This window comes from Euleptes europaea, chromosome 12 (genome assembly GCF_029931775.1).
Source record: "Euleptes europaea isolate rEulEur1 chromosome 12, rEulEur1.hap1, whole genome shotgun sequence".
In the NCBI taxonomy this organism is placed as follows: domain Eukaryota; kingdom Metazoa; phylum Chordata; class Lepidosauria; order Squamata; family Sphaerodactylidae; genus Euleptes; species Euleptes europaea.
Genome location: NC_079323.1, coordinates 65,431,220 through 65,488,138, shown reverse-complemented (window position 1 = coordinate 65,488,138; position 56,919 = coordinate 65,431,220). Strand labels below are relative to the sequence as shown.

Genomic DNA, 56,919 nt, shown 5'->3' with positions numbered 1-56,919 from the left:
CGCACGCGTTTATTTCCTGTATGCATTGTCTTAAGTCTTTACCGGTAATTAACTTCTGTATTGTTTCTTTGTTTCTAAAACCTAATCAACCCCATTGTATTTATATATGTACCAATGTTTCCCCATGTCTGTATTCTAGCCTTAAGTTTCTATGACCTGCTTTCTGAAATAAACTTTTAACTCACTGCAACGTCTGGAGTGAAGTTCCTTTGCAAGAAACGCAACGTGTTGCTGAGGCCTGACAGTAGGCTAGAATCCATCTTTTTATTCGTTTGTGCCTGAAGAAGATGTCTACTCGATCTGACAAACCGTGCCGGATGTAAGAGCTGCTCTGCCAGGGAGATCGGCAGGTAACGACCCCTTTCCATGGGGAAAGCCGGGAAGAAGCAGCCCCAAGATGGCTCCCGCTTGTGTCTACCAGAGAGCAGGCATGGACCGCCCTACCAATGCACGCTGAATTAAGGGATATGGAGACCGATGTCACCTTCAGGAGGGTTGTCTGGTGGCCAGCAACGGACCCCGGCCTCGACTGTCTGCATCGGGGACCACTGATTGACCTTTACGAAGAGGGAGAAGAGCCGAGCCAAGGATGGAGGATGGTGGACCAGTGGGATGGCTCCTCGACCATCCATGCTCCAGACACCCCTGCCCCCTACCCCAGAGAGGAGGAAGCCCTGCTGCGCCCTGACCCTTCAAAACCAGGATCTCCAGGCGCAACTGAGAAGTCTGCAGAGGGACATGATGGCCCTGCTGGGGACGGTGAGAGGACTTCAATCGCCCATCGGCACGGAGACACCCCCACCCGTTCCGCCCAAGCGGACTGTGACCCGGGACCTGAAGGTCTCTTTTGACGGGTCCTGCGCCCAACTGCCCCACTTCTTGCTCCAGCTGTTCGGCTTCATGAAAGACCAGGGAGAAACTTTTCCTTCAGAAGAAGCCCGGGTCTAGTACACCATCGGCCTGCTGGAAAAGGAGGCAGTAGAGTGGGCGGTAACAGCGACCGAATCCGAACCCGGGATCCTGCGCTCGCTGAGTGCGTTTTTGGCAGCCTTGCAACACCGTTTTGAAGACCCTCACCGGGGAGAGAGGGCCAAGATCGCCATGCGCAGGTTAAAACAGGGGGCCTGCTCTGTAATGGAGTATGCCCAAGAGTTTCAATCCCTCTCTTGCAAAATACAAGAGTGGAGCGAAGCCACCAAGGTCCAACACTTCCACGAGGGACTGCGTTGGGAAGTGTTGGACGGCTGTTTGACCCTGGGCGACCCAGAGACGATCAAAGAATGGATCCGCCTGGCGGCACAGGTAGAGACCTGAAAAATGACGCTCCAGTTTTCTAAGGATCGTCCAACAAAAGAACCCCCCAAGGTCCTTTTAAGGGGGGCGCCGCAACTGAGTCCCGCTGCAATGAAGGGAACCGGGGTAGGTTCTCGTAAGAAAGAGCACGCCGCTTCAAGGACGGAGCCCGCCTGCGCTGCGGAAAAGTGGGACACTTTGCGGCGAAATGTCCCAATGGATCTACGGAACCAGCTGTTGGCAGAGCGACCCGGATCCCGAACCAGAGGAAATCAGAGGGGCCGACCATCCAGCGTGGGATGACTGCTCTGCGCGCCGACCCGGCACCTGCTCCTTGCAACCATTGCTGCTGTTCCAGGGACTCGTCGCCGGCAGAAAACGAAGAGGGCTTTCTGTGAACAAACCGGCCCGGAAGGCTACCTTAAAAGAGACTAATCTGGTTCTGACCTGGGTGAGTGACCAGGGAAAGACTCTCCTAGTACCCGTTGTGTTACGGAATCCCCGGGGAGGGGATCCCATTGCGGTAGTAGCAATACTGGACTCAGGATGCTCCCGGACTTTGATAGACCAGGAGGTGTTTAACTGCTTGCAGGTGGGGGCTCTAGAGTTAGACCAGCCCCTGCATTTCCATCAAATGGATGGGAGTGATCTGCAAGGGGGTCCCATCCATTTGCATTCCTGCCCGGTGTTGTTGGGGGTGGGAGATCACTGGGAACAGATCAGCCTTACGATAGCCCCTAGGATCGCTTACCCGGTGGTCCTTGGGAGTAACTGGCTGGCGGGACACAATCCGATGCAGTGCCAGGTGGTGTTTGATTTCCCCCAATGCGAATGACACTGTAGGGAAGACATGCCCGAGGGCGGGGAGAGTCCCGCGGTGGCGGAACCCACATCACTGCCCCCGGAGTATAGCGATTTTGCGGATGTTTTTGAGGGGAAGGACTGTGATTTACTACCCCCTCACCGCACTACGGACTGTGCCATCAAGTTGACCAAGGACATTAAACCCTCCAAAGCCCGGGTCTACCCCATGAGCCCCCAAGAAAAGACTGTATTTCGGAAGTTCCTTGATAAGAACTTGGCCCGGGGGTTCATACGATCTTCCAAGGCCGCGTTTTCGTTACCTTGCTTCTTCGTGAAGAAGAAGGGAACTTCAGACCTCAGGTTGTGTGTGGACTATAGAGGGCTTAACGCTGTTACTGAAACAAACGCTTACCCCATTCCCTCATCCCTGACCTTCTCAGTTAACTCCAAGAAGGCAGGGAGTTCTCGAAACTAGACCTGGCCGAAGCCTATTACTGGGTCCGGATAAAGGAGGGGGATGAGGCGAAAACAGCCTTCTCATGTTGTTATGGACTGTTTGAATTTATGGTGATGCCATTCGGGTTGTCTGGAGCTCCGTCATGCTTCATGCAACTGATCAACGAAATATTGCATGATTTATTGTTTAAGGGGGTAATCGTTTATCTCGATGATATCCTAATTTATTCCAGGGACCCGGAAGAACACCGGGAGTTGGAAAGGGAGGTACTGCGCCGATTGCGAGAACACCACTTGTATGCAAAATTGTCCAAGTGTGCGTTCAATGAGGACCAACTGCCCTTCCTCGGGTATGTCGTGTCCCCAACGTGTTGATCATGGACCCCGAGAAGGTTCAGGCGGTCCGGGATTGGGAACCCCCCAGGACTCGCAAGCAAGTCCAACCGTTTCTGGGCTTCGCAAACTTTTACCGTAATTTCGTTCTTGACTTTGCCAAGATAGCCCTTCCCATCACGGACCTCCTTAAAACTAAGGGGAAGGGACAGGCGGCTACTGCTGCAAACTATCAGGTGGCATGGGATGACCTCTGTCAGGCAGTGTTTGATTTACTGAAAAGCCGCTTCACCTCAATACCTGTTCTGGCCCACCCTGACTGTTCTCGCCCGTTCACCCTCCAGGTAGACGCTTCAGATAAGGCCATGGGGGGAGCGCTCCTTCAAAGGGACACTCGGGATGCTCTGGCCCTGCGCTTTTCTAAAAAATTCTCCGGGCCTGAGCTGAACTGGCCGATTGGTGAGAAAGAGGCCATGGCCTTCCGGGTCGGGCGACCCCCCCCCCCGTTACAAGCGCGGAGACGCGCTCCTGCCGTTCGCTGCTGCGGGGCACAAAATCAGCCCCGGGAAGAGCCGGCAAGTGGCACCCCTCGGGGTAAGGGGATGCAGTCTTGGGTGCCGGTGGCGGATCTGCCATGGGAGCGATAACCGCCGAAAAATCGGCGGCGGTTGCTCTGGCGGATACCACCGAAGAACCGGCGCCATCTTAAAGAAGACGGCAGGAGAGAGCGAGGTGGGACCCGATTTTGCTTTCATTTGGATCATAAATAAAGTTTCTTTTTTTGGACTTTAAAGTTACTAACTTGGGGTGTGTGGCAGTTTTTTTTTTTGTTAAGGACAATTCTGAACTATCTATAATTCAGTTACGCTCTGTGTTTGTGATTTTTGGCTTTTTGCCAGTTGAGTGACGCACTCTAAAAAAGTTTTTTTTTTGTAAGCCAAGATCTCTGAAGCAAAAGAAAGGAGTTGGAGGACAATCAAGTGACATGGCATAGAATTTTTTCAGTGGTCATAGTGATTGTTTTCTCCAAACTGATTTGTTTCATCTGAATGAATTTTGCATAATGATTTAAAAGAAACTTTCTGCCCCCCCTACTTTCCCTTGGATTACAATAGCTAATCGCAATTTCAGTCCTTCTGGCTCACCAATGGATGAGAAAGAGAAACACACCAAGGATATTTTAAAGGACACAAAGCTGGTGGTACAGCCTCCTCTTAGACGGTCCTCTGTGACTCAAACAACTCAAATAACTAAACAGACAACTTCTCCAATAGCAACAACATCTATTGCTACCAAGATGCCTTTAAAAACTAAACCTGAAGTTAAACCTGGAGTGACTCTGACCTCTGTGTTTGAACTGCTAACTAAGACTCATCAGGAAGTTACAGAAATGAAACAGGAGCTATCCCAGAACACAGCTACTATAGCTCAGAATTCAGCTGCAATAGCTGCCTTGCAGGACACAATTTCATCCCTGGCTGTCAGACAAGACAAGGTTGAAACCAAGCTCAAAAAAAATACACAGGAAACTAAAGAAATTAAGAAGAAGGTGAACACCTTGGAGATGTCAATAGCATCTGTAGCTGACAGAGAAGAGACCCAAAATGACCAAATGGCGATGATGGAGCTTAAGATAAAGGAATCTTCCCTACGTGTACGTGGATTGAGAGAGAAAATTGAGGATCGGGACTTGCGTGGATATTTGATGGTTCTTTTGGCAGATTTTTTACAAGAATCTGAAGAGGTTATTGCAGGGATGATTGTGACAACTTACAGAATAAATTCAGCATATGCAACCAGGAATAAAGTACCGAGGGACTGCCTGCTTCAATTATTTTCCAGAAGTCATAGAGACTTAATACTTAACACTCACTACAAAACACCATTGAAAGTTGGAGATGAGTCTTTGAGATTGATGAAAGAAATACCTGCAAGATTGCTGAGGAAAAGGAAGGATTTTATGGAGATCGCCCAACGTTTAAGACTCAGTGGAATCCAATATAGATGGGAATATCCACAGGGTGTTTCTTTTATCTTTAAGGCTAAAAGGTTCAAGTTTACGGAAGTGGATAAGGCTGACCAGTTTTTAAGAAGATATGACACTGAACTGGTTAAACCTTTCAAGTCAGCCAAACAAGTTCCAACTAGAGAATCCACAGAAGAAGAAAAGGCATCTGAAGCTTCTGGAGGTGGAGATTTGCCAGTAGCTTCACCAGAGGACTCTCCAACTGATGATACTGAAGACTGAATAGAATAAGGGGGGTAGGGGGGGTAGCAGTAGTAGGAGTTAATGTATGCTAAAACTTATTGTGGAAATATATGGGATCTAACTGAAATTTGATATGTTACAGGTTCTATCTTGGAATGTTAATGGATTGAATTCTCCTAACAAAAGGAGGGAAATATTTCATCATTTACGAAAATCTAATGCTAATATTATTTGTTTACAGGAAACGCATATACTCCCAAAGGATGTTTTTAGGTTGGAACAAGCAAGGTTGGGTACCTTATTTACGGCATGTAATGATAGTAAGAAAACCAATGGAATAGCTATGTATATACCTGTCTTACTGCAACCAAAAGTTATTTACCAAGATATAGAGGGAAGAGTTTTGTTGATGGAAGTAACATGTGGTTTTCAAAAGAAATCGCTTGTGGGAATATATGCACCTAATACAAATCAAAAGGTATTCTATGAGAAATTAGCATTACTATTAGCTGAATATGCTGTTGAAAAAATGATATGGATGGGGGATTTTAATGGTGTTAAGGTACCTAAGGTGGATAGATCTGGGAAAAAGAAAAAAGCAAGTAATGAAGGAAAACTACCAGGGATTTTTGATGCTCTTACAGATCAGTGGGATATGTTTGATGTCTGGACGCTGACACACGGTAACAAGAAGGGATACACTTTTTTTTCACAGAGACATCTTACGTATTCCAGGATAGATATGATATGGATGTCAAAGGGTCTGGTAGAGAATTCAGAAAATTCAGAGATTTTGCCTAGGGTGCTGTCAGACCATAATGCGGTTTCAGTTAAAATTAATATGGGAAAAAGAGGTCACAAACCCTGGAGAATTAATGATTTTCTTTTAAAAAATAATAAAATAGTTGATAAATTGAAGGTTGAAATAAGGAATTATTTCAGAGAAAATATAGATAAAGGTATCAGTGAAGATATAGTTTGGGATGCTGGTAAAGCAGTAATTAGGGGACTTTTAATTCAACAAAATACAAGATACTATAGGGAAAGGGAGAACAAGAAAAAATGTATATTAGATGAAATAAAGCAGGCGGAGCGATACTTATGTAGATTGCAAGATAAAGGGGCTAAACAAGAACAACAGAATAAGATTAGAAATTGGCAACACAAATATGAATTCTTAATTGCCGAAGAGATTGAAAGAAAAGTTATGTATAACAAACAAAGATTTTTTGAACATGCTAATAAACCAGGTAAAATGCTAGATTGGCAACTTAAACAGAAAGATAAAAAAAAACAATAACCAAAATTAGAAGGGAGGGTAAGATAACAAGAGTTAAAGAGGAGATAGTAGATACATTTGTGAAATTTTATACAGATTTATATTAAAAAAATTTAGTTTCAGAGGTAGAAATGGAAGCCTATCTTACCAAATGGGAGTGGGGAAAAATAACACAAGAAAATAAAGAATTTTTAGATTCTCCAATAACTAAGGATGAACTGGAGCAAGCAATAAATAAAAGTAAACTGAATAAATTTCCCGGACCAGATGGTTTTACAGCATATTATTACAAAACATTTAAAGAGCAATTAACCCCTTACCTTTTGGAAGTGATGAATTTAGGGATGACAAAAGGTATTATCCCTCAAACTTGGAAGCAAGCAAATATAGCTTTAATACCAAAGGTAAATTCTGATATATTGGAAGTTAAAAACTATAGACCGATTTCATTATTAAATGTTGACTACAAATTATTTGTAGCAATTTTAGCTACTAGATTAAAAAGAGTACTGAATCAATTAATACACGATGATCAGGCTGGATTTTTATCAGGAAGATTGATCAGTCAGAATGTAAGGGTGGTAATAGATCTTTTAGAATATGCAGAACAAGATACAACACCAATAGCTTTGATATTTTTGGATGCTGAAAAAGCCTTTGATAATGTTAATTGGCAGTTTATGATTAAGGTATTAGATTTTATGGCTTTTGGTGACAGCTTTAAAACTGCCATAAAAAGTATATATACACAACAAACAGCTAATTTGATTGTAAATGGATTATTATCACCAAAGATTGAAATTCAAAGGGGAACAAGACAGGGTTGTCCTCTTTCCCCTTTACTTTTTATTTTAGTATTAGAGGTATTATTGAATAATCTTAGAAAATCTAATGATGTAGTAGGGGTACGAATAGGGAGAAATCACTATAAACTTAAAGCTTATGCGGATGATTTAGTATGTTTTTTGGTTGATCCGATTGAACAGTTTGACAGATGGAATAAAATTTTGGAGGTTTATGGAAAGCTTTCAGGTTTAAAAATTAACAAGGCAAAAACAAATTTTTGGTTAAAATATGACTTTTGTACAACAACAAATATTAATCAAAAAGTCGGGACTCAACATTGAACATAAAGTCAAATATTGTGAGGGTCTGTATGTCTTTGTGTGCTGTTATCCCAATTCCCCCCTCCCACACTGGACTCGTAAAAGCAGTTCAGACCATTTGGCCTTCCCTGGTCTCAGGCACCATATCTGTCAAGCCCTGACTGGTATGTCTCACAAGTGCCTCCCCTGCTGTGTTTCCCCGGCTGCGCTTTGGTTCACTCCCTCTTGCCAATTCCGGCCTTGGGAAGTAGATAACCCTAACTAGCTCTCTGGGGACGATTGATGTCTGTACCGTGCCCATCTATCTTGTAGCTTCCCATAACATAGGTGTGACCTTTTGCTCCCCTGTAGGGGATATAATTCTGTAGTTGAGCAGACTGGCTTACTTGCAACTTTCTATCAGTGTGTGGACTGTATCTTCTGTAGCTTCCAATAAAAGAACCTTGTTTCTATATGCCTGGATGAACAAGTGATTTTTTGGGATTTGCACAGAGAGGTCAGGAACCCTCACATTAGGTTGTAAGTACTTACCACGTTGACCTGCTCCTGTACCGTCTCTGGACAGTTATGGCTGGCAACGGGGATTCCAACGACAAGCCGGACGACGGTGACAAGAAAGACGGCGCTGTTCCCACAGAGCCGACCGTGCCCCCGCCGGATGGGAAGTCGCCGGGGAAGACACCAAGTGGGGCCGACAGCCGATCTGGTTTGGGAACTAAGCCCAAGAAGACCCGCTTGGAAAGCTGGCTGGAAACTCCCAAGCATTGGTCACTACCGAAGAACGACATACAGTCAAGGCGGACTGTGCTACACGGGGTAGGGTTCGAGGACGATCCCGCCCGGAAGGAAGCTGTACTTCTTCATCAAATGGATGAAGAACGGCTGCGCTGGCAGTCTGAGCGCCAGGAATTACTGGAAAGAATGGACCTGATGCAAACAGCGATGCTGGAGATGGCTGGAGCCATGGATGCACTGAAGATTCAGGCTCCACCCGCAGCTCCACCGGACGGGGGACGACAACCGCCACCCAACCCCCCAGTACCCCTCGCTCCACCAGCGCCCAGAGACCTGAAGATCACGTATGACGGGTCGAGTGACCAGTTAACCTTCTTCATGGTACAAGTGGATGTTTTTATGCGTGAACAGGCCCGGACATTTACTTCAGAAGATTCCCGGGTCCAATACATCGCTTCTCTTCTTCAAGGGGAAGCGGCCGCCTGGATGGTACAGCAGTATGAGCTACGCTCCCCGGTTTTGCGAAGCCTCGATGACTTCATGGTTGCCCTTCGACATCGTTTTGAGGACCCGCATTTGGGTGAGCGAGCAAAGGTTGCCTTACAGCAACTACGCCAAGGGACTAAAACCGTTGCACAGTATGCAAGCGAGTTTCAATCGCTGTCGAGTCGAGTTTTAGACTGGAGCGAGAATACCCGAGGGCAGTGTTTCCGCGAAGGCTTGAACCCGGAATTGCAACACTGGGCCTTCATGCAGGGCAACCCTCCCGATGTTGAAGGCTGGATTCGCCACGCCGCCGATATTGAAAACCGTAAGCAACTGCTGCTTCTGTCCCGGCAACGCACCGGACGGGAGATCAAACCCTGTGGAGACAGGCCCGGAGGTCCGAAGGACCCTCGAATCCCCTCCGGGAGCGGACCCTCCATGGCCGAACGCCGCAGGCGTTTTGAGAGCGGGGTCTGTCTCGTTTGCGGGGGGAAAGGACACTTTGCTTCGCAATGCCCTTCTCGAACCGGGCGCCCGGGACCGACTCGTCCGACCACAACCGAACCTGAGAAGCCCTCTCCCGAGGGCCAACCCCGCCGCCGGAGCGGCACGCCGCCTCCGAGCCGACGCAGCGCGCCCTCAGCCCTGCACGCCCGTACCGAGGTCGTTACCTCAGACACCGCCGACCCATCGGGGTCACGGATTACAATGGAGACCTTTGACTCATCGGAGTCATGGATTACCAACCCCACCACCACTTCCTCCAGTGAGGAGGAAGACTGGGACCTGCCGGCAAAAAACGCCGCCGGTCTGCTGTAAAGGGGGCTCCTCAGCAGACCGCACCGAACGTTGTGCAAGGAGCTCCACTAATGGTAAGCGCTCAGGAAGACAATGTATATGTTAAAGTCAAACTCTCACTACCAAAGGGGGGTCCCACCTTAGAATTCACAGCCCTGGTGGACTCGGGTTGTGCCCGTACCATGATGAGTGAAGAGGCAGCCAAGTTGCTGCAAGTCAGGCGGAAGCGACTACCCGAACCCATCCGTTTCTCCCAGATGGATGGCAGTGACTTTAAAAAGGGACCCGTAACCCACCGCACCGCAGCGGTTATCATGTCCATAGGGGAACATTGGGAGCGCCTTTATTTTACCATAGCACCCATAGTCGCACCCGTGGTTTTGGGAATGAACTGGTTGCTGGGGCACAATCCCTCTATAGACTGGGTGAAGTGGACGCTCACCTTCCCGCGCAACCCGTGCGAATTCCATGACAAAAAGAGGGTGCTCAGCGCTCCTGCAGCCGCCCTTCCCGAGACTGCCTTACCCCAGCTTCCCAGCGAGTACTCTCAGTTCGCTGATGTGTTTGATGTGCGGGAATGTGACGAATTGCCCCCCCACCGAGAAACGGACTGTGCTATTGAAATAGTCAGGGATGGCAAACTGTCCAAAGGGAAGGTGTACCCCATGAGTCCAAACGAAAAGGCTGTGTTGCGCGAATATTTGGACACCAATCTGGCGCGGGGCTTCATCCGCCCGTCCAAGGCTCCCTACTCGGCTCCCGCATTTTTTGTCAAGAAAAAGACGGGGGATTTAAGACTTTGTATTGATTTCCGTAGACTGAATGCGGTCACTCAGTCTAACGCCTACCCCCTCCCTCTCATTCCAGACCTTCTCGCACAATTGAAGGAGGGCCGAATCTTCACCAAATTGGATTTGGTGGAGGCTTACCACCGAGTACGCATACGAGAAGGGGACGAACCAAAGACTGCATTTTCTTGTTGTTTTGGAATGTTTGAATATTTAGTAATGCCGTTCGGACTTTCAGGGGCTCCGAGTGTGTTCATGCAATTGATTAATGAAGTCATACATGATTTATTGTTTCGAGGGGTGGTGGTATTTCTAGACGACATCCTCATTTATTCTGAAACCATGGAAGAGCATGTTCAGCTGGTGCGCGAAGTGCTGCAACGGCTGCGCGAACATAAACTGTTTGCTAAAGTTTCCAAATGTGATTTCCACCAACCCTCCATCACCTTCCTGGGCTATGTAATTTCCCATCAGGGCCTGGAAATGGATCCCGAAAAGGTTCGGGCGGTAATGGACTGGGAACCTCCCACCACGCGTAGACACTTGCAACAATTTCTAGGCTTTGCCAACTTTTATCGAAACTTCATTCCTAATTTTGCCCAAGTAGCGCTCCCTCTCACCTCGCTCCTGCGCACTAAGGGGAAGGGAGCGAACGCTGCTCTGCCTTCGGCTAAATTACAATGGACTTCGGACTGCCAACAGGCTTTCGATACGCTCAAGCTGCTTTTCTCGTCCGAGCCCGTTCTTGCCCACCCTGACTGTAATAAACCTTTCGTGGTCCAGGTGGATGCTTCAGATGTTGCCATGGGGGGGGGCTCTCTTACAGCGGGACGAAAACGATCAATTGAAACCATGTGCCTACTTCTCCAAAAAGTTTTCCCAGTCGGAGATTAACTGGGCCATATGGGAGAAGGAGGCAGCTGCAGTCAAACATGCCCTCACTATTTGGAGACACAAGAACCTAGAGGCTCTAAAGGGGGCTAGAAAGCTCAACGCAAAACAGATTCGTTGGGCTCAGTTTTTTGCTAAGTTCCGCTTTGTTCTGAAACATGTTCCAGGGAAGGATAATGCGTTAGCAGATGCTCTCTCTAGACTTCCCCAGTACCGCAACGACTTCGATCGACCTGTAGACTCCTTATTCAGAGGGGGGAAGCCTCAGGACTTGCAGTGACCACCCGCTCCCAATCCCAATACCAGCAGGTCCCTCCCCCCAAAGGGATCCCGGAGGACTTTCTACTGCGGCTCCGAGAGGCTTCTCTAAAGGAAGCGGAGCAGCAAGTTCTCCCCACGCAGCTCACCCAACAGAACTCTTTATGGGTGCAGGGGGGTAAAACCTATGTTCCAGAGGCACTCCGGAAAGAGGTGCTAGGAATGGTTCACGGGGCCAAACTTGCGGGACATTTTGGGTTTGTCAAGACCTTGCATTTGTTGCGGCGGCAGTTTTGGTGGCCCGGCATGAGATCTGATGTGGAGATGTACGTGTGCAGCTGCCCCATCTGCGCCACTGCCAAAAGACGGATGGGGAAAACCCCCGGACTCCTAAAACCGCTTGAGACTCCTACCATGCCTTGGGAAGTGATTGCTATGGACTTTATTACTGACTTGCCCCCCCAGTCGGGGAAAAACCGTGTTGTGGGTAATAACTGACTTATTTTCCAAACAGGTTCACTTCGTTCCTTGTGCAGGACTCCCTTCGGCTCCGAAGCTGGCTAAATTGTTTGTTAATCACGTGGTAAAACACCATTCGATTCCGAGGAAGGTCCTCTCCGACAGGGGGGCTCAGTTTGTAGCCAAATTCTGGAGAGCCTTCCTAAAAATAATGGGGGTGGAGGAACAGGGGCTTTCTTCAGCTTACCACCCCCAGACGGATGGTCAAACCGAGCGTGTCAATGCAGTGGTTGAATGCTATTTGAGGTGCTATGTCAATTACCACCAGGACGATTGGGTAGATCTGTTGCCATTTGCTGAGTATGCGTACAATAATGCCCCCCATTCCTCCACAGGTTTCAGTCCCTTTCGTGTAGTCTATGGGAAGGACTTTGGACCCTTCGGTTCCCCCAACATCACCCCCGAACTCGAGGGGGTGCAGGAGGTTCAAGAATGGGTACAGGTAGTGCAAACCACTTGGCCCTGGTTGCAGAAAAATCTGGAGAGGGCCAAACGCAAATACAAAGATCAAGCCGATAAACATCGGTCTCCGGGGTGGGAACTCAAAGTGGGGGGGCAGGTGTACCTTTCCACCAAGAACCTACGCTCCCTTCGACCTTGTAAAAAGCTGAATGACAAATACGTGGGTCCTTTCCCCATCACCCGGGTGATCAACGATGTTACTGTGGAATTGGAACTTCCTAAGTCTCTTAGAGGCGTGCACCCTGTATTTCACATCAGTTTACTGAAACCGTACGTTTCCGCCCCCCAGTTCCATCCTCTCCCAAAGCCTGAAATTCCTACAGTGCTGGGGGGGGAGACGCACTTGGAAGTCTCTAGGGTGTTGGATTCCAAATTGAAGAAAGGAAAGCTGTTCTATCTGGTTCGTTGGAAACACCTGGGCTCCGCTCAGGATGAGTGGGTGGCAGCTCCTCACGTGGCCGCTCCTTGTTTAGTCCGAGAGTTTCACTCTGCTTACCCTGACCGGCCTCGTCCGCCCGAACTTGGAGGAGGGGGGCCTTAAGGGGGGCAGAATGTGAGGGTCTGTATGTCTTTGTGTGCTGTTATCCCAATTCCCCCCTCCCACACTGGACTCGTAAAAGCAGTTCAGACCATTTGGCCTTCCCTGGTCTCAGGCACCATATCTGTCAAGCCCTGACTGGTATGTCTCACAAGTGCCTCCCCTGCTGTGTTTCCCCGGCTGCGCTTTGGTTCACTCCCTCTTGCCAATTCCGGCCTTGGGAAGTAGATAACCCTAACTAGCTCTCTGGGGACGATTGATGTCTGTACCGTGCCCATCTATCTTGTAGCTTCCCATAACATAGGTGTGACCTTTTGCTCCCCTGTAGGAGATATAATTCTGTAGTTGAGCAGACTGGCTTACTTGCAACTTTCTATCAGTGTGTGGACTGTATCTTCTGTAGCTTCCAATAAAAGAACCTTGTTTCTATATGCCTGGATGAACAAGTGATTTTTTGGGATTTGCACAGAGAGGTCAGGAACCCTCACAAATATTTGGGTAGATGGTTATCGAATAATAATCTTAATTTATTCCAGGACAATTATGTAAATCAATGGCAACAAATAAAAAAAGATTTGATAAGTTGGGGAAAAGTCCCTTTATCACTCTGGGGAAGAATATCAGTAATCAAAATGATGTTATTACCCAAAATGCTTTTTTTGTTTCAAAATTTACCAATAGTGACAGGGGTACAGATATTTGAAGATTGTAAAAAAGATGTTATGAGATTTCTTTGGGGTAAAGAAAGACATAGGATTGCATATAATAATTTAATAGAACTAAAGGAGACGGGAGGATTACCGGATTTAAAAATGTATTATCAAGCGGCATGCTTCACCTGGATTAAGGAAGTTATTAGAATTAGAAGGACATAAGTTGCGATTCGGGTGGCATGCTTATTTATGGTATGAGAAACAGAAAGTGAATAAAGAATTTAATTTTCATATTATCAGGAAAATTTTATTACAAATATGGAATAAATATAAAGATGCTTTAGAAAGTAAAACTCCCGGGTGGATAAATCCTATAGAAGCATTTATGCGAAGAGGTGTACATTTAAACCTGGACTGTGATAATTATAGAGAATTGATAGATTATAGAGATGGGATATGGATACTGAAAACACGTGAAGAACTTCAAATAAAAGATTGGTTTATGTACTATAAATTAAATGATGTTTTTATTAAAGATAATAGGTTGGGATTTAACCATACCAAATCTAATCTTGAGACAATATTACTAAAGGGTAATAAAGGATTGATCGGAAGGATTTATAAAGTACTTATAGAACTGAATTTAGAACAGGAAGGGATCAAACCAGTCATGTTGAGAGATCTAGGTTATAATATTGATTTGGAGATTTGGGAAAAGTTGTGGAAAAATGAATTTAGGTTTACTATTTCGAATGAAATAAGAGAAAAATTATATATAGATGGTACATAACTCCGGTCCTATTAAGTAAAATGAAAAAAGATGATAAAGCGCTTTGCTGGAAATGTGGTACTGATACAGGTACATTTATGCATATTTGGTGGTTTTGTAAAAAAATTAGGAGATTTTGGCAATTAGTTATGAATGAGACTAATAATTTGATTAAAGTAAAAATTAAGAGAGATCCCGCTTTTTGTTTATTGAGTATTCCAAAAAAAGAATTGGATAAAGGTGCCAGAGTCATATGTCAATATAGTTTTGCAGCAGCAAGGATTACAATTGCTAAAAAATGGAAGCAAACAAACCTTCAATTAAAGAGTGGAGAGAAAAATTATGGATGTATATGCGGATGGCCAAAATTACAGTATCTTTACATGGTAAAGATATGGATGAATTTAAAATTATATGGTCAAAGGCCGCTGCATATTGGGATAAATCGGCAAAAACGGATTTTAAAAATATATTAACGAATTATAGTACAATGTGTTTTTAACTAATGTATAATAATGTGATTTTTTCTTTTAGTCACGACACTCCATCGGAAGTCTATGGGTGATGGGCACTGTGGTGGGGGGTGGGATTTAGGACTAGGGCGTAATATATATTCTTATATGAATAATAATCTACTAACAGAAACTTACACTCTATATATGTATGTATTATTTTTTTCTTATGTATATTTCTTTTTTTGGATTCATTATAAAAAAACTAATAAAAAATTTATAAAAAGAAAAAAGAAAGAGGCCATGGCGATTAAACACGCCCTCATGATATGGCACCAGTTCCTGGAGGGGGCCATAGAACCGTTCGAAGTCTGGACGGACCCCCGTAACCTGGAAGCCATCTTGGGGCAGAGGAAACTTTTGGCCAAACAGCTTAGGTGGGTGGACTTCTTCTCAAAGTTCCGCTTCACAATTAAGCATGTCCCCGGGAGGGAAAATAGTCTGGCGGATGGCCTCTCCCGCATGCCGCAATATGACCGTAGAGTCGAGCGGCCGGTAGGGTCCCTTTTTACCCCGGAACACCTTGGCTTGAACCCAGAGGGGGCAAGCGCAGGAGTTCTGACCCGAGCCCAAGCCCGTGCGGTGGCTCCATCCACTGCCCCGGACCTCCCACAAGGGGAGGCGGTCTCTACCTCCCGCTCCCTGGCGATCCCAGGGGATCTTCCCACGGCCATCCACACTAGGTGGGAGGAAGCTCTTCAGGAGCGTGGGGATAAGCCCCTGGGGGAGGGGGAGAACGGTACCCCAGAGGGAAAAAACTATGTCCCCCAGAAACTGCGCCGAGAGGTACTAGAGTGGAGCCACAGCTCCAGGGCGGGGGGGGGGGATTTCGGCTTTGTAAAAACTTTGCATCTAGTAAGACGTCGTTTCTGGTGGCTGGGGATGTGCCAGGACATCTATGGTTTTATAAGGTCCTGCCCAGCATGCGCCACTTATAAACGCCTGATGGGAAAGTCTCCCAGATTGTTAAAACCCCTAGAGATTCCGGAGGCACACTGGTGAGTGATCGGCATGGATTTCGTCACTAGCCTCCCTCCGAGCCAGGGGAAGTCTGTACTGTGGGTGATCACTGATCTGTTCTCTAAACAAGTTCACCTCATTCCATGCGAAGGAATGCCCTCCGCCCACAAATTGGCCCGTTTGTTTGTACAACAGGTCTTCCGCCTACACGGCTTTCCCCGGAAGATTGTGAGTGACAAGGGCTCGGTATTTATTTCCAAATTTTGGAAAGCATTTTTAGGACTGGTGGGAGAAGACCGAGGTTTATCATCTGCTTATCACCCCCAGACGGATGGACAGATGGAAAGGGTCAATGCTGTGATCGAGTGTTATTTGCGTTGTTTTACCAACTACCATCAGGATAATTGGGTCGACCTACTACCATTAGCAGAGTATGCCTATTATAATTCTGTACACTCCGCCACTGGTTTGAGCCCGTTCAAAGCTGTCTATGGGATGGAATTCGACCCTTTGGGGGCGGTCCCTCTCCCGCCGGGAGGGGACCCCCCAGAGGCTTCGGCTTGGTCTAACACTGTGAGAAATACTTGGCCCTGGTTAGTAAAGCAATTGTACCAGGCTAAGGAAAGGTACAAGGTGCAGGCAGACAAGCACAGAGCGCCCCAATGGGAACTTAAGGTCGGGGAGAAGGTCTACCTCTCCACAAAGAATTTGAAGTCGTTGCACCCGTGTAAGAAATTGTGCCAGAAATATGTGGGTTTGTTTTCCATATCCCGGGTCATTAATGAGGTCACCGCTGAACTAGACCTCCCTAGAACTTTGCAGGGGGTACACCTGGTATTCCACATCAGTCTTTTAAAACCGTTTTCCCCCGCCCCCGAGTGGCATCCCGAACTTCTGGCTGCAACCCCTATCATTGTTCAGGGGGAACAGCATTTTGAAATTTCTAAGGTCCTGGATTCCAGACTGCGGAGGGGTCAGCTGGAATACCTTGTACACTGGAAGCACCTGAACTCTAGCCATGATTAATGGGTTTCCGCGGTGCACGTGAATGCCCCCTTCCTGATCGCTGAATTCCACCGGAGTTGTCCCGACAAACCTGGGAACCCGGGGAGTGGGTCTTTGGGGAGGCGAGATATCAGATAGGCTCTCTGCCGGCCCCGGATAAGAAACAAGATGGTTTCCCCCCATGGACAAAATGGAGTTTTTTGTGCACTCCATTCCTCCCTGTTTGCACCCAGTCTCCTGCCCAAGATCTGCACCTCAATGGAGACCCGCCCGAGTAATTGCTGATCTGATACCGGGTCCTGCAAGACAATGCCGGGAGCCCGGGAAGATCAGCCAGTTAACGCACGCATTTATTTCCTGTATGCGTTGTCTTAAGTCTTTACCGGTAGTTAACTTCTGTATTGTTTCTTTGTTTCTAAAACCTAATCAACCCCATTGTATTTACCCAATATATGTACCAATGTTTCCCCATGTCTGTATTCTAGCCTTAAGTTTCTATGACCTGCTGAACTCGCTGTCTTTCTGAAATAAACTTTTAACTCGTTGCAACGTCTGGAGTGAAGTTCCTTTGCAAGAAATGCAACGTGTTGCTGAGGCCTGACAAAGAATTGTATTGGGGGCATTCCAACATCATATGGGATAATGAATCCACTCTCTTCAGATCACATGTACAAAGCCTATGTCAGCCCTTGGCCCACAGAACCAGAAATCACCACAAAGTCATATAGAGTCCAAACAGATGGCTTTTACTGGTCAAATAGGCATACAGTGCAAACGAATAAAATGACAGCTATGAGAGACTCACTAGCTGGGAGATAATATAAGGCAGAAAAGGCGGGAGATTACAAGCATAGGCTGAATACAGTTTCCCAGGAGCTGAGTTCCCAGGCCTAGGTATGCGACCTTGGGGGCCAGACAATACAGCGCAGAGACAGAGGCAATAACGAAACCGAGATAGCAGCCTGACATTCTGCTCCCCTCAAGGCCCCCTCCCAGTTCGCAAGGGGGCCGGCCTATCCGGGTAAGCAATGTGAAAGGCGTTGACGAGGTCGGGGGCGGAGACATCCCGTGCGCGCACCCATTCGTCATAGGCAGGGGGGAAATGTTTCCAACGGACTAAATACTGCAGGTTGCCATGGTGAACACGGGAGTCAAGGATCTTGGAGACTTCGAAGTGTTCCTCCCCCCCCACCATGATGGGTTGCGCAGGAGGCGGATCCGGATGCCACATGGGGTTTGAGGAGGCTAATGTGGAAAACAGGATGCACACGCCTCAAGGACTTGGGGAGAGCCAGTTCCACCGTGACAGGGTTTATGACCCGGGTGATGGGGAAAGGGCCAATGAATTTAGCACTGAGCTTATGGCACGGACGGGTGGAACGGAGATTTTTGGTGGAAAGGTAAACCAAAGCACCCACTTGCAGATCACCCCCGGGGGAGCGATGTTTGTCAGCTTGCGCTTTGTATTTACGCTTGGCTCGGTCGAGGTTGCTAACGAGCCAGGGCCAAGTGGTACGGAGGGCGTGTGCCCAGGAGGCAATGTTGGGGTTCCCCTCCCCCTCTACATCATCTGCAGGAGCAATAGGACTGAAATCTTGTCCATATACAGCAAAAAATGGGCTAAAACCTGTGGATTGATGCATGGCATTATTGTAGGCATATTCTGCTAAAGGTAACAGTTCCACCCAGTCATCCTGGTGGTAGTTAACATAACAGCGTAAATAACATTCAAGTACAGCATTGACACGTTCAGTTTGACCATCAGTTTGAGGATGGTATGCACTAGACAACCCTTGTTCCACTCCCACCAACTTGAGGAAAGCTTTCCAAAACTTAGAAACGAAACCACTTCCGCGGTCACAAATTATCTTACGCGGAAACGAATGTAAACGAAAGATATGCGTCACGAAGAGGCGGGCCAGTTTCTGAGCAGAGGGATCCCTGCGCATGGAATCAAATGTATTTGTTTAGAAAACAAATCAGTAACAACCCACAACACAGTTTTACCCCCACTGAGAGGGAGATCAGTCATAAAGTCCATAGCAATCACTTCCCAAGGTTTGCTGGGCGTTTCAAGAGGTTGTAGCAGTCCCGGGGGTTTGCCCTGCGATCGTTTCGCAGCGGCACAAACGGGACAGCTGCGGATGAAGGAGTCAATGTCGGAACGCATTCCCCCCCACCAGAACTGTCTGCGCAATAAGTGAAGGGTTTTCAGAAACCCAAAGTGCCCAGCTGTTTTGGCTCCATGAGCTAAATGTAAAACGTCCTTCCGGAGAGCTTTGGGTACATACAATTTCGAGTCCTTGTACCAGGACCCTCCCTGTTCCAAAACACCAGGGGGTAGGGTATGAGCGGAGCGTTCTAAAAGGCACTGGTCCCGAAGGACATTTAAAAAGGACTCGGAGATGGGGATTTTGGAGGGGGCCCCCCCGTCGGCCATGGAGATCTTAGAAACAGTTATGGGGCTAGTGCTTACGTGCGGCGGCGCGCAGACTGCAGGCGGCTGGGCGGCCGGAGGGGTAGGAAGGGCGGGAACGCCGGTCTGTTGCGGTGGCGGCTGGGCAGCCGGTTGGGCTGGCGGAGCTTGTAGGTTGGGTGAGGCGTGCTGATGCTGGGATCGAGTTTGCACAGCCAGCATAGGTAGGGTCCCACGTTGCATAGGGGTGAACAGAGAGTTGGTGGGTCTCTCGAGTTTTACCGGATATTGTGGTAAACGGGAGAGGGCATCCGCGAGAACGTTCTGCTTCCCAGGGACGTGCTTCAGGGTGAAACGGAACTGAGCAAAGAACTCCGCCCACCGTTGTTGTTTCGCCGATAGCTTATGGGACCCCGTGAGGGCAGCTAGATTTTTGTGATCGGTCCAAACCTCAAAGGGGACTTTAGACCCTTCCAAGAATTGTCGCCATAGAGTCAGTGCATGATGAACTGCTGAGGCCTCTTTCTCCCAGATGGGCCAGTTTAATTGAGCGTGCGCAAATTTTTTTGAAAAGTAAGCGCAAGGGTGAAGAAGACCATCCGGTCCTTGCTGGAGGAGAGCCCCTCCCATGGCTACATCAGAAGCATCGACTTGCACAATGAACATTTGATTCGGGTCTGGGTGCCGTAGCACCGGCTCCGAAGTGAAGAGGCGTTTGAGGGCCAGAAAAGCGGCTTGGCATTGCTCAGTCCATAGGATTTTTGCGGAGGGCAAGGCAGCCGAGCTTACTTTCCCTTAGTTTTCAGTAGGTCCGTAATGGGTAGAGCCACCTGGGCGAAGTTAGGGATGAATCCCCGATAGAAGTTTGCAAATCCCAGAAATTGTTGTACTTGCTTACGGTTGGTGGGGGGAGTCCAATCGAGGACGGCTTGGACTTTGGCGGGGTCCATGCGAAGACCTTGGTGGGAGATGATGTATCCCAAAAACGTGAGTTTGCTTTGATGAAATTCGCACTTAGCTAGTTTTGCGAAAAGTTGATGGTCACGCAGGCGTTGCAGAACTTCCCGGACCAGAGCCACATGCTCGTTCATAGTTTTCGAATAAATGAGAATGTCATCTAAATAGACCACCACCCCACGATATAGAAGGTCATGTAGGATTTCATTGATGAGTTGCATGAAGACCCCCGGGGCCCCTTTTAATCCGAACGGCATCACTAGGAATTCATACATTCCGAAACAGCTAGAGAAGGCAGTGAGGTGCTCATCCCCTTCGCGGATACGGACTCGGTAGTAAGCTTCCACCAAGTCTAATTTAGAGAACACACGGCCTTCCTGTAATTGTCCCAAAATATCCGATATTAATGGGATAGGATAGGCGTTGGTCTGGGTAACCGCATTGAGCTTTCTGAAGTCAATGCACAGGCGAAGGTCGCCCTCTTTTTTCCGGACGAAAAACGCGGGGGCCGAGTTTGGGGCATTCGAAGGGCGAATGAACCCTCTGGCGAGGTTTTTGTCCAAAAAGTCCCGGAGGACAGTGCGCTCGGAAGCGCTCATAGGGTAAATCTTACTCTTGGTTAATGTGCAGTCCTTTACCACTTCAATCGCACAGTCTGAGGCCCGGTGGGGGGGGTAAGGCATCACATTCCCTAAGGTCGAAGACATCTTCAAAGTCCCGGTATACAGCAGGTAGAACCGGTGGTGCTGGGGCAGTAGAGGTTAATGCTGGAACGGGCGGATATAGCAGAGCAAAGTTCTGCCGATGCTGGTCGCAGGTGGGACTAGCGAAGGAGATAGTGTTTGTTTCCCAATCAATACTGGGACTATGTCCTTTAATCCAGTTAATTCCCAAGACCACTTCAAATCGGATAGGGGCTATAGTGAAGTCTATTTGTTCCCAGTGGGAACCAATTCCCATTGCCACCCCTATGGTGCGGTGATCAACTGGACCCCCCTGGAAATGGCTTCCGTCCATTTGGGCAAATTGGACGGGGGCGGGTAAAGCCTCAGAGTCGGCTCTGAGTGCAGCAAAAGTGGCTTCGCTTATGAGAGTGCGACAGCAACCGGAGTCAATTAGTGCTTTGACGGGGAGTTGCGGACCACCGTTAAGGTGTTGTAAAACTGCATCCACGTAGACGGTGGAGTCCACTTCTTTGATTTTGGTAGGAGCATTCGGTTTGATAGGAAGATCCTGAGAGGTCTGTGGAGACGCTCCATTCACCACAGACCGGAGCCGTTTTTTGACAAGTCGAGGGGAGATTCCAGGTTTAAGGCTGGAGAAATCCAAGGATTTTCCTCATCCGAAGAGGGAAAGCTGTCCCCCAATGGGGCACTTGTAATCCGAGACCCGGCGGGGTCGTTGGTAGTAGGCAGGGAGGCTGGGTCCCCGGCATGGAGTGCAGAGGGTGTGGGTCTTCCCGGAGCTGCGCTGCGGGTGGCCGCGGTGCCTCTGCGTGGTGGACGACCTCGGGCGCGGGTTGTCGTGCTGGGACGAAATAATTCCTGGCGGCGCGGGCAAACGGCTGCAAAGTGGCCCATTTCTCCGCAAGTAAGACAGGCACCCCTCTGAAATCGGGCTTCACGTTCCTGGGGGGGACGTGGGGGATTTCGTGGGACAAGCAGTGGTGCCTTGGGTTGAGGCTTTTGGGTGCCTTTTTCCTTGTGCTTTTGACGAACGAGAGAAATAAAGCGTCGGCGGCTTTCCACTTCCTCGGCTAATAGGATCCAGTCTTCGAGGGTATCGGGATCGCCCCGCATGTAAGACCAGTTCAGAATGTCAGGATGCAAGGCTTCCCTGAAATGATGGATCAGGGTGGTTTCGGGCCAACCTACAATTTTACTTGCCAGTCGTTGAAATTCATCGGCAAATTCTCGAACTGTAGCAGAGCCTTGTTTTAATTGTAAGAGTTCCGTTTTGGCTCTTTCCCCCAGGAAGGGGTCCTCAAACCTCCTTCTCAGGGCAGTCATGAAGTTGTTGAGGGAACGAATAGCACGAGAGCGGGTGTCAAACTGGAGGACCATCCAGTCAGCCGCTTTACCTGTCAGAAGGGAAGCTACGTAACGCACCCGGCTATCTTCCGTGGGGAAAAGTTGTCCTTGTTCTCGCATATAACTGTCCACTTGATGCAAGAAACAAGGCAAAGTCTCGAGAGATCCGTCATACGTAGTCCTCAATTTGAGTTGCTTCCAAGGGCCGGGCGCAGGTTGGCCCGGTTGCACGGGTGGTCCGGGCGGAGGAATAACAGGAGCTCCAGGAGGCAAGGGTGGAGCAGGTACATTAGCGGGTGGCTGTACGGGTACCCCCTGACCCGGTATCGGAACGGGCTGTCTCTGAGCTATCAGGGTTTGTTGTAATTGCCTGTTCTCCTGAAGCATACGTTCCATTAGTTCCTGGAGTTGATCAACACGGTCGGAGAGCTCCCGATTCTGGGCTCGTAAGAGATGAACCTCCTCACTTGGGCCACCAGTAAGATGAGGTTTACTGGTCCGGAAGCTTGTGGCCCATTGAGAGCTATCCCCATATAGATCCTCGTCTTCAGACTCTCCTGAGTCTCGACGTCGGTCAGCCAAACGGCGTGCGCGTTGGGTCGCGCGTGACGGGACAAACGCCGGGGAAAAAGACGCCGGGGAAAAAGACAGACCTGATAGCCCTTGGGGCGCGTGTCCACGTTCGCTCGATCCCTAATCCTTGCTGCAGCCGCCCTGGCTGCTTCCGCAGCTTCTCTCTCTCTTGCGACCTTAGCCACTTCGGCGGCTTGCTGATCCGCAAGAACTTTGGCGTTCTCAAGTCTTAGGGCAGTCTCTGCCGTAATGCGCGGTAAAAGTTCTGTCTCCAGGAGTGAGAGTATGGGGTCGGGTTCCCCGCCCAGCAGACGTTGTACTCGAACCGCCAGTGCGGGTGCCTCGGCTCCAAAAGTCGAGGTCAAAACTTGAGCCAAGGTGGCTACCGGGGTGTCCTTTGTACATTCCACAAGGAGAAGAGCGGTGCTAATAGCGACTCGCTTGGCCTCAGCCTGACAGCTGGCTGCATCCGGGATCAGGGAAAAACCCTCCGGCGGGGCTCCCGCCATGGTAGAAAGAGTTTCTCGAGAAATAAGATTATCCAAAAGTCCAGTTAATATTTGTAAATCCTCAGTTGCCAACCGGGCATCGTCCAGTAATTGATCCAAGTCTTGAAGATCTAAGCGAGTATCAGTATCCTCCGACGTTAACATCCAGAGAGTTCCTGTAAGAGATTGCCACTGTTCCTGTACCAGTCCCCTCAAGCGGCAAACCTCTCGGGTCGTCCGGAAAAGTTCAGCGATTAAGTCTTGTAACAGAGTAGGATCCTCAGAGAAGGGCTCCAGGGTAGTAGATCACCTGGAGAGCTGCACAGCTCCCATCCAAGTGGCAGGCGAACCCCCCTGGGCTCCAGCCTGGCTAGTAGAATGGTGAAGAGATAGCTGTCATAATGTCAGCCCTTGGCCCACAGAACCAGAAATCACCACAAAGTCATATAGAGTCCAAACAGATGGCTTTTACTGGTCAAATAGGCATACAGTGCAAACGAATAAAATGACAGCTATGAGAGACTCACTAGCTGGGAGATAATATAAGGCAGAAAAGGCGGGAGATTACAAGCATAGGCTGAATACAGTTTCCCAGGAGCTGAGTTCCCAGGCCTAGGTATGCGACCTTGGGGGCCAGACAATACAGCGCAGAGACAGAGGCAATAACGAAACCGAGATAGCAGCCTGACAGCCTATCTGAATAAGGTAAGTTGCCATATCTTCTGTTTAACACTGTTGAAGGGGCGGCATTCAAGCGAGCAAGCATGAATGTTCTATGGTAACGAGGGACTATTAAATTGCTAAAATACGCTGGAGTTTGCAAAAAAGGCACTCTCCTAGCATGCATTATAGAGCTGGAGTAATCTAATTTTTAATATAGTTCTTGATGGTTAATATAGATTCACCTTTCCCATACCAAATAAGGTATCCTTAGGTAGGTTTAGGATTAATAATTTCTTGTCAATTTCTTGCATCCAGCAGGAGCAAAACTGGTTTTGGATTAGTTTGTAAATCAGGCTATCCTCATTTGAAAATATGACCTTTAGTCTATGTTTAAAGGCTTGTAGCCACACTTTGGCTTTGACAGAACCTTGGCCTAGTTCTAGCCTTAAACCTATTCCAGTTACACATCTTGGGGTCCCTGTAATTTACTGTAAAAACTGACACAAGAGCAATCCAATATTGAAGCTCCGTTTAAGAGCTATATTTACCTCCCTTATGGAAGAAAAAGCGTTCAATCACTGCCACTGAAGGTTTGATTTTTTGTGTGTGTGTTATATATCTGAGATGGGGTTTCCAATTAAGGTTAGTTAGAGATCACGCCCAGGTATGGAAATTTGGAGACTTGTTCTAATTGGATACTATCAATTCTCCAAGTAGTGAGAGTGATTTTGTTAGTTTTTGAGACTATAATTTTAGACTTTGAATAATTGATCTTAAGTTCCTCTGATTTACAATATTTTGAGAACTGCTCTAGAAGTCTTCTCAAGCCTACCTGATTGCGGGACATTAGGATGGCATCATCTGCATAGAGGAGTAAGGTTAGTGCCTTTGAAGACAAATATGGAGGATGGTGAAAGCATACGGGCCACCTAAACTCCCGGACTGGACCTGGCAACCCGATATGCAGGCACACGACTACTGTTCCAGCCGCGCACCCACCCCAAACGCTATGGGACGGCCGCTGCACGCTCCATTTAAACTGACACGGTCGCTCCTGCGAGCTCCGTGCAGCCAGCAGCTAGGAAACAGAAGGGCAACCTCCAGTGAACCTGAGAGACTCCATGTTCCTGTGCAAACTCTGTTACAGCCGCAGCCATGTCGTGGAAAGCAGACAGTCGGGTAGTCAGTGCCAACACCCCCCTTTCCCATTGCAACATCAGCAGCTTAATGGACAATCAGCAGCAATCCTGGTATCAGCGATGAGTAGTTCTTCCAGCTATGCAGCAGCGATCCCCAGACTTTTGCAGAGATCGTTCCTATTGTTCCAGAACGTTAATCACTTCAGCAGAGATCTCCCGGTTCCTCCCAGGTTGCAAAAGCCATTAGAATCAGAATAGATTTCCAAATTCTCACCATCCCCACCCCGGTAGCCACAGATTAATCCTTTTGTCACCTTTTGTCACCTGGGAACCTAGGAGGGGTAAACCCCCTCTCCCCGCCCCCAGAAAAACAGTATATCTGGGGTGCCCCCAGCCCATAGTGTTACCTTAGGTCTTTCCTGGCATCTTTGCCATTACTCTGTTGGTTTGGGTTTTGCGCAGCCTGACCACGCTCCCTCCTGCCTTGCTGGCCAAGTCTACAGGAACCCCTTGCCCCCGCCTTTGCTATTAATTTCTTCTGTCTTAGTCTACGTGAACTTGGACAACACCTCTTCAAGAATTGTAAATATCTCCCCACCAACGATCCCTGCCACGTTGGCATCTGTGCTTGTACTACTCTCTTTGAATTTCTTAGATTTCTCTGTATGTGTGTATGCATCACTGATTTGAAAGGAAACAACATAAACTCTTAATTCGGAATGCTTTCCTTCTGTCTTTATTTAAAGGTCACAGTTACTGGCTCTGGTATACAAAGGTTGCTCTCGCTATATAAATATTGTAGTTTGCCATCTTGCTTGCTAATTCCCCAAGTTAAAGAGCAATTTGGCTAACAATGGAACTCAGCTGAGGAGAGGTTGGCTGAAAGGTAATTTAAATACAAATTAAGAAAATAGAGGTGCCGAAAGACAGCCTTGTTTCACACCTCTATCCAGGCAGAAAATCTCTGGATGTTCACCCTTATCACCACAACACACTTGTGCCACACAAGAACAGTAGAGATTTTTTTTTAAATCAACCAAAGAAGTATTTTGTCGAAAGAAGTATGCTTGTTTTCCCCACAACCTGTTCCTAGATATAGTGTCAAAAGCTTGCTCCAAATCTATAAATACAACATGTAGTTTACCTTTAGATGAAAAGGCATATTTTTCAACTAAATGGGCTAAGATCAAGCAATGGTCTTGAGGAGCAAAGTCTTTCGTAAAACCAATTTGTTCATGTCCTAATATTTTGTTAAAGGTTACCCATTCCTCTGATTTGAGATATACATATGAGGTGTATGACTTCCCCAACCAAGAGACAAATAAATGGTAGCTTGCTGGATCTGCCTTGGAGCCTTTCTTGTAAATTGGCACAATGATAGAATGTTTCCAGATTGGGGGCATCATTCCAGTATTGATTTCAGAGAAAACTGGGGCTAAATTCATAGCCCAGCATGTTGGATTTATCTTAAATAAATTATTAGGTACCATGTCCAGGCCTGGAGCCTTCCCTGACTGTAAACGCTTAATCATACAAATTAATTCCTGCTTAGTAATAGTAGGCCAAAAGGGGTGGTCAGTCGGTGTCAATATACATGATGAAATATCTTTGGATGAGAACATTTTCTTAAAGAATAGTATCTATTCTGATGTGGAAATGCAGGATGGGGAAAAGTCAATGACCAAAACAAGCATGGGGTTTAAATCACACTTTGAACTTTTGACTCTAATCTAGAGAACCGGGTTTGATTCCCCACTCCTCCACATGAAGCCAGCTGGGTAACCTTGGGCTAGTCACAACTCTCTTAGAACTCTCAGCCCCACCTACCTCAAAGGGTGTCTATTGTGGGGAGGGGAAGGTGATTGTAAGCCAGTTTGATTATTCAAGGTAGGTATAAAGAAAAATCAAGTACACAGTATATGGATTATATGTGCATTCACTGTAACATGTGAACCGTGCTGTTGTATTTGACAATCAAAGCTTTATGGAACTATTTAATTAGTGTGCATTAGGTGTCTTGGTGTAGTCACATCTACATTAGTACAGCAATCACATTCTCCTCCTTTAGCGGTTATCTAATCACCCATTACATTACAATCATGGATATAAGAGGCCACTTTGAATGTTACAAAGCTTTCATGTTTCTTGTGAAGGTATGTTAAAACAAAACGTCCTCAGTTTCTTGTTAACAGACGGCCGCTTAGAATATCTTCTTGCCCCACAGAACACAATGGAGGTCAGAGGCTACAGGAAGACCAGCTCCAGCCTGTCCTTCATTTCTGAAATGTGATGTCGAACGGGATCCATATAAAATAAGCAGTGGCTACACTGCAAGCATCCAAAGCTGTGTGTGTTTTAATTAAAGCAGCAACACGGAAAAGAAACAAAGACTGGAACAACTCATGATCTCACACCATTATAAAAGCCAACTGCAGACAAAGATTAATCAAATATGCAATGCTTTAATGGAAGGGGGAAAACCCACTCAAAACTGTTAAAGAAATTATTTGTTCCATTAACCACATAAATCCAAATTATAGGTTTCAATGGAAACTGTTAATGGACTTATTGTGGGTCTTCACCCAATCTGTTGAGGGCAGCAAGAGCTTTGTTATAGACTATAATGGGTGGTCACCGCAAAACATTATCTGCTACTCCATTGTTTGGAATGCAGTTTATTAGAAACAAATATGTTATCTTGGAATTGAAAAGCATAGTGCTTCAAAGTCTCCTATACATGGTCTCCTATCCAAGGTTTCTTTAAACTTAGTTTTTTTCTTAATTGTTTATAAAATCCATTCAAAATGTATGTAAACAACCTGCATTACATTCTACATAAATAAAGTTCTTACTTAGCCAAGAAAGTTATTCTGAGGGAGCAATAGAAGGAATCTATATCCTTGAAAAATGAAATTTTCAGCCTGGTCCTACAAATATTTATTCAGAAGTAAATCCCTGTGCTGTCAATGGGATTTGCTCCTAAGCAAGCAAGCTGTATAACATTTATTAAGCAACTGCTGGGACTGTAAATGGCAAAAATATGGTAAACCCTCAAACAAAGATTGAAAATAGCATTTTGCAGAATGGGAAGCTTAAACTGCTCACAGCAACATAGATATACTCCAGTGTATACTTGTTTTTCCTACAAGAAAGTCATATCGGAGTGTGAAAACCAACTTGTGGGAAGTAGCCTTCTGTCAGGGCAGAGTATCATCTTAATAGCATATTATTTTTATAGCATCTGTTTGCAGTTTGGAGAGAAAGACTTGACAAAAGCCAGAATGAATCAGTTTCTTAAAGAATGACTGTTTGCCTTTTTAAGAAGCTGATTCAGTATAAACCAAGACCACTCTTTTGATGAAAGCTTATATATCCATGAGATCAGATTGTGCAGAGAATTATTCTTGGTGGCTACTGCTAAACCACGGCTGAACAGAATTCACTCTCTCATTCCCTGGAAGCATATCTTGCTCCCCTATGTTCTGATGGCTAGAGCTAGACTATCAAAAGATGGTTCTTATTTTCTGTTTTCACCAAGATCTCGTTTCAAACTGTACACTGAACTTTGCTTTGTAGTATTGCAATCCAAACCTTAGAGATAAGAGCAGCTTTGGAGTTCAGAACAAGAACAAAGCAATGCCAAGTTTCATGGGAAGAGACAGCTTTATTAGCCCAGTCTAAGCAGCCTATTTTCATGGAGTCAGAGGTGAATACTGAACAATGGCCACCCCCTCCCCTCACAACCACACACTGACAATAAGGTGCAGAGGAAACAACAGTTTAAAAGAGATGCCTTCCAAGTCACACAACTTTGATAAAAAAATTTACTCAAAGATTTTATATACAAAGCTTTAAACTCAGCAGGCTTTGTCTTAACTACAAAACCAAGTAACTATTTTCTTAAAAATAAAAGATCTTTACAAAGTTTAGCTTTTTAATACAACCCACTTTAACTCCTTTAATTCTAGACAGTTTGAGAATACACAAATTAACCGACAAAATGATTTAAATGCAGAGATCCCTGATTTGGATCGGGTACTGTACAAGTGTGTGTCATGTTGTTTCGTGTGTTGCATTCATTTCCATTGTCCTAAGGCCTGCAGATATGAAGTTAAATCAATATTCTGATTTGAATTAAACTCTTGGCAAAGTAGTGGGCAAAGACAGAACAGGAATAATACACATACACATTAAAATATCTTTCTTGCAGAAAATTAACCATAAGGTGATTTATCCTTTTTCTAATTTAGAACTCATAACTACTTTAACATTCAGGGGGGAAAAAGAATGTCGTTACTTTTGTCCTGCAAGATGCCTGACAGAGTCTTTGATGCCTATTAGGATGACCATAAAGTCCTGAGGCGCAGACTGGTAGAAGGACAAAGGGAACTCTTATCCTGCAGCACCTTTACATACTCTATATTCTGGTTCTAGCCTTTAAACTGGAGAAGCATTATAATGCCAAACTACTCTAAGAAGAATGCATTATGCTATATGCTCCATAAAAGGCCTGTGCAAAGGAAGATCACTAATATCTGTTAGTTCTAGTTCCCTAAAATCCTATTTGTTTTCCAAAGTAGTATATTGATTTCTTGTTTATATAACATCAGCTTAAAGAAGAAATGCTAACATTTCTGCTAAGATGTATTCTTTCTATTGGGTTGGATCCAAAGTTTTGTTTCTGCTAATTTCTGTTCCATCAATGTAAAAGAGATTTCTTACCTCCCCACTCCTGCTTCAGCCCACTGTGTTCCCTGAAGTGCTGTTCTCATGGGGACAATGAACCCTGAGGAACACCACAAGGGGGTAACTGGGAGCCGGAGAGGAGGAAGTGGCAAAAACAATGAAAACAGACCTTGGATCCAAGCCATTACATTTTGCTAATATATCAAGATATAAAACATTATCATGACAGAAGAAATCCATGGAATTCATCTTTAAATTTTGACTAGTTTGTACTATTTAGAATTGTGGAAAAGCAAGCTTTAAAAAACACTCTCAGACCACTGGCAGGTGGACAAAACCATTCACATAGTGCAGTCCACAAGGACATCCTTTAGTTAGCAACTTCCTGAAAAATATTCAGTGAAGAAAGAGCTATCTATCCTGAAGCTCAAGTTGAGCAAACTGAAATGAAATACATATTTGTCTGTCATTATTCCTACGACCTAGTGTCTACACGGGTTCCTGAAATAATCTGGAGGGGAAGGCAGAATAAGCGACAAGCTATCCGCACCCTCCATAAGGGATTAAATCCCATATAGAAATTCAACCCCCATTTTACTCCTTAAGACAGCAACTTCCACAGCAAATTGATGATCTGATTTTATAGGTACATCAAAGCAGAATCTTAATGGAGGAAAGATAATGTTATTTGGTGGGTAAAAAGTAAATGTTTAAAAAGCAAAGGTTCAACAAAAGGGAAAAAAGCATGTATTCTTTTGTTCCACAGGGGAGCAAAATCCCAAAGAGGCATCAATGCCAATACGAATTATTGGGAAGTGCACACAGCGTGCAGTAGCTGAACCCAATCAAGAATATTCCAGTGGCTTTTCTACAGACATACTCCATCTGAGCAGATATTCAGAATTTAAACCAAAACCTTTGGTAAGAAAGTGGAAGGCAGGTGGCAGGAAGCATGAAAAGAAGGGAGTTGTGTACCCTGCTGCTTAGAGTGGGCTATAAAGATAAGTCCCCCCCTCATTTAACTGTGTTTTACAAAAACACCCAAGCAATAGTTTAGAACAAGTTTTTACAAATTCTTTCACCACGACAGGATTTTTTAAAAAACACACACACAAATTAGAAACTCAAAATTACTTTTCTTTTCACAGCAACATACACAAAGCCGTTTCAAACAGAGGTGCTTAGTAAAGTAGCGGCATCACAAGTCACACTGACCTAATGAATGCCATCCTGTTAATTTAAAAACAAACAAAAATACCTCCAGAAACAACTGGTTGCTGGAATATTCTGTTCAAACTGAGTCCTCTCCTTGTTTGCTTAGAAGAAGTCCATTGCAGTTGGTCTTTTCTTAGCTGGCACTAAAGTGGATTCCTTTATTTGAGACGTTTCAACAGGAGAGCCAGAAGCTGATTTCAGGACTCCGTGGGGTGGTTTTTGCTCAGGATTGAAAGCCACACGGGAAGCTCCCTGTGGGCTGACTAAGATACTTTTGTCCGTCTTCTTAAATTCTGTCAAAGATTAAAAAGCAAAAAGTTTACTCAACATTTGCACACCCCTAGGTGTGGGCACCACAGCCATTAACACATGAAGGGGACCCAGACAGATTTCCAACAACCATGGGTTTTGTTTTGGGTTTGGGATAAATGGAGAACCATCCTGAATGTTTCAGCTCCTAATGGATCCTTCATGTGCTGGTTTGCCAGTATGACAGTGAGCCCCGTGGCGCAGAGTGTTAAGCTGCAGTACTGCAGTCAAAAGCTCTGCTCAAGACCTGAGTTCGATCCCAAGGGAAGTCAGTTTCAGGTAGCCGGCTCAAGGTTGACTCAGCCTTCCATCCTTCCGAGGTCGGTGAAATGAGTACCTAGCTTGCTGGGGGAAAAGTGAAGATGACTGGGGAAGGCACTGGCAAACCACCCCACAAACAAAGTCTGCCTTGGAAACTTCAGGATGTGACGTCACCCCATGGGTCAGTAATGACCCGATGCTTGTTTAGGGGACCTTTACCTTTTTATTTAACTTATGCTAGGGTCAATTGGAACCCTCATTTTTATGGGTAACAGTAGTTCAGCGCTTGGGGTCAGAGTGTATCTGGGAGTAAAGCCTGCTGTTCTATCTAGGTGATGGCAATCACAACAGAACTGAAGTTTTGCCCTCACTTCCAGATTGCTTCAGATGGAAGCCATTTTACTTTCTCTCTTATTAACTGCAGTCTACATAAGTACACAAAACTGAAGCCATTATTACATTTTCAAGCAACTGCTGCTAAATAACGTACCTTACTCTATTCTTGTTAACTGGTCTGTTTTCAGAGAAGCAACAGAGTGACGGCACTCACCAGCTGTCATGTTCTTATTCAGTCCGAAGGTGACCTTTTTGGAACTGGAAGATTGTAGCCTGGTTAACTACAAAAAGGAGATGAAGACAACAGATAAAGTTATTTTTCTGGTCCTATTAAAAACTTTTACATTATTAAAATATTCTTTTCATCTCCACTGCTGAAAATAACTTGTAAAATACAAACAAATTAGAGCCATCAGTGGCAGCACATCAACAGCATATACCACAGCCCCAGTTAGGAAAAAGCTGGAAGCATTTCATAGGCTTCCAGAGTAAAAGAACTAGACTAGATAGAGGAGGGGGGCCTCAACCCTCAGAAAACCTCTCTGCATACAGAAACTGGCATATAAGGGAGAAGGTTAGACTGGGACCTAACATCTCTATGTGAAGGAACTTTTTTCATGAAAAGGCATTCACACATTTGAATCCCTTCTGCAATCTGAAAGTGGTATAGTCCCACTTCAGAGAGAGAATTAATATCTGTTTTTTACCATAAAATTCTAGGATTCTCTATAGTTTCTACCTACTGAAACGATGCTTGCAATTCCATTTGTACAACTGATTGTAATCTAACTGGAGTTGACATATTTTCAGAAACCTCACATGCTTTCAGAAACCTCACAATGTGAGGTGGTCATAGGCTTCCCTTAACACAGGATCTATCTGGGTTAGCCTTGACTGTGGTCAATGTCTGCGCAACTGAACTGCTCAAGTGAAGTTCATAGAAGGGAATATTTGTTCTAAGAAAGGGATAGCACATTCCTAAGGCTTGCCACCAATTTCTGACTAGGGTTATAGCAGCCAGTGTTGTGTCTACAGCAGCCCAAGGATACTGAAGAACTAATCATTCCACTGTTTTTGAAGGACGATAGATTTTCAAATAAATGGAAAGTACAAAACAAGGTCTCAAAACTGGTCATGGGCTTGGAGAAAAACCAATTTCTACATACTGCTCTTGAACTTTAACAAGAGGAAAATAACCATTATTCTTCTTGTGCTGGATAGGCCACTAGCATTTCCCCTCAACTAAGAACACAGCCACAGATCTTGTAAGAATCAAGAGACCTGACCTCACAGAAGTACTCTGAAATAACTACACCAGGGTAGCAAACAGTAAAATTACCCACTGAATTTATACCTTGACTTTCTATCAACATTGGCATTTCCCCTGAGACAAGTGGTGCTTCTGCAGTTACTGTGCCTGCCTGCTAAGTGCTGCAATGAGCCCAGAGGGATGCAGCAGCCCCCCCCCCCAATAGCACATTAAACACCTATTAAACCTGACTATTTCAGCATGAATAATTTCACATAGGCCAAGTGTTATATACAATGGCTGTTGTCAAATGACCTAGGTCTGTAACAGAAGGATGGCCACAGCTAGGGACATAAATGCCTTCTTCTGGCTTAAAGAGCATTGCACTAGAAGGGCCATTTCTCCATCTTGGCTTTTTGTAGCAGATTTAAATCAGCAACATTGTACCTGCATGGAAGTAATGCTTCCTTTGGCTTTTCTAAAGAATACTGGCTTTGGCAGAGTTGTCTTTTCAAATTTGACAAAGTCATTCCCAGCCTGGGCCTTCTTTTTCTTTAGCACAATGGGAAAGCCACTAGGCTCCTGTTGGGAGATAAAAGAGCAGTTGAACACGCACGCGCGCACACAGCACAACAGACAAGTCAAGGAGCAATGATATACTTGCAAGTATATTTTAGCTCAGGAGCCTTACCTCATCAATGGCAAACGTTACACACAAAACGCATGTTAAGCCACTGTTGGTATCACAAAACTACCTGACTGGAAGCCACCCCAAATATTTTGAAAACTGGACATGCATACTGTGGTAGCAGGCTCACTGGCATCTTCTCCAGTGCACACACAACACAGCATGTACTACGGGCATACATGAAACATCTGTGTGGATAATACCCCAGATTTTGATTACCTTCCCACTATTTGTACAATCACAGCACTTGTGATCATTGGCTCCCTCCCATACAATCACAGGCCTGCTGCTCACCATGTTTTAATTTAAAAAACAAACAAATGTATAGCATTTGAACCAGCCACAAATAATATACTGGATGACTACATAGGAAAAAAAAAAGGTTATCAACCATGAAAAAACTGTGTTGAGGGGATGTGTACAAGTGTGCATGTTAAAGGTGGCAGAAAAATTATGGGAGAATCTACTTACACTGGTTTTGCTCTTGTTTTCAGCTTCAAGTTCATTTTCTTCTACAGCATTTAGGATTTCCTTGATTTTCCTTTTCTTTTTCAATCTGACTATTTTCTTCTTCGAACCTCTCATCTTTTCCAAAATACCCAATTTTTGTTTTTTCCTCAACTTAACTTTTTGGAACACGGTGGATGGCAATTCTGACCACCCTTCCTTCTCTGGTTGCTTAACGGCCTCTTCAGAAAAACCATTTCCAGTGATGATCCCGACCTCCTTTTTCTGTCTCTTCTTGGTCACTTTATTAACATTATCTACAAGAACAGAGTAGCCAAGAATTCCATCTGCACTAGTAGGAACTTGTCCGTTTTGATGGACGGTTTCTATGGGAACTTTCCACAAGCTACCACTTTTCTTCTTTGGCTTTTTCTTTATATTGCTTACCAAACATGTTAATGTCTCCTTTGCTGAGCTGCCACTAAGCCCTCCCACAGGAAGGGCTGCAGAAACAGTTTTATTTGCCTCTGTATCTAAAGACCTCTTTTGTCTTTTGTTCATATTTGCTGATTCATCATCCTGGTTTAGCTCTTTGGATTCTTCTAATACGACTGGCTCATTCTGTTTTCCTGTAGCAGTGAATGTGTCAGTACCTTGACTCAACTTCTTCTTTCTCTTCTTCTTTTTCTTTCGCAACCCTGTGTTGCCACCATTTTCTTCCATATCAGTTTTTCTGTTTCCAGCATTATCTATCAAGGCAAGGTACATGACTTTAAAGAACGAGGAGTGGATTAGCACAGTCTTACATCTGTTATTGGCAGTTCAGAAAGTGGCCACTTTTCTTCTTTTGTTTTATACTGCTTACCAGTAGAAAAGGGGGGGGGGAGATTGGTATCAAGGAATGGATGCTGCTGTTAAGTCCTGTTTGATACTAACAGAAAGAAAACCTGTGCTGTGATATGAAAGTCTCTACAAAACACAACAGCATGCTGGCTAATCTCTAAATGATGTCATAGTAGCAGATTCAAATAGGTCACAGAATAGAAAACTAATAACAATATAATACTAAAACAAACAATTTTGTTAAGTCCTGTTTGAGCATCTGCCTGAGGTATTGCCCTAGCCCTTGAGAGAGGCAGACTGCTGAACTAGACAAGCCATTCATATGACCCTAGCAAGGCATGTTGCTGTTAAATAGCATTTTAACTGTCAAGGTTCTCCCAAAGCTTTCCTGATGTTGGTATACTCAGAGAGCTTGGCTTATAACAGAGTATTTCATTGGAAGACCCTAGCTACACACTCTGGCCTGAGACGTCAGGCAAGTTCCACTCCACCCCTAGACGAAGCAACACAGCAAAAGATATTTCCAGTGAAGAAACTCTATAATTGTAGTAAAACCCAACCAGAACTGGCTGGTACATAAAAAGTGAAACTCAAAAGCTTGGATCCTACAATTCCTTTCTGCGGACACTCCTTTTAGTCTGTTGTTGAAGTGGTTCTCTGCTGGGGAGTTGCATTCCTCCACACTAGACATTTTTTGGCTTCTTGAAAGACACTAATCTCACAAAATTGCCTAGTGCCAGAGCAACGTGCACTCTGCAATGGGCAAAGAAGAATGCAAGCAGAAAGAAGGTACAGGATCTAAGCACACATAAACAGATCGGATAGGATGCTGCAAGCAGCTCTCTTCCCCACCTTCTTTTTCCAGCTTGCTTTTATCTGATGGTTTGCTGGATTTTCTCTTCCACTTCTTCCTGCTGAAGGTATCGTCATCTTCATCTGTAGAAACATCTTCAGGAAAGTCGTCTTGTGGAAAAGTCCCTGATGTGCAAGAGTATTTAACTGAGACATGGCACAACCAAGTACTGTACTATTTTGACCTTCATTCACCCACATTTCACATTAGCAAGCACTAATTTTCTCTTTAAAAGAAAATAAAAACTCAGTCTTCACAATATACTCTACTATAGTCGTTTTCTACATTTGAAACATCAAGCTGTTCATTTAAAGATTAAGAAAACAAGAACACCACTTCAAATCTGCTCAAATCTGCTCAAACTCTGAAACAATCAGGTAAAGATTCTATTCCTTTTGAGTTAAGAAACTCAGGTAAAAGCCCTGGAGTCTTGCTTCTAAGGACACATACGACTACTATGATTGTATTTTCTCATCCACTACTGTACATTTTTAGAAGAGCCCTGTGGCGCAAAGTGATAAGCTGCAGTACTGCAGTCCAAGCTCTGCTCACGACCTGAGTCCAATCCCAACGGAAGTTGGTTTCAGGTAGCCGGCTCAAGGTTGACTCAGCCTTCCATCCTTCCGAGGTCGGTAAAATGAGTACCCAGCTTGCTGGGGGTAAAGGGAAGATGATTGGGGAAGGCACTGGCAAACCACCCCATAAGCAAAGTCTGCCTAGTAAACATTGGGATGTGACGTCGCCCCATGGGTCAGGAATGACCCGGTGCTTGCACAGGGGACCTTTACCTTTTTTACTGTACATTTACATGCAAAATCAAAAGACGAGCAAAGCGAAGTTGGAGGCTCACCTTCTGCAAGGTCCTGGAGCCTGGAAAACAGGGAAAAAGAAGTTTTTATTTCCATTGTGGGCAGCCACAAACAGAAGAAGCACAAATGCCAGCGTTTGCATTCATTTTATTTTTAGACCACCAAGATAAATTGGAAAGGGTAGTACTGCTAATGCTCCATGACACAAACAGAAAAGATAAGATGTTCAGGCAAAACAGATCCTCAAGTGTGTACTTTCAGATCACTTACTTTTTAACCATTTTGTAGAGATGTTTTCTATTAAAAGCTGGTGTGTTTTTTCTGCTGGCTAATTCAAACAGCATGTCAGCAATGCTGTTATAATCAAACTATCAAATAAAAAAAAACACACGTTATAGCTCTTCAGATCAAGTAAATGTGAGCATTTATCCAGTTTCTCAAACTTTTAAAAATATATATGCTTTCTAGGTAAGACAACACAAAAACTGAACAAAACAGCTTTGCAAATAAAGTTATGCAGATTAATGAATAAACTAAAATATTAAATCATACAGCTAACTATATAAAATGAGACACTAAACATATAATCATTACCCATTTAAAAAAATTCCACTAAATTCAGGAGATAAGCGCACTTTCACATCCTGTAAACGAAAAGTTGACTTCTCCACCAGTTCCTTGTCCCACTTGGACTTGTACCAGGATTCTATTTTCTCAACTGCTCAGCACTTTCTAATCTTGTGGCAAAGCTGAGGAAGATTTTTAAAACATTTTTAAAATCCTAGAAAAGTCCCTAATAATGAATGATGTGGATGCACAATAATCTCATTATCCTGATCTCTTCATAAACTGAAAGACACAGTACCTTGACGCTGTGTTCTATCATATGACATTTACCATTTTTCCTACTCCACACATCTGAATGACTGCATCTGCCCAACTCCTATATGTACCACTTTGCCACCAGTCCAAACTCCCTCCTACTAAGCACCTTGACTCCATGCCTGAGGTAACAGATCCCACCAGTCATGGACTTGCGCCTCTGCTCATGCATATCAGAAGAAATCACTGGTATACTAGCCTTACACCAGCAGCACCTTGCCAAAGAGGGCACCTACCTGAAGGACAGGCCCAATGCTATCATCCGCAGCTTCTAAAGGGTTTTCTTCTGCTTCACCATCTAGTGAAAGTTTGTTTGGCAAGCTCCTATCTGCACAGTAAGGAATAAACACACTTAACAATCATTTGGAACAAACTGGGCCATAGTGGACTCAAGCCAAAGTTCAGATGAGCCATTGCACCTAACTCATTCCAGCACAAGATGAGAGGATGATATTTTCCTCCCTCTGTCCTCTCAAGAGCTCACCTTGTAACTAGCATGGCCCTTACAGGGCAAGGTGAGGGAATGAACTTACACTTCCAAAGGCCTGAGGGGGGAACATCTTCTCGTCTTGCTTTGAGCTGGACAGAGACTCACTGGTTTTGGTTTCAGACTGGCAACAGATGAGCAAACTACCCTGCCTCTCTCCTGAAGGAAAGGATATGGCCCTAGTGTGAGAGGGACTTTGCTGGTGAGAATTTTGTCAGGTACTTTTGACCACAGCCTAGGCTGATAGAAGGCTGACTGAAGGTGGGAGGGGGAGGGAGGAGAAAACAAAATTTCTGGTTTGGTTCTCATCCACAAATGTGAATCACTAGGAAGATTTCTCCTTGTCAGTTAAGCATGCCAGCAGATTTCCTCACCTAGATAAAAAGAGCTGAAACAGGAGAAAGCAATCTGGAGCAAGAACATTTATTTAGGTGTTAAAGCCAATATTTTAAATTGTGCTTGGCAATACAATATGAGACAGTGCCCAGGTGCAGAGTGTGCATCCGTTTATCCCCACTGAACAGCCTTCAAAGGAAGCTTCAGATGGTACACATGACAGTAATCCAAGGTAGCGGTCATCAGATCACAGCAGCCACATGCTTACCTTTGGCCACGAGCTTATTCTCTTCATCATCCCAGTCATCATCTTCTGATTGAGCATCATCACTACTAGCTTTCAGTTCCCTCATCAAATCTTCTACAGCAAATGGGCACTGATCCACAATGGTTTCAAAGATACCGTGGATTATGGCTTGCAGCAGATGGCGACTGAGTTGTTAAAGGAGAAAAAGAGCATCACAAAGATATACTCTTGGGGCTTCCCCTTTACACCCTTTGAAAGCCTGCCTCACAAAGATTACAAGAATTGCACTGTAATTTGCAAAAGACAACAAGCAACCATCAATTCAGCATATGGATTCTGAAGTAAGACCAAAAGCTTTTAGTTCATCCAATATTCTTTTGCTAATATTCTCGCAATACTATTGCAGTACTCAAGAGAACCAAGAAATAGCTTTCTCATTATCAGAAGAAATAGACTATACAGTTCCCATAGTTACGCAGTTTCATTTGCAGGCACACAAAAGAAAGCTAGTCTTGCCTCACAATGAGCATTCTACTCTCTCTTTTATGCTTGATTTTGTTCTGGAAATCTGCTCAGTTACTACCATGGTGCAGCTGCTAAACTGATGAGGACTGGATAGATCTGGGTTCAAATCCCCACTCAGCCATGAGGTTTATTGGGTGACCTTGGACCAGTCCGTTCTCTCGCACCTTAATGTGGCTCACATAGTTGTTGTGAAGATAAGATAGAGGAGAACAATGAATGCTGCCCTAAGCTCCCTGGAAAAAAGACAGGACAAAAATGCAATAGATGCTGTTTAAAAAAATACACACACACACACACATCACCAGAGCCATTGTAAGTAGTAAAATACAGCTACTAAACATACTCCTTGGTCTTGGCAGCAGTTTTGCAGAAGGGTTCGATAAACTTGAGATTCTGGTCTGCTCTGAGCTACAAAAACAAAACAAAACAGTTAGGTGGGCCAGGTTCTTACTAAATTATTGTAATCTTTTATGAAGGAACAAATGCATACCTTCTAAAACTGAAATTGCCACGGATGCTTGGGGAAAAGCCATGACTATAAACCAGGGTAAAAACATTTTATAGCTGTAGTACAGATATATGTGTATAATTTACTTTAAAGAGTGTATTTATGAATTTCCTTCATGTCTACACTAATATTATGCAATTCCAGACCAGTGAACCACAAAATTGCATGTCTCTATGAGATGTTGCAGGCAGGAGAAATTGACCTGGCTTGCATAACAGAAACATGTTTGGAAGAAAATGACATGATGTTTCTGTCCCAACTAAAAACCCCTGGTTCCACAGCCTTCCTCCAACCCTGCACAACTGGCTGGGGAGGAAGTGGTGTGGCTACTATCCTCCATGAGACCTTCAACTTCCACATACTTCCAATGCAAACTATCACTGACATTGGCTGTATGCTCCTTACAGCAGGAACTAAGGATAGAACTCAATTGTTACAAGGGACAGATATGACATAAATGCCACTTGTTCGGGCCAGCCCAGATTGAGAATGGTGGCTGCCTGGCTGGCGGGCCGGATAAGAGCTCTCAAGGGGCCAGACTCAGCCTGCAGGCCTTATGTTTGACACCCCTGCTCTATAGCATGCCTTGTTGGATTCAGTGCGAGTTTTCCACCAGCATCTTTCTGCATGTCATCTGGCTCTTTTTACGTCACCCAGTTCCACAATAAACCACTGTGCTGGCTTTTGCTCGAAACACGGGAGAGTAATTGGGGCCCCTGCATCATCAGCTCTAAGGATGCTATGGAGATTAGATAGAAAGGAATGCTTTACTTTATTATGATCTCATTTCTTCCTTGGTCTAGATCAGGGGTGTCAAACTGATTTGTTAAGAGGGCCGGATATGAAATAAAGTCGCTTGGTTGGGCCAGGCTATGCCTTGCCAGTCTAGATCGGGACTGGGGTGGTGGTGGCTGCCTCAGCTGGCTTGCAGGCCAGATAAGAGCTCTCAAGGGGCCATATGTTTGACACCCCTGGATTAGGCCTTCTTCTTGTCTACAGGTCGCCTAGTTCCTCAGTGGCCACCCTCTATGAGCTGCCAGAGGTACTGTCAGATGTGCTACTGAAGACTCATAGACTGATCATTCTCGTTGGGACCGGCCCAGGATTTTATAGCTTCTTTGACTGCCTTGGGTCTCCCCACACATGAAAGAAGTCACACCCTGGACTTAACCTTTTGCACTGAGTCTTTGAGGGAAGGTTTGGTTTCAGGGCTGGAGATTCGTCCTGAACCATGGTCTAACCACTACGTACTTAAAGCCAAGGTGAATGTGACTCCAACACCCCACATGAGAGGGGCTGAGTTAAAATGGTCCACCCTCAGAGGGTCATGAATCCTATTGGATTCCAAAATGCACTGGGAGATTTTTAGGTTTCCAAGCATGTGTTCTGTTGAGGCCACAGTGGAAACGTGGAATGTGAAGCTCCTTAAAGCTATCAAGCTACCTTGTCGACCACTCCACCCTTGGGATGTAACCCAACCCACGGTTTACCACAGAGCTGGGGGATCTGAAAGGAGTTGGAAAATGCCTAGAATGGTGCTGGCAGAGAAAGTGGACAGAATCTGATGATTTAGAGGTCATTGTAAGATCTATGAAGCGATGGTGACACCAGCAAAGAAAGGTTACCTCTCTAATATTATAGTATCAGATAATTCACATCAATCCCAATTGTTTGAGGGCGCTCAGTGTTTGCTAGTGCACAAGTAGTTTCAACTAAGGTATTGCATGAACAACAAATGCAGGAATCCGGCCTTAATCCTAATTTGCTTCAAGTGCTGCCCTTACTGCAATGCAGGCTTGGATAACAGCTGGGTCTCTGTGGGAAAGGTGAGGGGGAAAGAACAAAGGGGATGAAAGCAGCATTGGCCAAGGCAAATCAGGATTTGCATGATCATCTCTGATCTTACCTCTTTAGCCCCAACTTTAGCCAGTTCTTCCAAGTAGATGTCAATAAAATGCAGTTTTATCCCAATGGGAGCATTGCTCTCTGAGTGGATAGCCTCTTTCATTAGCAGGTGCAGAAATGGTTCAGTGAAACTGAAGAAAGAAAAGATGTATGATACATTCCCCTGTGTCGTATAATCAGCTCCAGGATAATATTCATTATTGCGCAAAATAAAAATGTAGCGCTACGAAATGGATTTTTAGGGACTGGAGAACATGGAACAGGCACAAGAGTGTGCCAACTGAAGAAAGCCCAACTTTCTCTTACAGTACAATTGGCTAAAGGAAACCTCATCCACACTTTTATATTTTCTATGGGCACAATCCACCAGAAAGCTTACAGAGAATTATGCTGAACACTTTTAGCAAACATGGCAACATGTTCCTTTTCCCCTGCAACATGGTGATTATGAACAATTTTCACCTAAGCTTGGTTTAAATCACCAAGATAAAAATGCTAATTTTATGAAAAATTTCCATTGTTTAGGCAGTTCCTAAATGAAGTCCGTACTAACTGGTTTTCTATAACAATAGAACATATTGATTTGAAACAGTTTGAGCTTAATTCAACTTCAGAGGTGAAATTACTTAAATATTTAATGCAAGATTTCTACTGTTTCAAAAATCATATTGCTCATTTTTAGCTAACAATACACATGATCTCAAATAAGCCCTCTTTTACCACCTGCAGCCATTACAAGGATTTTGTAGATTGATACTAGTTGGAGTCAACACTGTAAGGTTTTTCTTTCTGTCCCTTTGTCATAACCACACTGTCCTACCACACAAAATCAGCAAATATTTTCACCCCGATACAAGGACTGCTATTAGTTACTGGGCAGATCATCATTTTCTGTGAGATGGTCTCTGAAGGTGAAGTCAAATGTTTACAGTTACAGTGCTGAGACAATTGCAGATAATTTTTATAAGAACCCCAGTTGGGTCTATCACATACAGCTAAATATAATACCCTGTCTAGTGGGCTCAGAGCTGACTCATAGCACCTTGTCATTTACACAACCCCATTACCCAAGGGGCCACCTACCTTTCATTCCATCCATTTCTCTTCAGCACTTCAAAGGACTGCCTCAGCACCACGCGAATCAACTACGTTACCAAAAAAAAAAGCCCCATCACAATATTTACAGCTATAGGAATATCTGCAAAATAATCAAGTTTTGGTGGAAAAATAATTCCCTATACACAATTACAGATATATAAAAACATTTCCTTTCTTAACATCCATCTTCCCTAGTAGGAACAAGGGTATGAATGCAATACTCTAGCGATTACTTGTATTTTCAATAGTAGAAAAGAGCAAGAGTCCAGTAGCACCTTAAAGACTAACAAAAATATTTTCTGGCAGGGTATGAGCTTTCGTGAGCCACACTGAAGAAGTGAGCTGTGGCTCACAAAAGCTCATACCCTGCCAGAAAATATTTTTGTTAGTCATTAAGGTGCTACTGGACTCTTGCTCTTTTCTACTACTGCAGACAGACTAACACGGCTACCCACTGTGAATTGTATTTTCAACTCAGCAATGCAAACAAAATATAGCAGTTTATCCACAATATCTAAATTCCTCAGCATCAGTTACATAACATTAAAATAGCAATAAGAAATTTATGCCTCGGTGCTAAAACATTATATAGAAAAAAGTTCCACTGAGACAAATGCACTAAGCTTATCCTTGGGGCAGTCTACACATTAATAAAAATCACACAACTTAAGTCCTTCAGTAAGCTTTCAGGTGAGGAATCATATTCAGTGTATTTGAATCAACCCCATCACAAAAATCTGGCCTATGAAAAGCTGGCTGATCTACACAGTCAGGAACATAATACAGCATATCCCTATTAAGAGTGTAGGATTTTAGAATGTAGGTGAAGGAATCACATGATAGATCTGTTTGCCATGTTAAAACAAATGAACGCTACATACAGGAAATAACACATGTGAGATATCCGAGATAGAAATATTCTCTTTGCCAGGTAGTTTGTGTATGTGGGGAATTTTTGGCATGGGAAAAGCATTCAAACTTGTGATTCCTATACCTACGTCCTGAAATGACATATTATTTACTTATATTATATATGCTATATTATTTACTTTTTCTGAAACTGTTTATCTGCTCTCAGGTTTAGGATCATATTGTCAGGGCACTAACACAGATCTCTGCCTGACAATGGTGGAAGCCTGCCAAAGAGAGAAAATTAAAAGGAAACATTTACCTCATAAATTCACTATCATCAGCTCAATTCACGTCACAACAAACATGGTTAAGGAAGCTTAATCAGGCTTGATGTGATGTCTGTACTAACAAAACATGTTTGCAGTTGGTTTTAAAAAGAAAGCCAAATTGGAAATAATTTGAAGGTTTGCAAACCACACTTTGCACTGTAGGAACTGACAAACCACAGTTATGGCCCTCACACTGTCTTCAGCTACTGCTATACCATGCAATGGTGGTGACCTTATGAAAACAAGAAAAAGGGGGAAAAAACCTGACAAGCAGTGCTAAAGCATGGTTTGCCTGTTATAAGTTTGGAAGCACAAACTATGGTTGGGCTGTAAACTGTGGTTAGCACAAGCCATGGTTTGGGGCATTATCTGAATTTCAGGCACTGTCAGAAATACCGTTCTGTTACCATAGAAACAACTTGTGTGTGTGTTGTGATTTTAAAAGGACACAATAGATACAACCCTCAAACTATATCCACTCTTAACAGACTCTAGCAATCAATACTGGGGAACATCTCAGAAAGTGAGATTGTTTTATGTTCTTAAATAGCAGTAGAGCAGTTTTTACCATGTAAAATTTATCAAGGCGCAGTCTGTCTATTCCGTTCCATTCACGGTTCATAGTTTGCCAGAAAGTCTGAATGAACAAATGCCCTGCAATGAAAAAAATAGTACTTTTTATGTTCCATCTCAAACACTCCACTGTACCTTTCATAAGTTACATGAAGAAACAGTTTGACTTTCCATGCAGCAAGGATACCAATGGGAGCAGAATCAAATGAAAATATATTAATGCTTAGATCACCATACATAGAACATCTAGGTACTCTAATCTGATTTGAACAACAGGAATAGTTGTACTACTTCCTTGCTCTCAGTAAATGCTGAACCATAGACCTTATAGGTAGCAGGCAGTGAGGAGTCATGCAAGTGCAAACAATACACTGGCCAAGAAGAGTTTGATTAGGAATAACTTATTATGCATCATTGCTTTCCTGTGCCATCCACTCTATACCTCAACCAATACCCTTTCCATGAGTAAATCTGTTGGGTGAATCCAGCAGCACTGGGAGTTACTTCCCTTTCTGGACACTGCCTCTCATAAGCATTGTGAGAATGAAGGAAAAGAGGGTTATTGGTGCAGGAACCAAACCAAACCAAACAAATTTTAAAAAAGGAACTCTGATGAGAATGCAGACTTAGAGGTCTCGTTCACATCTTTTGTTTGTAGAATTTCCACCAGTGAAACAAAATTCAAGTTCAAGTTATTCTCTCGGAGGATAGTTTCTAAATGAATTAACTATGTGTCCAGTCACTGCCAAAAGCTAAGACTTCAGAAGCAGCTGTTCCCAAACACAACAAAGCTTCTTGGAACTGGCAATATAGAAAAACTTACGTGCATCCATATTCTCTATTACATGGATAAGCTGTGATATGTTGTTTGATAACTCCTCCTAAAATTGAGAAAGAAAAAAATGTAAAATATAGTGCTTCAAAAGCAGATTCCAATTCTCCCCTTCAAGTATGAATAATCCCATAGCTAAGACCCAAAAGGGCAACCTTTACCCCTTTTTTTCCCAAGAGATGAGAAACTTCCTGCACTGGTCTTTAAATTGACCTGGATAGCCCAGGCTAGCCTGATTTCATCAGATTTCAGAAGCCAAATAGGACCAGCCCAGGTCAATATTTGGATGGGAGACTACCAATGAATACTGGAGTCACAATGCAGTGACAGGCAATGGTAAACCACCTCTGAACATCTCTTGCCTTGAATACCCTATGGAGTTGCCATAAGTTGGTTGCAACTTGACAGAAAAAATAATAAGGCCATTTGGACATCTGGCACAAGAGCAGAAATGCCCATCTCTCTGTATGAGCAAAATATTTTCTATCCATTTATTTTTTAATGCCACATGACCAGACATATTTCTTTCTAAAACTCAAACGCTTGAAGCACATCTTTTGAAAGGAAAACTCAGGAAAGGGGGGAGGTATCACAGTCATAACCTTGATGTGTTTGCAAGAAACAGAAGCACAAGAGGAGCATGAGATGCATCCAGACACAGAACTTAAGTATCTATATGGCCCAACATCACCACATCTATCACTGACAGTGTTAGGTGTCAAAACATCCTGAAAAAGCATCCACATATGTTGAGCACTAGATGTGCAGCGATACAAAGTTTTTAGACGCAACAGCAACATCTCTGACCTGGAGAGAATGAAGTTATAAATGGGCACTAAATTTTGAGAGCACTCATGTACAACTAATGGTCTGAAAGCAACTATTCACATTTTACATAATTTTAAAAGTTTCATTTCAGAAAACATAGAATTCCTCCATTTTTCCACATTAAAAATCTGTTCCACATATAACTAGATCTTCATTCTGCATGAATTTTCTTTCTTAATGAATATATTTGTATCTAAGACCAGATAACTTGGATGGCCCAGGCAAGCCTGATCTCGTCAGACCTCAGAAGCTAAGCAGGGTCAGCCCTGATTAGTATTTGGATGGGAGATCACCAAGGAATATCAAGGCCATTATGCAGAGGAAGGCAAAGGAAGGCAAATTAGTCTCTTGCCTTGAAAACCCTACTGGGTCGCCATAAATTGGCTGTGACTTGATGGCACTTTACACACAGACAGCACCAGATATGGATTTATTCAAAGAACCAATTAGGAAATATTTTGACAGACACTAAATTACAGCTGGGAGTCTGCAAGCCACAGTCACATGTTTATTTTGAGAGTCAGCTTGGATAAGATTTCGCTCAAATTCTAAGAAGTGCTATATCAATGGTTTTCAATTTCTTTTGATAATCTATGAACCAAAGGGTTTAGAATATGTATCTTCCATGCCACTGGATAATTTGTGGGCAGAGTAGGTATTTCATATGGGTTAACTCTTGATTTATTGCTTACTTTAATATGTACTTGTCACTTTGCATGAATCTTAGCTGTTGTCGAAGGCTTTCACGGTCAGAGTTCATTGGTTCTTGTAGGTTATCCGGGCTGTGTAATCGTGGTCTTGGAATTTTCTTTTCTAGAAAAGAACATTCCAAGACCACGGTTACACAGCCCGGATAACCTACAAGAACCAATCTTAGCTGTATTTGGACAGATTTGCTGGGTCTCATTTCATTAAAAAAAAACACATAACTACCACCTAGGACACTTTCAATAATTAAATCTATTAACATAAAGTTGCAATTCTGTGCATGCTTACTTTGGTACTGAGATTTGTGTGTGTTAAGTGCTGTCAAGTCGCTTCTGACTCATGGCGACCCTATGAATGAAAGTCCTCCAAAATGTCCTATCTTTGACAGCCTTGCTCAGATCTTGCAAATCGAGAGCTGTGGCTTCCTTTATTGAGTCCAACCATCTCTTGTTGGCTCTTCCTCTTTTCCTGCTGCACTCAACTTTTCCTAGCCTGACTGTCTTTTCCAGTGAGATTTACTTCTCAGTAAACACACACAAATGTAGAGACACTAAATAATTACATTCACAGAGCATGTTGTTTTGACATACCTGCAGCAGTGGTTTATCCTGCATCCACAGGCAGTAAAACAGTCCTTTCCATATTTTTAGGAATTCTTCTTGGTTGAAGCCACCTAAAGGACCAAAAGACATTTGAAAAGGAAAGTTAAAGCACACCTTCATTTCCTCCAGAATAAAGCCTTCCATGCAACTACAGCCATGTCATTACTGCATCCCCCTTTCACGTTCATGGCCAAAGTTTAATAGGGTCAGCAAAGAGCAGGCCCCTCCCCTAGGTCACCCACCGCCCTGGTGCCCAAATGCCGCTCAGCATCACCCTGTCGTTCCTCTCCCATTGCTGCGCCTGTCAAGGAGCACCTTTGCTGGGGTGCGCGCAGGCGGGCAGGCGGGCAGCGAGCCTGGCCCCTTCTTCCAGAACGCCACGTGCTCCGCCAGACCTCACCTGCCGGATTTCGGGTCCTCAGAACTATGTAGCCTCGGAGCTTTTTCAGCGCCCGGTCTCGAATCCGCTTCTCGTTCGCGGCCAACCTCTGCGCGAACTGGACCTCCGGCGGCGGCGGCGGCGGCACGGCGGCGGCGGCGACTGCGGCGGGCGCCATCATCCACCCCCTTCCCTCCGCGCCGCCCGTCCGTGCGGGGCGAGCGCAGCCGGCCGAGAAGCGCCCACGGATGACGTCACGGCCACAGACTCCGGTCGCAGGGATTATCACGTCATCCGTCCAGCCGCCGCGCCGAAGGGGGGCGAGGGCGGAAACGGGCGCGTGGAGCCAGCCAATCAGCTGTGCCCGGAAGCACCGCGAGACTACGGCAGGTAACGCCGAGTTCCCCTGGGATCGGTAGGCGGAGAGAGCGGTCCGAGTTTAGGCACGTTGGCGTAGAAGGCAGGGCCACGAAAGGCAAGAGCGTGGGGCCGCCCGCGCCCGCGCTTAGAAGGAGCCCACGCCGGTCGAGGGCGAGACGTGGTTTTTTGACTGATGCTCTACGTGTACGCACACACGCACGCCTCTAATTAAATAATAAAAAGAAACTAGCACACCGTGGAGAAAAATCCTAGCTAAGATCCTGCCTTTTATGTGCTACTTTTCTATTTGCAGGCTGTTTTTCTTTAATGCACATGAGCTCTGGAAGGCATTATTCTCTAGCACAGCCCAAATGAGTTCTCAGAGCTTGGGCCGCTTTATTTCCAGCTGTCAGGGGTCACCTTCTTGAGTGCCTTTTGAGTCTTCACTGAATGCCCTCTGATTCCTCGCCTAGCCATGCTTGGGCCGACCCGTACAAGCGGTCAGGCTTTTGCCATGAGCTAGGCCGGTGTTCGCATTTTTTGCTTTGATGTTCGTTTGCTCTGTGATTCCCACTCCTTGTTCCTTCCCCCTCTTCGCCCCGACCTTGAGTAGCTAACGAGCAGTGCCGTGTTATGCCTTGTAGTCTTGCTCGTCATTAGCAGCTTTGAAACTGCAAGTTGCCTTAGCTTGGCCTGTTGCTTCTACAATAAAGTTTACCTGCTTCTGACTTGGCTGTCTGAGCGAGTGGCTTTTTGGGAATTGCCCAGGTTGGCTGGAGAACCTGACACCAGCTAATTCTGTTTTTGTGAACCAGTGGATTGGTCTGCAGATTTAACCCCATTAATGGCTATGATATTAAAGTAGCCCAGTAGTGCAGTACTAAAAACACTTTCTTTAGCGTAAGCCCCATAGAGTATATTTCAATAGGATTCCGAGCAGACCTTGAATAAGGGATAGGCTGATCTGGATTGTCAATCAGTACTGAAACAGTAAACATGCCTGGGTCTATTCCCTCTTGGGGTAGGGTGTATGTGTGGGAGAACTTCTTAAGTCCTCTACAAAATTTAGCTACTTTCATAATAACTTGATGAAGTTTGTTTATCTGATTGTCCCTCCTATTTTAGTCAGTACACTGAACTAGAGAAGCAGTATGGCAGGGTGGGGTACCTTTTTTCCGCCAAGGGCCATTTGGATATTTATAACATCGTTCGTGGGCCGTACAAAGTTATCAGTTTAAAAACTAGCCAACCATGCCCCAAGAAGGCAGCTGCCCTAGATGGACCCCTCTCCCCACAGGCAAACATCCAACCAGTGGCGCACTTGCCCACCTGGTGGCACAGGATGGTCTGTTGCACCAGCCTGGTGTAGGCATCCAGCCGCATGCCGGAGTTGCTCCTGCTCTGTGTGGTTGGGCCCAGATTCTACAGCTGGCTCCTGCTACCCCCACCTGCAGGGATGAAATGAAGATGCAGTTGTGTCAAAATCAGGCAGCAATGCAAAGCTTATGGAAAAGCCATGTAATGTGTTATGTGTAAGCTTAAAGCTGTTATGAAGTCTCTCTGATAGTGCTAATATCAGAGAGATCTGTGTGTGAACTTTTAGTTCAATGTAAGAGCCTAATAGCTCCATGAATATTACTCCATGTAATCTGTGTGAGCACTATGCATTATCACAGAGTACAGAGGCACTCCCATCAGTTAGGAAGACCTCTGGCTTCTGCTCAGAGAATGTTCAGAATCCTCTCAGCTAGAGAATATTTCTGACACAAACTCAGAGAATTAGCTTTTAGTCCTGTGTAAAGGAAACTATAGGTTTTACAATCTTTATGTTTGCAAGGACTGGGAAGCCAAGCAAGACTTATATAGATCTTTGTGAGATTCCATCAATCCTTGTTAGAATAAATGGGCTCTCAGTGTTCCAAATATGGAATGATCCAAACTCCTAGACCCCACTCTAAGGATGGTAGGAATTCTAAGAGCCTCCATCCCATCGATAGGATGGCGAAGTCTGCAAGCATTCATTTCAGACATCCAGCCTTAGTAAGTACTGGCTATTCTGAAAAGAATCTCTCTAAAGGAGTCTTCCCCTCCATCCTCACAGGAAGGTTTGTAAAAGGTTAGAGATATCTGTAAAATATCCACAACATACAAAAACTAAACATTTAAAGAAACCTATTTTGCCTTGAGAGCTTCAGTCCACGCAAGAATCAGAGCCTCAAGTTTTTACATCTCACGCAAGAGATGGAGAGAATCATGTCAGGTCTGTGGGTGTCAGCCTTCCAATAACTCTCTGCCTTCTGGCTCACTAACGCTTCCTTATATATGTTTTGGATCTGTTTGTATCTCAGATGGTGCTGCTCACCCTGGCCATGTGGGTCGAACAACCATCCCAAGGCTCTGTTAATTTTGCTGACACAGAACATTTCCCAGCATAGTTTCCTTGTTAAGAATATAGTTAAGGTTGCTAGTTCACCTCCCTAAGAGAGGTGTTTGGTAACCTTCCCATTACATCATAATACAATTAGCTCTTTCACAGGGCAGGCAACTTCACCACCTTATCTAGTGACCTTGTTATAGTAAAGAGCTGCTTATCTTAGAGCAGTGGTTCCCAACCTTTTTTGACCAGGGGCCACTAGGACTTTTTTGTTCGGTGCAGGCACCCCAAGGTTCAAAATAAAAATTCCAAGAATTTGAAAATAAACTTTAATCATAACTGTTAGTTAAACATTAAACTTAGAATATTTGAATATATATTTTTATAATAGAGAACTTTTAATTGAAAATATTAATTTATTATGGGTTTATAACTTTGTTTTGCGGATCTTAATTTAGTTCTCGCGGACCCCTGGGGGTCCGTGGACCCCTGGTTGGGAACCAGTGTCTTAGAGGAATACAGGAAAACCCGTCTTCCTGAGAACAAGTATTGCATCAGCATTACAGTGAGGCTTCAGCACCTTTCTTCTTCATTTTTACTTCTGAGGTCTATATGGGATTCCTATGGGCAATTTTCTCCCTATTTTCACCATTTCCCATAACACCCTCATACCATGCTGCCTCCTTGCCTTCTGTAGCACTTCCTACTTATTTCACAGTCACCAACGGCTCTTGCCTTAGAATTCTTAGTTGGACCCAAAGAATGGGATAGCTTAGCTATAGGTGGCAGAACGGTCAGCGCATGGGGGTGGCTTTGAGGTAAAAGGGAATCCTTTAAATAAAACAGTACTTTTCTCTTAAATAGAGTTTATGAGTATAACAGCATAATGGTTTGAATAAAGTTCATAATCTTAATGGTTTCAGATAGGTACAATTCTTCTTTCTCAAACAACCCATTCCTGAAGTGGGGGGCAGTTAGGCAGCAGCCGGAAGCAACACAGCCACACTGCCTCCACAGAGGCTTCCCAGCTGCCACAAGGAAAATAAAAGTACTTTTAAAATGAAAAAAGGGGAAATGCCCCCATATAGGGTTGCCAGGTCCCGCCCCCCCTCCCCGCAATCAGCGGCAGGTTTTAGGGGACGGGTGGGTTGCCTGCGTGCATGCAATGATGGCACTTCTGGTTTTACTTCCGTAAGCGCGGCATTGCCATAGCCAATTTAAATTTGAGGGCTTGAGTGCAAAATTTGGAGGGTTGAGTGCAAAAGCAGCTGTGGTGATGCGGCGCTTCCAGAAGTAAAACCACAAGTGTTGTCATCGCGTGTGCGTGCCTGCATGAGCATGCAGCAGCAGCTCCAGAGCACCCACCTGGCAACCCAACCCCCATAGAAAGCAACGGGGTTATGCCACCAAAAGAGGTGGTGTAGTGATGCTGCTGTTTGAGGGGGTGTTCCCAGGGTGAAAGGGGTCAGAGAGCTGACTAATGTCAGCTCTGCCCCTTGAAATGCTCCCCCCACGCCAGCGCAGGTTTCCCTTCTGGAAAATCCCTGCCAGCATGGCTACGCTGGTGGCAGGGGCTGGCAGAGCTTTGTGGCTCCTGGACGCTGACATGTTTGCCCTTAGTCCGTGATAAGGTTGCACCTAGGAGTGGGTTCAAAGTTCCTTAAATAAAGGCTTATTTTCTCACTTGCCACTTAGGCTATTAACTTACACAGCTCACTCTCGCCCCCTCAGGTGCAGCTACCATCCAATCATAACACACTTTAATCACCCATTCAGTCTCCTCTCTTTCTTACTCTAAAGGCCTACATTTTAACCCACAGCAACACACATATTAAGCCCCACGTTAAAACACAGAAATAAAACACACACACAATATTTACAAGTCTTAACACTACAACAATGCTTTGTGTTCATATAGGTTCATGGACCCCTTGCAATTACTCCAAGCCTCCTAGGGGTACCTGGACTCCAGGATGGGAACCATTGTCTAAGTTAAGGGAAAGGAGACCTAATAGGAAAAAAAGACAGGATAAAAATAAAAATATAAATATAAAAATAAAAATATAATAGCAGTATACTTATTTAGGAAGTTCTTATCGCTTCTGGCCATCTGTGTAACTTTCTCCAGAATGCTGTTACCATATTTCCATGGAAAACAGTTTGGCATGGGATAAAGGACATTAAACTTTCATTTCTTGAGAAATATATATTTTTTAAAAACTTCAATCAGTAATATTCTTTAAATACAGTTGCCATGTCTGCAAGTTTCTCTTATCAAGATTTCCCACATAAATCCAAAAAGTAAGAGGTGGCTACCAAGAATATATGTGTGCTACAACAGCCCAAGAAGATTTTCTTCAATGCCTTTATTATTCACTGCCAACTTCCAGGTACTTTTAGTGAAAATTTCAGCACTGGCTCATATGTAATAATGCCAATAAACTAACAGATAATAGATGCAATCACTTTACTCAAAACTCAGTGTGAACAAACTACAAATCCAAACTCAGTATGAACAAATCTCAGAAAAACCGGGAAAGTAGAACAAAAAATAAAAAGTAGAACAAGTACAAAATACCCAGTTCAAAAAAGAACTAATTCATACGTTCTTATAATCCAGAACACAACTAAATAGAATCCAAAGAGTTCCATAAAGTGGTCAGTTCATGGTGATAGCGTTTCCAATGCTTAATATGCAGCGTGGTAGAAGTAATTCCTGGTGAAATTAAATGGAGAAAATCCAATTTCAAAGGTTCCAAAAATCAAAAGAGTTCCAGTGAAAGTCATCAACAAAACGACACTTCCGGATATATGTTCGTTTCGCTCATAGGCTTCATCAGTTGGTGTAAATAAGCTTGTAAGATTTTTTTAGGGTCAAAGACCTCTGAAACAACATAAAGATCTAACAATCAATGGTGCTCATATAATAAAAAGGTACAGTCTATTACAGCAATTTTTGCCCAACAGTAAATGGAACATCATATCAACACTTACCCAATAGACCTCAATTGAGGGCTGGTAAATGATCCTCCTAACCATTACATTTAAATCCCCAATGGCACTATCACAGCTGAAACACATCAACGAACCTCTCAAAGAAAGCTAGAGAGCTCAAATTCATTGTTCAATCCTGCTGGGGATAGCGTTTTAAAGAGATAGATGTACCTAGATTCCTGTTGGTGTAAAATTTTGATCACGTCATCCCGACAGTAATGTTTTGGTCTGTACTGCCAAATGGCAAAAAACAGAATATCATCTTCCGTGTGTCCCTTTTCTAAATAATGATTAGTAAGGGGTGCCTCTAGAACCTTATAACGTATTCTCGTTCTGTGTTCACTGATCCGTATCCTAAGAGGGCGTATCGTCGAGCCAACATAGATCTTCAAACACGGGCAAATTATAGCATAAATAAGATTTTTAGATGAACAATTCGTTCATGGCCAATTGCAAGGTATATTTAAAATTGGAGCTAGAAGCGCTCACCTCCTTAACGGGTAAACAAAAACGACAACAGGCGCATGCTCCGCATTTGTAATGTCCCCGGATGTTAACTCCGGTTATCCGGTCAATTTTAATCAAAAAGTTCCGAAGGGACTTAGTTTTTTTTAAGACCAAATGTGGGCATTTCAGAGCAACCAGGAACATTAAACAAAATGTGCCAGTGTCGGCGGATGATACGTTGGATTTCGTATGTCATGTGGGTAAATTCCAATGATGTACAAATGCCCATGTGTTCCTTCGCCTTAGGCGTCCGTGGATTTAAAACCGACTGCCTGTCCCTCTGTTGGACTTTGGCTAATGCTATGTACAAAACAGGTTGCTGATAGCCCCTAAGACGGAAATTGTGACATAATTCCATTGCTGCTGCTTTAAAATCCGGGACAAAGGTAGCATTTCTTTTAATCCTAAGAAGTTGGCTAAATGGAAGATTGCGTTTTAGATGCAACGGATGGTTGGAGGAAAAATGTAAGCCCGCTCCCACGTCATTGGGTTTACGAAATGGTTTTACCGCTAGTGTGCTGTGGGGTTCTAAAGACTACCACGTCCAAAAAGGAAATCTCTTGCTTATCCATATGACCTACAATTGGACTCTATGGCATTGAAGTCCTTCCCCTCCCCACACCCCGCCCTTCTCAGGCTCCGCCCCAAAAACCTCCCACCGGTGGCAAAGAGGGACCTGGCAACCCTACTGCCAAAGCTGATAAGCAAGTAAATACGATGAACATGGACCAAAGGTGATGTTCCTGGGCAATGGCAACCATGGTTCTGACTGCTGCTGCTACACTAATGTCTGATTTTTAAAAAGCCCAAACTAAAATAAAAATTGCTCCACAAATGCTTCTTGTGCTAGAAGAGCACATAAGATGATCAGTGTGATTTCTTCACATTGCAGATGTGTGGTGGAGGACGGATAGTGTGCTCCTGCTATTGGGGATATATTGAGAGAGAATGGCTTATTAATAGAGTCTACCGTCATTATCCCCATTCTTCAGGGGGGTGCATGTAGAAGGAACGTTGAGGCCGAAAGAGTGGCGTATGATTAGCCTGCTGTGTAATCCTGTGCTGTTACCCCCATGTTGCTGACACTGAGAAAGTGGCTTACACCAACTCTAACAAATTCTACTCATAGCATCTCATATTGAAAATTGAAGGGGGGATTACAACCACCCTCTTAAGAACAGATGGGAGCTGTAGTTGACAAATAGTGGCTTATAACAACACTATAATAAATGCATTAAAGGTCACCTATTCGATCTTAGTAAAGATATCACAAATACAGTTCCCTGAAATCACTCAATAAGATGTATTTAAAATTAACTAATTTCACTAGGCATCAGAATGTTTAATTCACCTAAAATTATAACAAAGACAAGTTTAGATCATGATGGGTAGCCATGTTAGTCTGTCAATAGCAGTAGAAAAGAGCAAGAGTCCAGTAGCACCTTAAAGACTAACAAAAGTTCTGGCAGGGTATCAGCTTTTGTGAGCCACAGCTCAGTTCTTCAGATACAGCAGAAGTGAGTTGTGGCTCACAAAAGCTCATACCTTAAGGTGCTACTGGACTCTTGCTCTTTTCTAAAGACAAGTATAAAACAGGTAATACATTAAACAACCTGCCCACTCCTTTCAGGTTACAGCAAAGGTCTCCATGTGTAAAGCGTCGTAGGGTTTTCAAGGTAAGAGATGTTCAGAGGGGGTTTACCATTGCCTGCCTCCGCGGGCTGTGCCTGGCCCAAGGTCACCCAGCAGGCTTCATGTGGAGGAATCAAACCCAGCTCTCCAGATTAGAACAAAGGTCTAGTCCAAATCAAATGCCACCTCCATCGTCCCTTCAAGCCCCCTAAAATAGAGCGCAGTGGTGTTGTGCTCCAAACTCAGATGTGGTTAGTTATAGCTAAAGCAGTTTGACTAACCATTCACTTCCGTGCAGGCACACTGTACTTTTAGCACTCTTAGTCAAAAAACAAAAGGCATGTTCTACTTCTGTTTTTCTGCCCGTCAATAGTTTTTCACGGCCAATACCAAATACATGGATTCCCCCCTGCAAGGGAGATGCCAAGGGATAGAGTGGCACCATCCTCTGCCCGTCATGAAGCACAGTTCCGTTTGTCCAAGATGCATAATAAAGAGAGCAGACACCAGAGCTGGGATAATCAAAGGGCCAACTTTATTTTTACTGCTCAAGAGGGATCTGCAGCGCACACAAGCCCAAACCCCTTAGAGCTGAATTGTGGACAATTGTTGGGATGCAGAGGAGTCAAGCCTCCTTTTTTTGTGCATCCCAGCTCTTAGGGCGAGACCACCCTGGCTTGGAGCTCTAGGCCATCACGTGGGGTACGGTTCATGCTCCTCCTTGCCAAGCCTTCTTTAGTAGTCGAGGGAGGCATGCCACGTCCAGTCCCCCAAGCTACGAGGTCTATAGGTCAAAGATAGCAGCACCCCTTAAGAAGTTCCTGTCCCAGGTCACTGCAAGGCCCCGAGGCCCCAGGCTTCTGGTCTGAGGGTTACCCTTTCATCTTCCAAACTGATGCCTCAGGGTGCTCACCAGAGCTGTACCATGAAGCCACCTTTCCCCTCATTGCTCCCACCACAGGAGTGGATCAGCTTACTGCCTGGTCCACCCCACAGCCCCACTTGCCTTTAATGGGCGCCATGAGGCCGAGCTGCAGATCCCCCAAGTAGATGCCATAGCCCTTGTTTGAAAGGTGGAATGCATCAGGCCTGTACAGGTGTAGAAAGCAATGCTTGATTTCTGGGTATGCAATGTGTGTACCACC

General features: G+C 44.7%; 1 protein-coding gene across 1 annotated transcript; it reads right to left on the bottom strand.

Moving 5' to 3' along the window:
• Positions 1-31,119: 31,119 nt before the first annotated feature.
• RRP1B (ribosomal RNA processing 1B) lies at positions 31,120-48,088 on the bottom strand. The gene is made up of 16 exons (XM_056858299.1): positions 47,929-48,088; positions 47,517-47,599; positions 45,382-45,439; positions 44,554-44,639; positions 42,790-42,851; positions 41,708-41,837; positions 39,637-39,701; positions 38,790-38,953; positions 37,935-38,026; positions 37,087-37,184; positions 36,858-36,877; positions 36,007-36,132; positions 34,336-35,060; positions 33,624-33,758; positions 32,142-32,208; positions 31,120-31,314 (listed from the first exon to the last, which is right to left on the bottom strand). Exons 1-16 carry the CDS (start codon positions 48,086-48,088, stop codon positions 31,124-31,126), a joined length of 2,262 nt encoding a protein of 753 aa, XP_056714277.1. The 3' UTR covers positions 31,120-31,123.
• Between the last annotated feature and the right edge of the window lie 8,831 nt (positions 48,089-56,919).

Coding starts and splice junctions, on each gene's coding strand:
- RRP1B (XM_056858299.1), bottom strand. CDS start 48,088: ATGATGGCGCCCGCCGCAGTCGCCGCCGCCGCCGTGCCGCCGCCGCCG. Junction 47,600..47,928: donor GAGGACCCGAAATCCGGCAG/GTGAGGTCTGGC, acceptor TTGGTCCTTTAG/GTGGCTTCAACCAAGAAGAA. Junction 36,133..36,857: donor GCTCCAGGACCTTGCAGAAG/GTGAGCCTCCAA, acceptor CTTGCACATCAG/GGACTTTTCCACAAGACGAC.